General features: G+C 40.1%; 1 protein-coding gene, 1 long non-coding RNA gene, 1 other non-coding gene and 1 pseudogene across 3 annotated transcripts; 3 read left to right on the top strand and 1 right to left on the bottom strand.

Moving 5' to 3' along the window:
* Positions 1-18,366: 18,366 nt before the first annotated feature.
* Positions 18,367-54,109, bottom strand: LOC140711523 (uncharacterized). The gene is made up of 3 exons (XR_012092786.1): positions 53,719-54,109; positions 53,012-53,106; positions 18,367-19,111 (listed from the first exon to the last, which is right to left on the bottom strand). It is a non-coding gene; the product is annotated as an uncharacterized lncRNA (long non-coding RNA).
* On the top strand, positions 30,554-30,685 carry LOC119621538 (small nucleolar RNA SNORA63). The gene has a single exon (XR_005238091.1). It is a non-coding gene; the product is annotated as a small nucleolar RNA SNORA63 (small nucleolar RNA).
* Positions 38,552-39,025, top strand: LOC103215172 (small ribosomal subunit protein eS17 pseudogene; annotated as a pseudogene).
* A 120-nt stretch (positions 54,110-54,229) lies between the features above and the next one.
* Positions 54,230-68,089, top strand: PTGER4 (prostaglandin E receptor 4). The gene is made up of 3 exons (XM_007961467.3): positions 54,230-54,807; positions 55,271-56,195; positions 66,132-68,089. Exons 2-3 carry the CDS (start codon positions 55,323-55,325, stop codon positions 66,729-66,731), a joined length of 1,473 nt encoding a protein of 490 aa, XP_007959658.1. The 5' UTR covers positions 54,230-54,807; positions 55,271-55,322; the 3' UTR covers positions 66,732-68,089.
* Positions 68,090-72,089: the final 4,000 nt, after the last annotated feature.

Raw genomic sequence — 72,089 nt, 5'->3', positions numbered from 1 at the left:
TTCCTGATTTTATTTTGCTCTGTAAGTGAGAAGAGTAAGTGCAGATCCCAATAAATGCATTCCTGTTTCACCCTCATCACAGGACCTATGGGGACTCTCCTTAGGGAGAGTGTGTATCTTTTAGAGACCAAGCTAAACCACAAGCAAATCTTGCCTATGAAGACAAGACCACCAAGAAATTTGACTGAAAGGCAAGCAGTCTCAAGATTCCCCCGTAAATAAAGATATGACCTGGAGAGAAACTTTCACCTCCATCCTGGTGATCCTAAACATCTATTAGGTGGATAAACCCTACTGCCTGCTACATCCAGGGATTCGGAAGGACAACTGAATCACATCTGTTAATTACTTTGAATTCCACAGAAATGGAATTTCCAGAGAAATTCCTGACATTGTTAGAAGAATGTTGCGAAGGTCAGATGGTAGGATAATTTCTCTCTGGTTATAACTTCAGGGAAATTACCCCAATCTAGAGTTCTACTTCCATCAAATGTGCAAAATAGTAACCCAGTAGCACCCCCTTTGACTTTACCCCTCTGCTCTCTCAAAACCCTGTGAACATGCATAGGGAGGCAAGATTTTGGGGGCAAATGGTGGCACGCAGCATCTGTGTGAGGGAAATGCCAGTAAGAGATGGCCAAGTTTTGAACATAGAAAATCACCTTGAGGATAAAGTAAAAGCAGCCTACATCCTTTGTGTTTATATAGATAATGTCCAGATTAGGACTGTCAGGGACTTCTGATTTCTAATCTTCCTCCTGCTCTGGGTCTGGTAGTGATACAGGCAATTAAGTAGCAGCCCCAACAATGTACCAGGTGTCCTGAAGAGGAGGTCCCAGAAAAGGAAACATTGTCTCCCTTCTTCCCAAGTGAAGTTAATTCCTGTCCAAGCCTAAAAGTCCAAAATTAGATAAAAAAGAGTTCTGGAGGCATCAAACTGACCCCAGGGAAAGTGTGAAGCTAAATGCCCACTTACGGTACTCTCAGAGAGAGGTTTATGTCACCCTGGACTTATATAAGATATGACAGATATCCCCAATTTAATTCTGATCTTAGGTTAACATCCCTACCTGCCTTTCTTCCTCCTCCTTTTATACTTTATACTTCTTAGCTACCCCACTTTCTCACTCAACAGTAACAAGTCATTTAACCTCTTCATATTTTAGTTCCTCATAGGCAAAATCAGTGAGGCAGTTGAGAGAAGAATGGGGACTACATTTAGACAAAAACCACCCTACAGAAGCCCTGTATTTCTTCATGAAGCAAAGGCATAGCTACCAACTCCCTATACCTAATCACTCTGCAAAGTGTGAAGAATAAAGTGAAAGTGACCAAGGCACTAACATCAAAGGCAAGCTAATTCTGTTGCTACATCAAAGGATGGTTATAGTATAATCAGAGCTGTGCAGGGTTCCATAAAACAATTCATTTATCCATAATACTCATTGCAGGTGCTTCCCAGTCTGTTTTCCCTCTGTCTCCAACTTGAAACTATAGGAGTCAAAGAGAATTGCCTACTTATCGATCCCAAACAACTTGCCCCCATCTTCCATGCCTATAGAAAGGGAGATCCAGAAGTTGAGAGCCCGGATCTAGCCCACTCTCAAACAAGAATCAATTCTGTGATCCTGGGGCCATCTTTTAACTTCCTGGACCGATTTTCTCTCCCAACGCCAATGAAGGGTTTTGTCTCCATTAACTTTAAGATTCTTTCTATTCAAACATCTCCAATTGCCTAAGACTTTTTATGTTCTTTTATATCTCCTCCTTTCTGTCTTCTTACAGTTGTGTTTGTGCTCCCATGCTCCTGTATTTATAATCATCTGGCAGAGCCATAATAGATCAGAGGTTAAGAAGTACAGCCTTCGGCATCAGAGAAACCAAGATTTGAGGTTCAATCCTGCTACATACCAGCCGTGTAACTTCAGGTAACTTATCTTTCCTTACCTGTAAAATGAGATTAATAATAGTGCCTACCTCGTAGGGTTGTAGAGATATTGCATGCAGAATTCTTGACACTTATTCAGTTATTCAAGCACCTACTTTGTAACAGGCACAGTGCTGGACCCTGGGAATACAGCGATGAGCAAAACAGATAAGATCTCTGCCTATATGGAGATTACTACCTTGTGGGAAGTGAGTTCTTGAACAAGTCATTACTAAAGTCCAAGAGTGATACATCCTGATGAAGGAACCACCTGGAGGGGTGCTGACTGATGTAACAAGGAAATTAATTTTGGTGGGAACATGGCAAGAAAATCTTCCTCAAGAAAACTTTAAGTCTGAGTAGAATGGGGGCCAAGGAAAGAGTGGGAACAAGACCCCAAGCAAGGCTGACGAAGGGCTCATGGGAAAACCTAAAGCTGGAAGGAGTGGCCACGGCCAGAGATGTTGAGTACAAAAGTGGCTAGAGAAGTAGGCAGAGGTTTCATCTTGCAGGCAGAGCAGTCACACAGAGGTTGGTTGTTGCCATTATTACCATCCCCACAAATTTAACGTATCTAAAATGAAATCCACCTTTCAGCCTAAAGCAATTCCTCCCTCCTGCCTTCCCCATCTGTTGTCACGGTAATGTTATTTTGCTGGTATTCATATTTTAAAGTCCTCCTTGGTACTTTTCTCCCCTTAGCACTTTCGTTCATTTGTTCCACAAGTTTTAAGTACCTGCTTTGCTAAGAGGCATAATCTATCATTTCAACTTTTCTGAGTTTCTTCCTCTCTATGCTCTTGTTTCTATTCCAACAGCTCCCACCAAAGGCCTTATTACCTCATGCCTGAGTTACTTCAGTAGCCTCTTAACTGGCAGCCTTATCTTCATTCTATATCAACTCTAAGAACCCCTGGCCACAGACTGAACAAAATACTGCTTTATCCATCTTTATTATTGCTCAATAATAATAATAATAGCCTCCCATCAATCTTCGGATGAAACCAGTTTTCAGAGTTCTTCAAGATATTCCCTGCCTATCCTCAGGCTGCTCTGCATGTAGGATGAAGAATGCCCATTCTCTTCAAACTGATCTCCTTTGTCCTCCGAACACATGAGACTCATTCCACACTCTAAGCCAGTTCTCAATCCATGAGGCCCATTTTAATCACCTAAAAAGTGCCTAAAATACCCATGCTTGTGCCCACCTCTGGAGATTCTGGAGAGGAATTCAGTCATCAGAATTTTTTTAAGCATGCTAGGTGATTCAAATGTGCAGTCAAGGTTGAGAACCACTGCTCTATGCATCCTACCTGCTGTATCCCTGCCTAAGATGCCTATTCTTCTTCCCTCCCCCACCCCTTCTTCTGTGTCCTTGTTGGTTCAACAATTCCGACTGTACCTGTCTTCTACTGACCATCCAGATTCCAACTTTCTCAAGACCCTTAGAGTATTAGTGGTTTGAGTCAGTTGTTTTAGCAACAAAAAAGCTTTACACTAAGTGGGTGTCCTAGAACTCAGGACCTATAATATATGATGAAATAAAAAGATTAGTGTGAGTCAGTCTTGAAAATCCATGATCATTTATAAGATTTTATCTCTAGAAAAGTAAGTCCTCTCTTATTAAAGAATCTAACGACCATTAGGAGAATGCACTCAGATTTCTAATGTGGGACACTAAGCATTCAACCCTGCCTGTCTTTACTGCCACTCTAGAGGAGTAAGAAATATCATGTCGGGAGGCCGAGATGGGCGGATCACAAGGTCAGGAGATCGAGACCATCCTGGCTAACACGGGGAAACCCCATCTCTACTAAAAAATACAAAAAACTAGCCGGGCGAGGTGGCGGGCGCCTGTAGTCCCAGCTACTCGGGAGGCTGAGGCAGGAGAATGGCGTAAACCCGGGAGGCGGAGCTTGCAGTGAGCTGAGATCCGACCACTGCACTCCAGCCTGGGCGACAGAGCGAGACTCAGAACAAAAAAAAAAGAAAAGAAAAGAAAAGAAATATCATGTCACTAATATCTCGCGTGCTGGCAAAGACAGAACAAATTTTTCAAGGCTCTGGTGTTGGTTTTCACGTCCTTTGGCACCTACTGGAGACCCGTGTAGCGCCTTCCCCTTTGCTGAATATGTAGCAAATGTACTGTTAGATAGTGCTAATTATCTGTCCTCATCCTGGAATGAAGCACTTCAAATAAATGGATTTTCTAGAAAGCTAAAATTTACCTCTTTGAATACACAAGTTTTGCCTTATCCATTTTATTATAATACATTCTTACTTACCTTTGAGTGGAGTAAATGTATTGAAATCCCTTCTTAGTCACTCAGTACCATTATCATGAGTCATCAAGAGAGCCATGTAACATCATACAGATGCCTGCGAGGGTTTTTAAAATATCAAAACACTTCCCTCATATATATTCAGTTATCTCATACTGATATCATTTGAATGTATGTCCCTGCCAAATTTCATGTTCAATTGTAATCCCCAATGTTGGTGGGTGGGGCCAGGTGGGACATGTTTTGATCATGGTGGTGGATCTTTCATGAATGGCTTGGGCAATTCCCTGGGTAATAACTCTAGCTCTGAGTTCACATGAGATCTGGTCATTTAAAAGTGTATGGCACCTCCCCGTAAACTCTCTGTTTTCGCCATGTGAATTGCCTGCTCCTGCCTCGCCTTCCACCAGGATTTGAAAGTCCCTGAGGCCTCTCTCCAGAAGCCAAGCAGATGCTGGTGTCATGCTTCCTGTACAGCCTGCAGAACCATGAGCCAATTCAACTTCTTTTCTTTATAAATTACCCAGTCTCACATATTTCTTTATAGCAATGCAAGAATGACCTAACACACAGACGTAAACACTTGGCATGTTTATGCCAAAGGGAGGGGAGGAAAACTTTGAAGACTGACAAAGTCATGAACGTCTACCTTGTGCCTGAACCTTGCTGTGTATGGTCCCATTGACCACACGCCTGAATCTGTCTGTGTATATTCAGTGTGATCTGGATGAAAGGTTGAGGGTGACTCCTCTTTTGACCCCATTATAGCATACTTAAATTCAGTGATGGATATCTTTCTCACTGTTAGAATCATCTTTGTTTCATGGATCATTAACCCCAAGGTGACCAGAAGCCTGAAATAAAATGAATGTGTAGAAGAGATCTTCTTGTTAGGGAATAGGTTTTTTTGCATTGATTATGCAAGCGATTCTGGTCCTTGGTAGGAAATTTGCAGTAGGCAATGACCTACAAAAGAGTATTAGATCTAACATCCCCAACCAAATCCCAACAATACAACATAAAAATCTAAGTAACCCTTATATTGCACTTAATACCTGTTTGGAATTAACAGTCATAGTCTTGGCACATTTTCTAAAACTTTTCTTGGGACCCTAATGCATAGTTAGGTTCTTGAATGTATTCCATGACCCTCAGGTGATAAAGGCTTATAATCCCCTGGTTATAACCTTATACACAAGCTCCTGGAGGCTTTAAAATACCCATCACACCCCAAAACAAGACACGCCTTAGATTTAGGTCAAAGTAAGCACCCATATCTGCATATTTCAACAACAACAGTAAGATTTATTTGCCCTATTTGATAATTTTCTGATTGTTAAATTTGTGGTAAGTATTCTAATATATATATTTTTTTTCCTATTTGCAGCTATTATTCTTTCTCAAAGAAAAGTAAAAAACCAAAGTTATTTCTACATCTACATCACTGTTATAGCATCTTTCTATCTGCAAGTAAATCCTTGTGAATTTTGTTGGCAGTTCATTGGTAGTTCCTCTCTCTAGCTCTCAGTCTCTCTCTGTCTCCCTCCCACAACCTTCTCTCTCCCTTAGTTGTTTGAAACTTGAAATGAAAATGAATCAGCAACAATGACTGCTGCACTTAAGGAAATGTATGCTCTGGTTTATAATTTATGTATTGAGTCCTGAAGGAGCTTAAGTACTTAACCCCCAGTTTATGATGAAAGTATGAGTAACGGCATCTCTGAATTTGTATCTGATTCAACTTGCTCATTTTATCCAAATCGGGTGTCTAAATTTAGTTCCCACTCAACTTTCATTTCAACAGCATTTTAATCCCTGAATGTGGAGCTGCAATAAAATATTTGTGCTTATCCAAAATGCTTTTTGTTTCCACTTTCAAGAAAAACTATAGCATAGTATCTTTCATAGTCTCAGAAAACTGTACAGCTCTACCTGATGGTAAGTAGGATTACTCCAAGGAATTCTTTCTCAGGGAACTATGTCAAGGGGAGGAGGAAAGGGAGAAGAGAGCAATCACATAAGAGAAACATTTGTTGATCTGGTGTATTAATAATCAACTAAATATTTTCAAAATTATCTAAGGATAATTTTATTCGTGTCTTTCCTATCACCACTTCAAATCCAAACTTGTCTATTCAGTTTTTAAGATTTGGCTCTACCTTTTCCATCTAAACATACCTTCCCACTTCTCCCCAAAATAAAGCGCCTGCCCCATTGGATCCCACACAAACTCTGCTCACTCCTAACTCTGTTAACTGTGTAACTTGATTAGCTAAGAGGTGGGTGCATAATGGAAAGAACCCTAGACTAGAAAATAGGAGGTATGGATTTTATTTCTTTTTTGTTAATAAACTAACTGACTTTGCTATGTTACTTAACTCCTTTGAGCCTCAGCTTCCTCATTTATAAAATGAGAGGGTTAGCTTGATACTGTCTAATTGCATCACTTTTTTAGAGCATTCTCTATGCCTACATCACTAACCTAAATATTCTTTTAATTCCATAGTGCTCATCATGGAATATATTTTTACTTATCGATTTTTTCTTACTGCTCTGTATTAGAATGCAAGCTCTATGTGGGCAAAGGTGTTTTCCCATTTTGTTCACTACTGTATTCCCAGAACTTAGAAAAGTTCAGTGCATCATAAACACTAAATAAATACTTGTTGAATGAATTAATGCATTAAAGAATCATAGATATTATTCTTCTTTAAAGGTGCTCTGCAGATTGAGTTTTTTCCATCAAACTCTGTTGACTATTTCAAACCCACATTTCTCCCTTCCATGCACTTCTAAGGCAATTACAGTTAGTTGTATAGTTTGGCATTTAAGAATCCTCTTAATATTTCGGATAGATCAGTGTTAACTTCCTTTGTTAAGATTATACATTTCTGACATTTTGGGCTAGATGATTTAAAAAGAGTATAGATTTCTTAGCGCCAAGGGCTCTAGCCTATCATATATTTGCTAGGTATTTGATCAATTAAATTTATTAAAAATGTCAGCCACATGTTAGGTAACTAACTCAGGTTTTGGTCATCTGCATTTCTTATCTGCAATTCTCTGTGTCTGTTTCGTGGCCGGAGATTATGGAGGTGATGAATAAGTCTCTGCATGGAGCACAGGGGAAGAGCAGTTATTGCTTCCTTAGCTTGTCACTCCAAATGCAAATATATAATAGTACCCCTGGGTAATAAAGAGATTGTAGTTGTGGGGAGGGAGGTTTTTTGGGAGGGTTAGAATAAAAATAACTGCAAGGATCTTTTAAATAAGAGAAAGAGGAAGTAGAGGACTTGACTTCAAACATTAAAGATAAAAAAGTACCTTAGGCATTTTGCCTCTTCTCTTACCCTGTGTTTGTGTAAGGAAATTGATTATCAGAGAGGTGAAATGATTTGCCTAAATGCACAAAGAGATTATTATTGAAAGTACAGTGAAATACTGCTCATCAAACTCTGGTCAAATAAATTGAATTTTCTCTTTAAAGTTTTACAGGAAACCCATTTGATGTGTAAATATGATCAAAAAACTTTCTAAAATATACCAGCGAGGATACATAATATATTGGTACATTTTACTTCTAAGTATAGCCTAGTTAAAGTAATTTCATCTGTGTTTGATATTTTAGGGATGTATTACCTGGCATCAGTTGTAACCATAGTGTATTAAAGATGTGAAAACTATAGGAGCTACAATTGAATTATGCTTGGCCCTGAAAATGGATTTGGGGATAGTTGCATTTTGTAATTTATTTCCTTGGATTTGCTTCTTTCTCTTAAAAGTCAAACATATACAAATAAATAAATTACAAACCCAAATTAGCTCATTTCCAGTTCTCATTCTATAATCATGGAAAAGCGTTTTTTATAAATGAATTAACTGTATCATTGCAGAAATTCTGATTTTGCATTTATAAAATGGTGTTAGTGGGTTAATCAAATGTATCTTTATTGACTATGCTTCCATTTTCATTGCAGAGTCGTAGGTCGAGAACTTAAAGAATACCTCACCATATCTCTTCACATATCCATGAAGAAATTGAGATGCAAAGAAGTTAAGTGATAAACCTGAAACCACACAGCCAGTTAGAGTTAGGACTTCTAATAAAATCCCAATGGTTAACTTCAGGACCATAACCAAAGGTATCCTAGTTGCTCCAGGGGGCAACCTTCCACGGGCTACAATTGCTATTAATCCAGACCCATGTGCACAGCTTCCTTGTGATTCCCTACACCTTTTTATGAGAATGTAATCTCAACTGCTGGAAGTTGCCCTGTTGACCCTGAAAAGGCTGCCACGTGGGTGTTCCTGAAGCCTACTGAATCCAAGTTTAATCTTTTCCGTTAAGCAATGCACAGCATGTAAGCCGCAGTTGTGGAAGTTCTCAAGAAGGCTCATTCTGTATGAATCGAATTTCTGAAGTGATTCTATTCTAGGGAACTGCAATCAGTCCTGTCTGGACTTCACGTTAAATAGCTCATTTTTTGAGCCTTCATCATACTCAACATTCATTGCGAAAGTTCCAAGGGAGCCACAGTTTCTGAAGGATGCTATTGTTGCTCAACTGGCAAACTCAAATGTGGCTTGAAGAGCGTAAGTCTTAATTTCCTAGGTTAAAACTTATTTTGCTTCTCAAATCCCATTTATCGATGAAATCGTTTTGTTTTGTTTGTTTAACTGAATAACATCACAAGTGCAGAAGACTTAGCTGGGATGGAGGTTGGGGGAGTGTCCATGCCTGTTTCAGGGAACCAATAAAGGACATCTCAAAAACCAAACACAGTACTTATGATGTGCCAGGCACTCTTCTGAGGGCTTTACACAGTGTAACTCATTTAATCCTGAGAAAACCCCTAAGAGGTAGATATTGACATTATCCCATTTTATAGATGAGAATCTGAGGACAGATACATTAGGTAACTGGCCCAAAGTCATCGTAGATAATAAGTCACAAAGCTGGGAGTATGAGCCTGGCAGTTTGTGATTTTACCACTGTGCTACGCCTTACATATGTAATTTGAGAAAAAAAAAAATTGAAACAATCTTTTAGCCTCCATTTTCTAAACATCTCAAGTTAAAGTATTTGGGGTCTGAGGAAAGTATTTGGATAACTGACCCAATAGCTAAAGACTCAGCCATGTAATCATCTCATAATTTTCACAATTTACAGCTTCACAGTTTTACAAAAAAAGAGTCCAATGTGTGAGCAAATTTATAAGCTACATAATCTTGATTAAAAAAACAATTCACTAACTACCTATTATGTGCCAGGCTCTGGAACAATGTCACGAATTAGACATGGCTATTCCAAAAATGCTCTGTGGAGACAATATTTGGATATAGGAAAAAAATGTAACAACAAAGGCAATGAATGATTTATATCAAACTGGTAGGCTGACAATAAATGAAAAAAACTCTTCTTGAAAGAATTTGTGCATTTAGCATTCCAAATATTAAAGAATATAAAAACATCTTAGAATAACTAAAAGAAAATGTGAAGATTTTTGTATTTTTTATTACAATTGTGGAGATATTTCTTTTCAGATATTGTTATAATCAAATGAACACTTTACTAGATATCTACTCCAATTAAAACACTTTGATAATGCTTTTTAAAGAATTGTAAATTGGATACCAGATAAATATTTCCTTTGTTACTCACTAACAACTTCTATTAAAGCTTTTATGCTCATGGAAATGTGAACTAGTACAACCACTATGGAAGACAGTATGAAGATTTCTCAAAGAACTAAAAGTGGAACTACAATTTGATCCAGCAATTCAACTACTGGGTAAGTACCCAGAGGAAAAGAAGTCATTATATAAAAAAGACATTTGTACACACATGTTTATAGCAGCACAATCTGCAATTGCAAAAATATGGAACCAGCTTAAATGCCCATCAATCAGGTGGATAAAGAAAATGTGGTATATATGGCCAGGTGTGGTGGCTCACACTTGTAATCCCAGCACTTTGGGAGGCCAAGGTGGGCGGATCAATTGAGGAAAGGAGTTTGAGACCAGCCTGACCAACATGTAAAACCCCGTCTCTACTAAAACTACCAAAAAAAAAAAAAAAAAATTAGGCAGGCATGGTGGCAGGTGCCTATAATCCCAGCTACTTGGGAGGCTGAGGCAGGAGAATTGCTCAAACCCAGGAGGCGGAGGTTGCAGCAGTGAGCCAAGATCACACCATTGCAACCCAGCCTGGTCAACAAGAGCAAAACTCCGTCTTAAAAAAAAAAAAAAAAAAAAAAGAGAGAGAGAGAAAAGAAAATGTGGTATATATATACCATGGAATCCTCCTCAGCCATAAAAAGGAACAAAATAATGGCATTTGCAGAAACCTGGATGGAGTTGGACACCATTATTCTAAGTAACTCGGGAATGAAAAACCTAATATTGTATGTTCTCACTTATAAGTGGGAGCTAAGCTATGAGGACACAAAGGCATAAGAATGATATAATGGACTTTGGGGACTCCAGGGAAGGGTGGAAAGGGGTGAGGGATAAAAGACTACACATTGGGTACACTGTATGCAGCTTATGTGACAGGTGAACCAAAGTCTCAGAAATCACCACTAAAGAACTTATCCATGTAACCAAAAACCACCTGTTCCCCAAAAACTATTGAAATTTGTTTTTAATTTTAGTTTAATGTTAATACCTTTTTCATGTCTGTTTTTCTTTTAAAAAATAATAGAGGAAGTAACATGAGTCCCTTTGATTATAATCATAAAAAGATTTCAAAATATACCACACAAACATCAGAAGCATTCTTACGTTAATTTCCCTCTATTACAAATGTACAATTTAATTGTTCTTTATGCGTTAAATGTGTGTCATAAATTTGCCTATACATCAAGTTGATGTTCCATTTTAATTTTCTTTCTTTGGCAAAATAGGTTCGTAATTATCTGTTTTATATCAATAAACTATCATCAGTTATTTTAGTATGAATGTTTATAGTCATTTTTATTCCCAATTCATTCCCACTGAAATTTGTAAGAATAACAAAAAAGCAGTGGTGGCTGGAAAGATGGCCGAATAGGAACAGCTCTGGTCTATAGCTCCCAGCGAGATCAACGAAGAAGGCAGGTGATTTTTGCATTTCCACCTGAGGTACCTGGCTCATCTCATTAGGACTGGTTAGACAGCAGGTACAGCCCACAGAGGGCGAGCTGAAGCAGGGTGGGGCATTGCCTCACCTGGGAGGCATGAGGGGTCCGGGAACTCCCTCCCCTAGCTAAGGGAAGCCATGAGGAACTGTGCATGAGGAATGGTGCACTCTGGCCCAGATACTACACTTTTCCTATGGTCTTCACAACCCACAAACCAGGAGATTCCCTTGAGTGCCTACACCACCAGGACCCTGGGTTTCAAGCACAAAACTGGGCCATTGTTTGGGCAGACACTGAGCTAGCTGCAGCAGTTTTTTATTTATACCCCTGTGGTGCCCAGAACCCCAGGGAGACAGAAATGTTCACTCCCCTGGAAAGGGGACTGAAGCCTGGGAGCCAAGTGGTCTGGCCCGGCAGGTCCCACCTCCATGGAACCCAGCAAGCTAAGATCCACTGGCTTGAAATTCTCGCTGCCAGCACAAGAGTCTGAAGTTGACCTGGGACTTCAGTTTGGTCGGGGGAGGGGCATCCACCATTACTGAGGCTTGAGTAGGTGATTTTCCCCTCGCAGTGTAAACAAAGCCACGTGGAAGTTCAAACGGGGTGGAGCCCACTGCAGCTCAGCAAACCCGCTGTAACAAGACTGCCTCTCTAGATTCCTTCTCTCTGGGCAGGGCATCTCTGAAAGAAAGCCAGCACCCCAGTCAGGGACTCATAGATAAAACTCCCATCACCCTGGGACAGAGCACCTAGGGGAAGGAGTGGCTGTGGGTACAGTTTCAGGAGACTTAAACGTTACTGCCTGCTGACTCTGAAAAGAGCAGTAGATCTCTCAGGACAGTGCTCAAGCTCTGCTAAAGGACAGACTACCTCCTTAAGTGGGTCCCTGACGTGCATGCCTCCTGACTGGGAGACACCTCCCAGGAGGGATAAACAGACACCTTATACAGGAGAGCTCCAGCTGGCATCTGGCAGGTGCCCCTCTAGGACTAAGCTTCTAGAGGAAGGAACAGGCAGTAATCTTTACTGTTCTGCAGCCTCTGCCAGTGATACCCAGGCAAACAGGGTCCAAAGTGGACCTCCAGCAAACTCCAGCAGACCTTCAGCAGAAGGGCCTGAGTGTTAGAAGGAAAACTAACAAAGTAATAGCATCAACATCAACAAAAAGGACGTCCACACAGAAACCCCATCTGAAGGTCACCAACATTAAAGACCAAAGGTAGATAAATCCACAAAGATGAGGAAAAACCTGCACAAAAAAGCTAAAAATATCAAAAACCAGAATGCCTCTTCTTTTCCAAAGGATCACAACTCCTCACCAGCAAGGGAACAAAACTAGACAGAGAATGAGTTTGAAGAACTGATAGAAGTAGGCTTCAGAAGGTAGGTAATAACAAACTCTTCCAAGATAAAGCAGCATGTTCTAACCCAAGGCAAGGAAGCTAAGAACCTTGAAAAAAGGTTTAGAATAACCTTTTTTAACTAGAATAACCAGTTTAGAGAAGAACATAAATGACCTGATGGAGCTGAAAAACGCAGCTCAAGAACTTCGTGAAGTATACACAAGTAAAATACCCAAATAGATCAAGTGGAAGAAAGGATATCAGAGATTGAAGATCAACTTAATGAAATAAAGCATGAAGACAAAATTAGAGAAAAAAAGAATGAAAAAGAATAAACAAAGCCTCCAAGAAATATGGGACTATGTGAAAAGACCAAACCTATGTTTGATTGGTGTACCTGAAAGTGACACGGAGAATGGAACCAACTTGGAAAACTCTCCTCAGGATATTATCCAGGAGAACTTCCACAACCTAGCAAGAGTGGCCAACATTCAAATGCAGGAAATGCAGAGAACACCACAAAGATATTCCTCAAGAAGAGCAACCCCAAGATACATAATCATCAGATTCACTAAGGTTGAAATGAAGGAAAAAAAGTTAAGGGCAGCCAGAGAGAAAGGTCGGGTTACCCACAAAGGGAAGCTCATCAGACTAACAGCAGATCTCTTGGCAGAAACCCTACAAGCCAGAAGACAGTGGGGCCAATATTCAATATTCTTAAAGAAAAGAATTTTCAACACAGAATTTCATATCTAGTCAAACTAAGCTTCATAAATGAAGGAGAAATAAAATCCTTTACAGACAAGCAAATGGTGAGAGATTTTGCCACCACCAGGACTGTCTTATAAGAGCTCCTGAAGGAAGTACTAAATACGGAAAGGAAAAACCAGTACCAACCACTGAAAAGCATACCAAATTGTAAAGACCATCAACACTATGAAGAAACTGCATCAACTAATGGGCAAAATAACTAGCTAGCATCATAATGACACATAACACATAACACATAACAATATTAACCTTAAATGTAAACAGGCTAAATGCCCCAATTAAAAGACACAGACTTGCAAATAGGATAGAGTCAAGACCCATTGGTGTGCTGTATTCAGGAGACCCATCTCACACGCAAAGACACACATATGCTCAAAATGAAAGGATGGAGGAAGATATACCAAGCAAATGGAAAGCAAAAAAAAAAAAAAAAAAAAAAAAAAAAAGGAGGGGGAGTTACAATCCTAGTTTCTGATAAAATAGACTTTAAACCAATGAAGAACAAAAAAAAAAGAAGGGCATTCCATAATCATAAAGGGATCAATTCAACAAGAAGAGCTAACTATCCTAAACATATATGCACCCAATACAGGAGCACCCAGATTCATAAAGCAAGTTCTTAGAGACCTACAAAGAGACTTAGACTCTCACACAATAATAGTGGGAGAATTTAACACCCCACTGTCAATATTAGACAGATCAACAAGACAGAAAATTAACAAGGATATTCAGGACTTGAACTCAGCTCTGGACCAAGCAGATCTAATAGACATCTACAGAACTCTCCACCCTAAATCACCAGAATATACATTCTTCTCGGCAAAACATCACACTTATTCTAAAATTGACCACATAATTGGAAGTAAAACACTCCTCAGCAAATGCCAAAGAACAGAAATCATAACAAATGGTCTCTCAGACCACAGTGCAATCAAATTAGAATTCAGGATTAAGAAACTCACTCAAAACTGCACAACTACATGGAAACTGAACAACTTGCTCCTGAATGACTACTAGGTAAATAACAAAATTAAGGCAGAAATAAATAAGTTCTTTGAAACAAATGAGAACAAAGACACAATGTACCAGAATCTCTGGGAACAGCCAAAGCAGCATTCAGAGGGAAATTTGTAGCATTAAATGCCCACAGGAGAAAGCAGGAAAGATCTAAAATTGACACCCTAACATCACAATCAAAAGAACTAGAGAAGCAAGAGCAAACAAATTCAAAAGCTAGCAGAAGACAAGAAAAAACTAAGATCAGAGCAGAACTGAAGGCAATATAGACACGAAAATCCCCTCAAAAAATCAATGAATCAAGGAGGTGGTTTTTTGAAAGGATCAACAAAATAGATAGAACTCTAGCCAGACTATTAAAGAAGCAGAGAGAAGAATCAAATAGACACTATAAAAAATGATAAAGGGGATATCACCAGTGATCCTACAGAAGTGCAAACTACCATCAGAGAATACTATAAACATCTCTACACAAATAAACCTCAAAATCTAGAAGAAACGGACAAATTCCGGGACACACAACCTCCCAAGACTAAACCAGGAAGAAGTCAAATCCCTGAATAGTCCAATAACAAGTTCTGAAATTGAGGCAGTAATTAATAGCCTACCAAACAATAAAAGCCCAGGACAAGATGAATTTACAGCAAAATTCTACCAGACGTACAAAGAGGAGCTGGTACCATTGCTTCTGAAACTATTCCAAACAACAGAAAAAAAAGGGAATCCTCCCTAACTCATTTTATGAGGCCAGCATCATCCTGATAGCAAAATCTGGCAGAGACACAACAAAAAAAGAAAATTTCAGGCCAACATTGATGCAAAAATCCTCAATAAAATACTGGCAAACCAAATCCATCAGCACATCAAAAAGCTTATCCACCATGATCAAGTTGGCTTCACCCCTGGGATGCAAGGCTGGTTCAGCATATGCAAATCAATAAACGTAATCCATCACATAAACAGAACCAATGACAAAATCACATGATTATCTCAATAGATACAGAAAAGGCCTTCGGTAAAATTCAACATCCCTTCAAGCTAAAAACTCTCAATAAACGAGGTACTGATGGAACATATCTCAAAATAATAAGAGTTATTTTTGAGAAACACACAGCTAACATCATATTGAAAGGGCAAAAACTGGAAGCATTCCCTTTGAAAACTGGCACAAGACAAGGTTGCCCTCTCTCAGCACTCATATTTAACATAGTGTTGGAAGTTCTGGCTATGTCAATCAGGCAAGAGAAAGAAATAAAGGTATTCAATTACGAAAGAGGAAGTCAAATTTTCTCTGTTTGCAGATGACATGATTGTATATTCAGAAAACCCCATCTTCTCAGCCCAAAATCTCCTAAGCTGATAAGCAACTTCCGCAAAGTCTCAGGATACAAAATCAATGTGCAAAAATCACAAGCATTCCTATACACCAATAACAGACAGAGAACCAAATCATGAGTGTACTCCCATTCACAATTGCTACAAAGAGAGTAAAATACCTAGGAACACAACTTACAAGGGATGTGAAGGACCGCTTCAAGGAGAACCACAAACCACTGTTCAAGGAAATAAGAGAGAACACAAACAAATGGAAAAACTATTCCATGCTAATGGATAGGAAGAATCAATATCATGAAAATAGCCATAATGCCCAAAGTAATTTATACATTCAATGCTATCACCATCAAGCTACCATTGACTTTCTTCACAGAATTAGAAAAAAACTACTTTAAATTTCATATGGAACCAACAAAGAGCCCGCATATCCATGACAATCCTAAGGAAAAAGAACAAAGCTGGAGGCATCACGCTACCTGACTTCAAACTATACTACAAGGCTACAGCAATCAAAACAGCATGGAACTGATACCAAAACAGATATATAGACCAATGGAACAGAACAGAGGCCTCACAAATAATGCCACACATCTACAACCATCCGATCTTTGACAAATCTGACAAAAACAAGAAATGGGGAAAGGATTCCCTCTTTAATAAATGGTATTGGGAAAACTGGCTAGCCATATGCAGAAAACAGAAACTGGACCCCTTCCTTACACCTTATACAAAAATTAAATCAAGATGAATTAAAGACTTAAACATAAGACCTAAGACTATAAAAACCCTAGAAGAAAACCTAGACATTACCATTCAGGACATAGGTCTGGGCAAAGACTTCATGACGAAAATACCAAAAGCAATGGCAACAAAAGCCAAAATTGACAAATGAGATCTAATTAAACTGAAAAGCTCCTGCACAGCACAAGAAACTATCATCAGAGTGAACAAGCAACCTACAGAATGGGAGAAAATTTCTGCAATCTATCCATCTGACAATGGGCTAATATCCATAATCTACAAAGAACTTAAACAAATTTGCAAGAAAAAAACAAACAACCTCATCAAAAAGTGGGCAAAGGAATGAACAGACACTTCTCAAAAGAAGACATTTATGCAGTCAACAAACATATGAAAAAAAGTTCATCATCACTGGTCATGAGAGAAATGCAAGTCAAAACCACAATAGATACCATCTCATGCCAGCCAGAATAACAATCACTAAAAAGTCAGGAAACAACAAATGCTGGAGAGGATGTGGAGAAATAGGAACACTTCTACACTGTTGGTGGGAGTGTACATTGGTTCAACCATTGTGGAAGACAGTGTGGCAATTCCTCAAGGAGCTAGAACCAGAAACACCATTTGACCCAGCAATCCCATTACTGGGTATATACCCAAATAATTATAAATCATTTTACTCTAAAAACACATGTACACATATGTTTATTGCAGCACTATTCACAGTAGCAAAGACTTGGAACCAAATGCCTATCAAGATAGACTGAACAAAGAAAATGTGGCACATATACACTGTGGAATACTATGCATCCATATAAAAAGACAAGTTCATGTTCTTTGCAGGGACACAGATGAAGCTGGAAACCATCATTCTCAGCAGACTAACACAGGAACAGAAAACCAAACACCGCATGTTCTCACTCATAAGTGGGAGCTGAACATTGAGAAAACATGGACTTAGGGAGGGGAACATCACACTCCAAGGCCTGTCAGGGGGTGAGGAGCTAGGGGAGGGATAGGATTAGGAGAAATACCTAATGTAGATGACGGTTTGATGGGTGCAACAAACCACCGTGGCACATGTATACCTATGTATACACCTGCACGTTCTGCACATGTATCCCAGAACTTAAAGTATAATAAAAAGAACAATAATAATAAAGCTCTGTAAGAACTTATCCACTGTATGGACTGAATTATGCTCCCCTCCCACTCCACTCTTTCCCCAGATCCTGCAAATTGATATGAAGCCCTTATCTCAGAATGTGACTGCATTTAGAGATACATTTAGAGATAAAACCTTTATGGGGTGATTAAGTTCATGTGTGGGCATTAGTGTGGGCCCTAATCCAATCTGACTGGTATCCTTATAAGATGAGGAAATCTGGATGCCTCCAAGGGCAAGGAGCACAGAGGAAAGATGGTATGAGGACACAGCAAGAAGGCAGCAAGCCAAGAAGGAAGGTTCCAGGAGACACCAACCTTGCTGGCACCTTGATCTTGGACTTCCAGCCTCCAAAACTGTGAGAAAATAAATTTCTATTTCTTAAGGCACCCAGTCTATGGTATTTTATTATGACAGCCCAAGCAACATGGGTTTGAACTCTGCAGGTCCACTCGTATGCAGATTTTTTTCAATAAATATATTGGAAAGCATTTTGGAGATTTATGACAATTTGAAAAAACTTGTAAATGAGTTTCATAGCCTAGAAGTAACAAAAAAATTAAGAAAAAGTTAGAAATGTAATGAATGCATAAAACATATGTAGACACTGCTCTATTTTATCACTTATAACCATAAAATATACACAAATTTATTTTAAAAGTTAAAATTTATCAAAACTTATGCACACAAACACAGATTGTACATGGTGCCATTCAGCTCAGAAAAATATAAACAAAAGTGAAAATGCAGTATTAAATTATAGCATCACAAAATGATCATCTATACTGTACTGCTGTAATAATTTTGTAGCCACGTCCTATTGTTATGCATTGAGCTCGTGCTGTGCGTATTCCCTTAAAAAGCCATGTGATGCTCATTCCCCCTGAGCAGTTCATCTCTACAGTAAATTGCATATCACAGTACAACTTGATCTCTCATGGTTCTTTTGTTTTTTTCATCCTGTTTAGTTCTATACTGCAAACCTTGAATAACATCACATGATCCACAGGAAGTGTAGTGATGCTGGAAATACTCCCAAGAAGCAGAGAAAAGTCATGACATTACAAGAAGTTAAATTGCTTGATATGTACCATAGATTGAGGTCTGCAGTTGCAGTTTCTGCCATTCCAGACAGATGATTCGTCTTGTAAAAAGATAATGTAGGTCTGGGTGTGGTGGCTCACGCCTGTAATCCCAGCACTTTGGACGGCCAAGGTGGGCGGATCATGAGGTCAGGAGTTTGAGACCAACCTGGCCAGTATGGTGAAACCCCGTCTCTACTAAAAATACAAAAATAAGCCAGGCATGGTGGTGCGTGCCTGTAATTCCAGCTACTTGGGAGGCTGAGGCAGAAGAATTGCTTGAACCCGGGAGGCGGAGGTTGCAGTGAGCCGAGACGATGCCAGACTCTGTCTCAAAAAAGAAAAAGACAATGTAAACTTATAGTATGGATAAATACAGTACAGTACCAGAAGTGTATTTTCTCTTCCTTGTGATTTTCTTAATAATATTTTTTCTCTAGCTTGCCCTATTGTAAAAATACAGTGTATAACACATATAAGATATGTGTTAAATGACAGTTTATGTTATTGGTAAGGCTTCTGGTCAGCAATGGGCTATTAGTAGTTAAGTTTGGGGGGAATCAACAGTTATATGCGGATTTTCCTCTGCAGAGGGGCTTGATACACCCTCACCCCTGTGTTGTTCAAGGGTCAACTGTAGACTAGTACACACCAGTACACCCATGGAGATAATTACTTTTATCTTCCAGACAGCCAAGTCCTTAGAGGTAGAACTTTAAGAATTCCAGTTTGTCTGTGTTATCTTATTTCTGCCTTTCCTTCCATGTCATATTTCTTTTCTTCTCTGCTAAATCATGCCAAATTTAGGAATACAAGCTATAGCTCTAGTGAGATGAGTTCTAAAACACATGCAGAAATCCTGACAGCTTTTAAATTTTTAGGAAGGATACTGCTTCAGGATCAGAGTGTCTCTCCTAAGTTAAGAGCATCTGAGAGCCACTAGTTTTCATCTTGGCCATTTTTATTATAAGTGTAATTTACATTAATTATTTTTTAAAATAAAACAATATAGGTATATATAAAGTTAAAATGGAAGATACACCTACTGACTGAACACCCACCAAATCTTCACCAAGAAATACTCATTGTTGACGATTTGGTGTGTAAAACCCGTGCTCTAAAATTAGGGGAATCTTGGGGGGAGAAGGAAACCGAAAGTTATTCATCAAAAGGTACAAATTTTCAGTTATGCAAGACGAAGAAATTCTAGCAATCTACTGTATAGCATAGGGCCTACAGTTAACAATATGGTATTGTGTACTTTAAACATTGGCTAAGAGGGCAGATTTTATGTTAAGTGCTCTTATCAGAAAAAAGAATAAAGAACGTAAGAAGAAACTACTGCAGATGATGGCTATGTATATAGCGCAGATTTTGGTAATGGTTGCACGAGTATATACTTACCTCCAAATTCATCAAGTTGTCTACCTTAAATATGTACAGCTTTTTGTATGTCAGTCATATCCCAATAAAATGGTTTTTAAAATAAATAGAGGAATCTCTGTTAAAACATAGTTGCAATACTCTATAGGCTGCCTTCTTTGTGAGCACTGCTTTAGCCAATTTCTCACACCCTGCAGAAAAGATACCTCCTTCACTTCTGGAGCAGGAGACCCGACTGTAGCTTAATAACCTTGGTATCTGCCAGCCAGAGGAGAATTTCAGTCTATGTAGACAGTCTTCCATAAAGTTCTAATAGAAGAAGCCCAGAATTGCTTAAACATCAGATGAGTAACTGTTCTTATTTATTTGTTCCTGACACAGTATGCCAACCGTTGCAGTTGAAAATTAAACGATAATATACATCCCCCTCTGCTCCACAAAGCTATAACTGTTTTCCTGGCAGATAATCAGAGGCCAAAGGGTGGTAATTTATCACAAAAGAGGAATGGGAGTTTTGCCAAGAGTAACAAAGGGGCAGTGATATCCCTGTTCCTGCTCTATGGCACTGGTTTAATTAAGGTAAAGCTAATAAACCTTATCCCCGATTCCCAACAATGGGAGGTCAAATTCAGTCTTCAGTAAGCCAAGGTAGCCATCCAGATCACAGAAAATATGTAGGAAGTAAAAGATATCATGTTAATCACCTTTTTTATGGCCAAAAGCTATATTCCTAGGAGTCAAAAGACTACTGTGTTATAACCTATTTGGCTTCTTTAAGAATCTGTGATATTTTATACAGATATACTAATTAATAATATGGGCCATACTAGCAGGAACTAAAAGAAATCAGAACAGCCCTCAGAACAAAAATGCAAAGACATTAAGGAACTTAAGTTCTGTGTCTTTCTTTAAAAAAAAATTATAGATTATTTTTCATGACAATTGCATGTGCATGTGTATATATGTGTATGTGTATGTGAAACCTCTATGTGCAGTCTTAGAATCATGTGCTATTGAAGCCTATTTAAAGACTTTCTGGAAAAGGCACTAAGGAAATAAAAAGTAGTATTAGTAAATAGATGAGGCATTAAAGCAAATTTTGTAGCTAATAAATTTTGTTTCCAGGTTCAAACTTACACACATGGAAAGGGTGGCTATGGCTATTCACAAGAAGTGAAACAAGGGAATTCCAAGTCAGTGCTTAGATAATATGAAAATATGTGTAATTTTATATATAAAGAAGAGATGTATATGGATTAGGAGAGACACATCCTTAAAGAATATAGTAATAACAGGCCAGGCGTGGTGGCTCACGCCTGCAATCCCCGCACTTTGAGAGGCCAAAGTGGGCGGGTCACAAGGTCAGGAGTTCAAGACCAGCCTGACCAGCATGGTGAAACCCTGCCTCTACTAAAAATACAAAAATTAGCCAGGCATGGTGGCACGCACCTATAATCCCAGCTACTCAGGAGGCTGAGGGAGGAGAATCGCTTGAACCTGGGAGGCGGAGGTTGCAGTGAGCCAAGATCGTGCCACTACACTCCAGCCTGGGCGACAGAGCAAGACTCCATCTCAAAAAAAAAAAAAAAAAAAAGGAAGAATGTAGTAATAACAGCTACCATTTATTGAGTGCTCACCAACTACGTAGAGGCATTATTGAGTGCTTTACACATATTAATTCACTTAATCCCCACCACAACCCTGTGAGTTAGGCTCTATTAATAATCCTATCTCCATTTTACTTATGGGGAACCCAAGGTACAGAAAGGCTGACTTGCCACATATACATATATACCTCCACGTTAATTCTAACTAAAATAATCACTGTGGGCCATAGAATCTCAAAGTTGTAAGACATTTTAAAGGTATCCTATTTTAGTCTTCCACCAAAAACTTGAACATGAAGTCCTCCAGTTTCCTTTGGGATATCTCTTCAGGGAGAAGAAGCTCATAGAAAATATCTCTATAGAACCAGCTCTGACTTCTAGAAACTTCTTCCTTCTTGATTGAGCTGAACTCATTTCACCTGTAAATTTCACTTATGCTTGTGGTGTTTGGTCTGTACTCTGGCCCTAGTGGAGTTAATCCCCCCATTCACAAGACAGCTTTTGGATGTTTGCAGAAGACTCTCACATTATCGTTGAGACTTCTCTTTAATATATACTGAAAATAATTTTCTCCTAAAGTAAACCAGACCATGTCACCCTTTATTTGAAATCTCTGTTGACTTTGACTCCTGTTTGCCTGTAAGATAATGCCTAAATTCCTTTGCATGGCATGCATATGCCATGGCTCAAAATCAATAAGAGTATATTTCTCGCTTATATTAAATCCTGAATAGGTGGGCCTCATCAGCAGGCACCTATGGTCCAACAGTTGATTCAGAACTCAGGTCTGTTCAACTTGTGGCTTTGCTGTCCTCAACAAGTGGCTCTAAAGTTGATATACATAGTTTCAGTGAGATGGAGTTTAGTTTATAGGAGATTTGTATGGGCCAGATTGAGAATGGTGTAGATTACTTCTGCACACATTGCAATTCTGAGAACTCAATCACAAGGTCTCACTTAACTGCAAGGGAGGCTGGGAAATGTGTGTGCTGAGGAAGAGGAGGTAATAGCTTGAGGAGCAGCTAACCACTTTCTAGTGAGGCCTTAACATGTCTTTTCTGCTCTAAGTTTCATCATTTACACTTAAACAACTATACTCAAGTCCAACCCAACTTCCTATTATTCTAAAGCACATCAGCTTCTCACTTTGCCTTGTGCATGTTATTCGTTACATGTAAATTCCTTTCTTTGTTCTATGAAATCGTATTCATGCTTCAAGTCTCAGTTCAAATATCACTCCCACTCTGCCCTACCTCTCATTTCCCTGACTAGTGGTATTATTTTCTGTCTCCAGTGTGTACCCACAAAACTTTACACACTCATGCATTTTAAATTTTATATATTTATATGATATACTAATATATAAAACCCCCATTGTATCATACTATTTTGTTTACCTTCATTATCTTTAAAACTATTTAATTTATTTTTCATCTCCATAGGCCTTTAATTTCTCTACTTGGACTACTGCAAAGCCTGCATACTGATCTTTCTTCTGATCATTTTGCAATCCTCCACACAGATCCCAAAGTAATTGATCTGAAATGTAAATCTTGCCGTGGTACCTAGCTACTACTGAAAACCTTCTAACATGCATGGCATAGGGCAACTCATCTTTTTTTTTTTTTTTTTTTTTTTATACTTTAAGTTCTAGGGTACATGTGCACAATGTGCAGGTTTGTTACATATGTATACATGTGCCATGTTGGTTTGCTGCACCCATTAACTTGTCATTTACATTAGTTATATCTCCTAACTCTATCCCTCCCCCCTACCCCCTCCCCACAATAGGACCTGGTGTGTGATGTTACCCACCCTGTGTCCATGTGATCTCATTGTTCAATTCCCACCTATGAGTGAGAACATGGAGTATTTGGTTTTCTGTTCTTGCGATAGTTTGCTGAGAATGATGGTTTCCAGCTGCATCCATGTCCCTGCAAAGGACAAAAACTCATCCTTTTTATGGCTGCATAGTATTTCATGGTGTATATGTGCCACATTTTCTTAATCCAGTCTGTCACTGAAGGACATCTGGGTTGATTTCAAGTCTTTGCTATTATGAATAGTGCTGCAATAAACATACGTGTGCATGTGTCTTTATAGCAGCATTACTTAAAATTCTTTGGGTATATACCCAGTAATGGGATGGTTGGTCAAATGGTATTTCTAGTTCTAGATCCTTGAGGAATCGCCACACTGTTTTCCACAATGGTCGAACTAGTTTACAGTCCCACCAACAGTGTAAAAGTGTTCCTATTTCTCCACATCCTCTCCAGCACCTGTTGTTTCCTGATTTTTCAATGATTGCCATTCTAACTGGTGTGAGATGGTATCTCATTGTGGTTTTGATTTGCATTTCTCTGATGGTGAGTGATGATGAGCATTTTTTCATGTGTCTGTTGACTGTATGAATGTCTTCTTTTGAGAAGTGTCTGTTCATATCCTTTGCCTACTTTTTGATGGCGTTGTTTTTTTCTTGTAAATTTGATTGAGTTCTTTGCAGGTTCTGGATATTAGCGCTTTGTCAGATGAGTAGATTGCAAAAATTTTCTCCCATTCTGTAGGTTGCCTATTCACTCTGATGGTAGTTTCTTTTGCTGTGCAGAAGCTCTTTAACTAGATCCCATTTGTCAATTTTGGCTTTTGTTGCCGTTGCTTTTGGTGTTTTAGACATGAAGTCCTTGCCCATGCCTATGTCCTGAATGGTATTACCTAGGTTTTCTTCTAGGGTTTTTATGGTTTTAGGTCTAACATTTAAGTCTCTAATCCATCTTGAATTAATTTTCGTATAAGGAGGGCAACTGATCTTAAAACTCAGGGACCCCTGAGTCCCTCCTCCAGAGAGTTTAATTCAGTAAGTCTATAGTAGGGTCCAAGAAATTGCAGTTTTAATAAGTACCCAAATGATTTGAATGTAGGAGGTGGGTAGGCCACATCTTGAGAAATATTGGATTACAGGATAAAATACCAAAGTCCTGGCATGCTATTAGTTCTGTTAATATTAAACTATGTGTATTTCTCTGTATGAATGCCATAGTTTGAGTCCATTTTACTTCTGCATGTGCTCTTCCTATATCTAGATTGCTCTTCTCTGGGTAGTTTTCCTAGTGCATTTCTATTCATTCTTGAAAATGCTGCTTAGGCATTATCTATCTGGGAACATTCCCATAGCAAAATGAATCTCTTCCTTCATATAATTTCTGTGCCTTGTAAATAGTTATATTTTTAAATATATCATGTTGTCAGAGACTCCATCAGCTTGAAGTGAAAGAGAGTAACAAAATAAAAAGAGGCCTTTCTACCCTAAAACTTCAAAAAGCAGGAAGTAAGCTGCAACACACTACTCAGCTGCAAATACACGCCACCTTTCATGAAAATGCAGCAAAGGCTCAGAGGCTGAAAATAAGGGTAGAAGGCGGAGCCTGGAGAATTATTATCAAGGCTTGATTCCCAATCAAGAATTTCCAAATTCAGATTCCCTAGTGGGAAAGCCCTGAACATAGCTGGCAAGTGAGACTGATGCTGGTAGCCCTGCAGGAGCTACAAATTGGTTTTGACATGAATAGATGCTGACTCTGCAGTAGGCTTTGCTTGCCCAGTGAAAGACGAAAATGCTCACTGTGCCATTAAAAAAAACCCACACACACATGGAACAGAAGATACTGCAAGGATTTGGATACCCACTTCCTTTCCCCAGGCCAGGGAACACACTGTGCCACCGATAATGTCCAACAACAAGCAGAGAGAATCCTCTTTAGGGTAATAGTTTGATGGAGAAATAGAATCGGCCATTGAAACATTGGTTGTCTAAAACAGAGGGAGATGAAAGCATGAAGGACTGGCTTACACGCCTTCACAAGTGTGTACTCACACTCAACATGAGTGGGACTAAAGAAGTGTCCCTACTAGGTCTTTCTCTGTTTTTCTGGTTAATCTGGGAAAGAGCCGGTAGGGAGAATGTTGGTATGGCTATGTAATTCTTGTCAAAGGAAGAGTAAACTAGTATAGTAACTATGATCTTTTTTTCTTACCCAAGTTACCTCAAAAAATTTTTTTTCTTCCTTATTTGATGCAGTGATCTCAGGCCAAGGCTGCAACTATAAGTACTGGAAGCAAAGAGGATTTCTAAGAAACAAACTGTCACCGTGTTTTTAAACTTACAATTCCTGAAGCTCCGATGGAGGCAGATTGCACCTTCACCTCATCTGGCAAAACTGGGGTTAAGAATAGATATAGCTCTATTGTCTGGTGGTAAAAATGGCTCACTTGTTTGAAACCTAAGTAACACCATTCTGTGTGAATGGAATGGACTGAAGGGGAGGCACTTACTAGACTAGTATTGTTACCGACAACCTGGACCACCACAGTGGCCGAATCTAACACCCCTTCCAAAAGTGAAAAGATTTGGACAAAAATAAATGACAAATGAAGAGAAGGAGGAATAATAGTTAAGGGTAAAGAAATGAATAAATGGGTTATAAATTGAGGGAAATCCAATATTACATTAATAACTCTAAAGGGTCCCAGAACAAAAGATGACATTGTCTCCAAGCTCAATTACTCCACATGCCTGAAAGGGTGAAGCTGTATGTTTGCAAGGATCCTTCCTCCTTTTGGAGCCTGACAAGATTGAAAGAAAGCCTACAAACCTGAATGACCTCATACTGGGAGACATTCGTACAATATGATGGGCTGGACTAATTATTAATGGCTGTGTGTATTTTTCTGATGTAAAGAATCTATGGTCAAAAACCAGGGAGTGGCCTGTGATGTTATTTTATACACACACACACATAACCACGTTTACGGATGAAAAACATATATACATATGAAAATACATGTTTTCAGGAGGAGGTCAGAGATTCTGTTTCATGAGGCCTGCCTCTGAGGACTGACACTCCCAACATTATAACGAAAGACAATAAAAGGGGCTGTGAGAGTTATTAGCCAGGAACCGTGGATGAAAACATATATACATATGAATAAAAACATAGATACATAGGTTTTCATATGTATATATGTTTCATATATACATATGGATGAAAACATATATACATATGAAACATATATACATATGAAAACTTATGTATCTGTGTTTTTATCCATATGTATATATGTTTCATACATGTATATACATGGTTCCTGGCTAATAACTCTCACAGCCCTTGCTACTGTCTTTTGTTATAATGTTGGGAGTGTCAGACCTCAGAGGCAGGCTTCATGAAACAGAATCTCTCTGACCTCCTCCTGCCCTCCTTTCACCTGACCCAAGGCAGCACTCAACCCTTCCACACCCTCCCCTTTCTCACTGTGGGTCTTAAGACCCTCTCCAGAGAGGGTCCTGCTCTATACCCCAGGAGGAAGGAATGCTGAGGTCATGAAACTTCCCAAAAACCCAAGAGGAAAGACTGGGTTCAGGGAGCTTCCAATTAGCTGAACACATGGAGATTCCTAGAGGGTGGCATCCCAAGGAGGGCATGTGTATTAGTCAGGGATCTCTAGAGGGACAGAACTAATAGTATATATATAAAATACATATAAAGGGGAGTTTATTAAGTATTAACTTACATGATCACAAGGTCCCACAATAGGCTGTCTACAAGCTTGAGGAGCAAGGAGAGCCAATTCAATTCTCAAAACTGAAGAACTTGGACTCTGATGTTCTAGGGCAGGAAGCATCCAGCACGGGAGAAAGATGTAGGCTGGAGCCTAGGCCAATCTGACCTTTTCACATTTTTCTGCCTGCTTTATATTCTCTGGCAGCTGATTAGATGGTGCCCACCAGATTAAGGCTGGGTCTGCCTTTCCCAGCCCACTGACTCAAATGTTAATCTCCTTTGGCAACACCCTCACAGACACACCCCGGATCAATACTTTGCATCCTTCAATACAATCAAGTTAACACTCAGTATTAACCATCACAGCATGAAAGCTCCAAACCCTTTCCCCTATACCTTGCCCCTACACATCTCTTCATCTGTGTCCTTTGTAACATCCTTTATAATAAACCAGTAAACGTTAAAAGAAAGAAAGAAAGAAAAAGAAAGAAAGAAAGAAAGAAAGAAAGAAAGAAAGAAAGAAAGAAAGAAAGAAAGAAAGAAAGAAAGAAAGAAAGAAAAGATAAAATAAAAAGAACTGCCAACCTGTGCCCAGTTTGATTTCAGAATTACTAATTCCTAATCCTGCTCAACAGGGGACCTAACAGAAGCCTGCTAGCTAACTCAAGCTGTGGTCACCGGTTGAAAGAAACTCCTAACTGAAATTTGTGATATAATCTTGAGTGAAGACAAATCCCACTGGCCAGAACTGAGGGGTGAGTGGGAAGTGCACTGTAACCATAGGTGCCAGAGTTGGGTGCCCCTACTTCATGGGCGGACCCAGAAGGGTATGGTCTGAAAGTTGAGGTTTCTGTGGCAGTTTTGAGTTCTGAGCACAGACTGCCATAAATCTAGTTAGCTGCTGCTAGTGGAACACTATAGGTATGAGATTCACCTTGCCAATTAGTTCGGTGGGGCTTACTGCTTGGTGCTTAGTGCTACTCCTCACTCCCCACACAGACTGTTCCGTACGGCAGAGGCAGCTATACTCCTCCCTGGAACATTACCCCAGCAGCCAGAGAACTGCCCTCCAATCCCCACTGTGGCTGCAGTCTGTGCCCTCACTTGGAAAGCCAGAGTTCGAACTTGCCTGACCCAGCCCACACCCATTTTTGCACCTCGACCCACTGTGGTAACTTAACACAAAGGACAGAAAGTTTTTGGAGTTCCATGGTCCCAAAGGCACCAGAGGCACTTGAGGCATCAGAGTATCCCCTCTGAGTAACATAAGGCAAGCACAAATTTCCACCACTATCACCACAGCTGGTGCTTTTGCAAGTGCCACCTCTTGGCTGAAGGCCAACCAGCACAGACATTTCAACGTCTGCAGAAACAACACCACAACTCTAGGAAAGAGAAAACTTTTGCACAACCTCAGCTATCACCATTACCTACATCACCCTGGCTAACCAGGAGGTGTTGAGTCTGTCCATGTGCCCAGTACATCACCACTACAGCTGACATTTAAGTAAACTAACATAGTAAGGCTCTTTGTAACCAAGGAAACTTCAGAGTCTTTGTCACTCTCCTCCCACCCCCCATCAGGGCTGGTACTGGTACCTGCTACTGGGAGACTAGAGGACAGGTCGCAGCACATTCTTAGCACCAGCCTGGAGTGTGGCAGCCCCACTCGATGGCTAGTCCCAGAGGAGCAGCAGGATTCACAGTAGTCTGGCCGTCAGGGGCTGCTACTCCTAGGCAGAGTGCACCACAGTAAGAGAACACCCCGTGGGACAAAAGAAACCAACCTGGGAAACATGGTGAAACCCCATCTCTATAAAAAATACAAAAATTAGCCAGGCATAGCGGTGCATGCCTATATTAACTACTCAAAAGGCTGAGGTGGGAGGATCACTTGAGCCTGGGAAGTCAAGGCTCCAATGAGCCATGATCGTGTCACTGCATTCCAGCCTGGGTGACAACAAGACCTTGTCTCAAAAAAAAAAAAAAAAGTTGACACCACTAGGGAACAAGACAAGTTTCATGAGACCTCTGCCATTCCAGCTCTACAGCAAACAGTGAACCTGCTCACATACCCACCACGTTGCTGCTACAACCAGCATCTGAGAAAGCTGTTACAAAAAGATTCTCTGTAACCAAGAAATTTATATAGTCTTCACCACTGAATACACCTAGAGCTGAAGCTAGTTGACAATAAACTATAAACATTAAAATCACATCCTCAAGGGGAAAAAATATTTTAATAAGCCTGTCAAATAAAAACTAAAGACAAAAATAATTAGAAGAAATAATCCCTACCTGAATGAAAAAGAACCAGAAAAATAATCCAGGCGATATGAAAAAACAGGGTTCTATAACACCCCAAAAAATCACATTAAAACTTTCCAGAGGAAAGTTAAGCAGAAGAAAATAAATAACAAAGATCAGAGCAGAACTAAATGAAACTGAAACCAAAAAATGGGAAAGATTAATGAAGCAAAAGGCTGGTTGTTTGAAAAGATGAACAAAATTGATAGATCACTACCTAGATTCACCAAGAAAAGATGAAAGAAGATTCAAATAAGCTTAATTACAAATGAAAATGGAAACAATACAGCTGACACTACAGAAAGACAAAAGATCATTTGCGACTAGTATGAACACCTCTATGAACACAAACTAGAAAATCTAGAGGAGATGGATAAATTCCTGAAAATATACAACTCCCCTAGCTTGCATCAGAAAGAAATATAAATTCCGAACAGAGCAATGACAAGTGGTGAAATTGAATGAGTAATTTTAATAACTGCCAACAAAGAAAAGCCTGGGGCCAGACGGATTCACAGCCAAATTCTACCAAACATTCAAATAATTAGTACCAGTTCTACTGACACTATTTCAAAAGATTGAGAAGGAGGGCATCCTCCCTAACTCATTCTATGAAGCCAGTATTCCCCTGATACCAGAGCCAGGAAAGCACATAAAAAAGAAAACTACTGGCCAATATCCATGATAAATACAGATGCAAAAAATTCTCAACAAAATGCTAGCAAACCGAATCTAACGGCACATTAAAAAAAAAAAATTCACCGTGATCAAGTGAGTTTCATCCCAGGGATGCAGGAATGTTTCAACATATGCAAATCAATAAATGTGTTTCGTCACATCAAGAGAATTAAAATAAAAATCATATGATCATCTCAATAGACACAGAAAAAGCATCTGATAAAATCCAGCATCTCAAGCAGGATTCAGGCTAGAATATAGCTGTTAAGTGCTGTGTTGCCATTTCCCCTGCTTAAAATAAAGTTCTTTTCTTAACTATACCTGTCTGCTATCTGCTATAGCAGCCAGGGATACTTGGTTTCATACATGTTGAAAGGAATAAATTTTTAAAAACACCAGCATCCCTTTATGATAAAAGCCTTCGGCCAGGCGCGGTGGCTCATGCCTGTAATCCCAGCACTTTAGGAGGCTGAGGCGGGCAGATCACAAGATCAGGAGATCGAGACCATCCTGGCTAACACGGTGAAACCCCATCTCTACTAAAAATACAAAAAATTAGCCAGTCATGGTGGCACACGCCTGTAGTCCCAGCTACTCGGGAGACTGAGGCAGGAGAATGGAGTGAACCCGGGAGACGGAGCTTGCAGTGAGCCAAGATTGCGCCACTGCACTCCAGCCTGGGCAACAGAGCAAGATTCTGTCTTTAAAAAAAAAAAAAAAAAACACCCTCAGCAAGCTAAGTATAGAAGGACAACGACATATCTCAAAAAAAAAAAAAAAAAAAAAAAAACAAACAAAAAAAAGCCATATATGCCAACACTACAGCCAACATCATGTTGAACAGGGAAAAGTTGAAAGCATTCCCCTTGAGAACTGGAACAAGACAAGTATGCCTATTCAACATAGTACTTAGTGTAAGTCTTAGCCAGAGGAGTCAAAGAAAAAAATAAATGGCAACCAAATTGGAAAACAGGAAGTCAAACTATCACTGTTTGCTGATGATATGATCTCATACCTAGAAAAACCTAAAGACTGCTTCAAAAGACTCCTAGATCTGATGCATTAATTTAGTAAAGTCTCAGGTTACAAAAATCAATGTACACAAGTCAGTAGCACTGCTATACAACAAAAATGACCAAGCTGAGAATCAAATCAAGAACTCAATTTATTTTACCATGGCTGATAAATAAATGAATGAATGAATGAATGAATGAATAAATAAAATAGCTAGGAATATACCTAACCAAAGAGGTGAAAGATCTCTACAAGGAGAACTACAAAACAATACTGAAAGAAATCATAGCTGTTACAAACAAACAGAAATACATCCCATGTTCATAGATTGGATGAATCAATGTTGTGAAAATGGCTATACTGCCCAAAGCAATTTACAGATTCAATGTAATTCCCATCAAAATACAAATGTTTACAATGAACTGATTTTTGACAAAGCATACAGAAACACAAATGGGGGAAAGGACACCCTATTCAGTAAATGGTGCTGGGAAAATTGGCAAGCCACATGTAGAAGAATGAAACTGGATCTCTATATCTCACCATATATGAAAACTAACTCAAGATGTATTAAAGACTTAAATCTAAGACCTGAAACCATAAAAATTCTAGAAGAAAGCCTAGAAAAAACTCTTCTGGACATTGGCCTAGCTAAAGAATTTATGACTAAGATCCCAAAAGCAAATGCAACAAAAACAAAAATAAATACTGAGACCTAATTAAATTAAAAACCTTCTGCATAGCAAAATAAATAATCTGCAGAGCAAATGGACCACCTTTTAGTATGGGAGAAAATATTTGCAAATTATGCATCTGACAAAGGATTAATACCCAGAATCTACAAGGAACTCAAACAAATCAGCAAGAAAAACAAATCTCATTAAAAAGTGGACAAAGAATATGGATAGTCATTTCTCAAAAGATATTATCTTTAAAGATATAGAAATGGTCAACAAACATACAAGAAAATGCTCATCACAAATCATCAAGGAAATGCAAATTAAAATCACAATGAGATAACATCTTACCCTAGCCAGAATGGCCATTTTTAAAAAGTCGAAAAAGCCGGGCGCGGTGACTCGTCTGTAATCCCAGCACTTTGGGAGGCTGAGGCGGGCAGATCACAAGGTCAGGAGATCAAGACCATCTTGGCTAACACGGTGAAACCCCGTTTCTACTAAAAATACAAAATATTAGCTGGGCGTAGTGGCGGGCAACTGTAGTCCCAGCTACTTAGGAGGCTGAGGAAGGAGAATGGCGTGAACCCAGGAAACAGAGTTTGCAGTGAGCCGAGATCACGCCACTGCACTCCAGCCTGGGTGACAGAGCGAGACTCCATCTCACCAAAAAAAAAAAAGTCAAAAAATAATAGATGTTGGTGTGGATGTGGTAAAAAAAAAAAAAATTAATGCTTACAGTCTGTTCCTGGGAACATAAATTAATACAGCCTCTATGGAAAACAGTATGGAGATTTCTCAAGGAACTAAAAATAGATCTTCCATTCAATCCAGCAATCCCACGACTGGATATCTACTCAAGACAAAAGAAGTCACTATATCAAAAAGACATCTGTATGTGGATGTTTATTGCAGCACAATTCACAAAGCAAAGATATGGAATCAAGCTAAGTGCCCATAAACTGATGAGTGGATAACGAAAATGTGGCATAGATACACCATGGAATACTACTCAGTCATAATAAAGAAAAAAATAATGTCTTGCAGCAACTTGGGTGGAACTGGAGGTCATTTTTCTAAGAAAATTAACTCAAGAATCAAAAACCAAATACTGTGTGTTCTCGCTTATAAGTAGAAACTAAGCTATGGGTACACAAAGACATGCAGGCTGGTATAATGGACATCGGAGACTCAGAAAGGAAGACAATGCAGGATGAAACACTACCTATTAGGTACAATGTACTCTACCCAGATGATGGATGCACTAAAATCCTAGACTTTATTACAATACGTTTATCCATGTAACCAAAAACCACTTGTACTACTCAAGCTAGTGAAATAAAAATAAGGAAAGAATTACTATGGACCGATTACTTCTCTCTATCTTCCATTTTTCCTTTTAAAAGCCTTTTTAAATAAGATTGTGTACTGTGGCTATGCTAGGCTTACCCACCGTTGTAGGCTGCCTATGGAGGAATAGATAACCTGTTTCTTCAGTTCATATGTCTTTAGATTGAGAGGAATGGTGTAGTAAAGCTGTACTTAAGGCAATACAACCAAAGAACTTCATCCACACTTGGACTTGATTTTGAAGCCAACATCCTGGATTTTGAGCTGATAACATAAATGGATGTGAGCTTGGGGGAGGGGGAGCAGTAGGAAGAGTTTATGGTATTTTTCATGTCGAGGTAATATAAATAATTTGTGGCCAGAGGAAGAACTGTGGTGGTTTTTAAATATGTCCACAAGTTCTTTTATAGTCCTCCTTTCAAAAGATGGAGCCAATTCCCTCTCCCTTTAAGTGTGGCATTACTTAATGACTTACTTTTAACAAATAGGGTGTTGTTAAAGTGACAAGTTTTGATACCTGAAAGTGGGACATAAAGGGCATTGTGGACTTCTCCTTACCCTGTCTCTCATTTGGTCAGGTGTTCTGGGAGATACCAGCTGCCATGATGTAAGAACACTCAAGTAGCCCTATGGAGGAGTCCAAGTGGCATGGAACTGAGGCCTCCAGCAAACAGGCTTGTGAGCGAGCCCTCTTGGAAACAGATACATCAACCCCACTCAATGGTAAAATGATGGCAGCCCTGGCTGACATCTTTACAGTGACTTAATAAGAAACCCTGAAACAGAACCACCCAGACAAGCCACTTCAAATTCTTGTCTCACTGGAACTACAAGATAAAAACTATTTGTTGTTTCAAGTAAATGTCTAAGTTTGTGCAAGATATGGTTTGGATTTGTGTCCCCACCCAAATCTCATGGAATTGTAATCCCCAGTGTAATCCCCCAGGAAGAGCCTGGTAGGAGGTGACTGAATCAAGAGGGCGGATTTCCCCCTTGCTGTTCCCCTGATAGGGAGTGAGTTCTCATAAGATCTGGTTGTTTAAAAGTGTGTAGCACCTCCCCCTTCTCTCTCTTCCTCCTGCTCTGGCCATGTAAGATATGCCTGCTTCCCTTTCCGCCAGGACTGAAAGTTTCCTGAGGCCTTCCCAGTCATGCTTCCTGTTCAGCCTGTGGAACTGTGAGCCAATTAAACCTCTTTTCTTTATAAATTATCCAGTCTCAGGTAGTTCTTTATAGCACTGTGAGAATGGACTAATACATTGCATTAATTTATTATACAGTAATACATAATGTATACACTGGGTAATTACAAATATTTCTTTTATTCAGTCAGCACCATGTGCTTTTCTAGACACTGGGGATATAGTGATGAACCACACAGCCATAATCTCTTCACTCAACCAGACTGGTGGGAAAGGCAGAAATTAAACCAATAAGCACATAGAGCCACATTTATAGATTGAGATAAGTGCTGAGATAGAAGCCTATGCCCATGAGGAGAAAAACAGGAGAGACATAAGTTAGATTTGAAGGATCTCTCTAAGGATGTGGCATTTAAGCATAGCTCCAAATGAGAGACAGGATTTAGCCAGGTGCAAATTGTGGGAAGAGACTTCCAGGCAAAAGGAGCAGCTTGCACGAAGCCCATGAGTTAGAGAAGGACGTGGACGAGTCAAAGAACTAAGGGAGGGCAGGGGCAGTGACTTGAGTATGATGGACAAGAGGGAGCTGGTTGAGCTGAGGTTGGAAAGGAGGCCAGAAGTAGATCAACGCAGGAACTTGGTGGGTGATAATGAGCATATTTTAGCTGAGGGAAGCCTCTGAAACTTTTAAACGAAGAATAATGAGGTTCAGCTTATTTTATTAAAATGACCATTCTGGATGTCATATGGTGAACTGACTGGAAGGGGGCAAGAGTAGAGAAGGGAAACCAGCGAGGAGCCTCTGGCTGTAGACCAGGAGCTAGAAGAAGGTGGAATGGCTGTGAGAGGTAGAGATGGAGAGAGGTGGATGGATGCAAGCAATATTGATGGGGCAGAATTAACCACCTTTTAATCTATCAAGCCCAAACAGAACAAGCAAAACCTCTAATTAAGATCATTCAAAGCAAAAGCCAGACTCCCTAAAAATTTTTCTGTGGTTTATTATCTAATATTTGACTACTTAATAATCATTCTGCTTTTTCTAAAATGACTCTCCAACATATGAACTCTATTGTTAATGCATGGAGAAAGAAAATAGAAAGGTAAGTTTTGAACTTTTGACAAAAATTTGAATTATAAGCCTTTTATAAAGTGACCCACTTATATAGCTGAGCTAAGAGCTATCCTTTGAAAAGCTAGACCCATTGTACCAGGTCAGTTTCAAACATGCTGCAATCAAGGGGTATGTTTTAAGCTAGATACTTCCTGTTCTGGTTACACAAACTATACCAGCCCTATGTTAAATACCACTTTCCTATTGTAAAGCCTAGAAAGGAATAAAGAACTAAACATACACTTCTTTAATAGCGGTTTTTTGTTTGTTTGTTTGGTTGGTTGGTTTTTTTTGACATGGAGTCTCGCTTTGTCGCCAGATTGGAGGGCAGTGGCACAATCTCGGCTCCCTGCAACCTCCGCCTCCTGGGTTCAAGCAATTCTCTTGCCTCAGCCTCCTGAGTAGCTGGGACAACAGGTGTGTGCCACCACACCCAGCTAATTTTTGTATTTTTAGTAGAGACAGGGTTTCACCATGTTGGCCAGGATGGTGTCGATCTCTCAATCTCATGATCCGCTCGCCTCAGCCTCCCAAAGTGCTGGGATTATAGGCGTGAGCCCAGCCAACAGCATTATTTTTTAAATTGAGGTCATGCCATGTAGAAGAATTTTCTTAGGTAACTGCTTCAATTACCAAGGTTCTCAGAATGTTTTCCTTCAAGAAGAAGCATTTATCCTCTACAGCAACATTCCTCAAGAAGTGTTCTAGAGACCATTAGCAGGTATCTGCATCATGTGAGGTAAAGCACTGCAAATGCTGACTCAGTGAGTCTTACATGGGACCCCTGAACCGTGTTTTAAATAAGCAAAGAAGTAATCCCTATTTTTATTCACTAGAACCTGCATCAGAGATGCACTATTATGGCTTGCATGAGAACTCTGAGTAAATGCAAAGTTGTGGCTTGATAGGACAAATGATATGAAACTTTTTCTTTTTTTTTTTTTTTGAGAAAGGGTCTCACTCACTGGGCACTCTGTCACCCAGGCTGCAGTGCAATCATGACTCACTACAATTTTTGTGACCTCCTGGGCTCAAGCAATTCTGGCCCCAGGCTCCTGAGTAGCTGGGATTACAGGCATCCATCACTGCACCCAGCTAGATTTTTTATACTTTGTATAAATGAGGTTTCACTTTGTTGCTTAGGCTGGTCTTGAACCCCTGGCCTCAAGCTCTGGGCCACTGAAAGTGCTTGGATTACAGGTGTGAACCACTGTGCCTGGCCTCAGACATCAAACTATTTTAAAAGAAAGGGAGATTTGGGGCCAAAATTATAAATTCACTATCCTACTTTGTGAGGAGAGTAACCATCTTAAATATATATGAACCTTTCCAAATCTTCAAGCCTTCACAATCAGAAAACTTACTGCTGACTGTTAAAACTACATTGGTCAAGCAAAGTCAATTTTCTTCCTCCAGAGGTTTTCACCATACAGTTTTTTTTAAAATGGTCTTTGGAATGAAGCACAAGGACAGCTTTCGTGTACGGGTAATGTTCTGTTTCTTGATCTAAATGTTAGCTATGAAGCTGTGTTCCATCTGTGAAAATTTCTCAAGCTAAACACTTGTGATAGGTGAACATTTCTGAATGCATAGTATCCTTCAAAAACTATAATTGGTCTTTTAAAAATATTCAAACGTATTAGCAGTTACACTAAAATATTTTAGCATTACACTTCTTACCTTTCAAATTAATAACCCTCAGTGTTGATGACTGCTGAACTGAAAGGAACATTCTCAGATGCACTGCTTTTGGAAAATATAAACTGATGTAAGCCTTTTGGAAAGCAATTTGACAATCAATAGCTGTCCAAAACTCTGAAAACAGTCATAACTGTTGACCTAGTAATTTAGTTCTCAGAATCTATCTCAAAGAAATAATCTTCACTATGGGAGAGTCCTATTCCCAACATCAAAAAACATAAACCCACCTAAATAATCACAATATGGTAATTATTAATTAGGTTGTAGCATATCTATATCATAATTTGTATACATTGATGGTAAAGCTAAAAAGCAAAGCAAGGAAATGATTGATACGAAACTTCTCTATGCATCTGGGGAAGAACACAAATGCACTCCCATGTATGTAATAATATTCTATTTAAGTTGAGTGGTGCATACACAGGTACTCCTATTTTTATGATTATTTAAACTATACATATATTTTATATACTAACGTGTGAATATATATTTTATAATATAGAAGTTTTGATATATTCAGAACAATTAATGTTTACTAAAAGTTTGTCAACATGAAAAATGCTTATGTCATGCTCACTGCGGCAGCACATATAGTAAAATTGGAATGAAAAATGGTCATATCATAATTGTGAGTAAAAAGCTAGGGCACCATCAATGGATAGACTAGATAAAGAAAATATGACACATATACACCATGGAATACTATGCAGTCATAAAAAAGGATGAGTTCATGTCCTTTGCAGGAACATGGATGGAGCTGGGGGCCATCATTTTCAGCAAACTAACACAGGAACAAAAAACCAGACACCACATGTTCTTACTCATAAGTCAGAGTTGAACAATGAGGACACATGGACACAGGGAGGTGAACATCACACACTGGGGCCTGTTGAGGATGGGGGTGGGGGCAAGGGGAGGGAGAGCATTAGGACAAACACCTAATGCATGCGGGGCTCAAAACCTAGATGACGGGTTGATAGGTGCAGCAAACCACAATGGCACATGTATACCTATGTAACAAACCTGCACATTCTGCACATGTATCCCAGAACTTAAAGGGAAGTAAAATAAAAATAAAAATAAAAACTAGGGCATTAAATTAGTCATAAATTATGGCACACAGATCTTCTAAAAGGAGGTTGGAATAGTCATACAAAGACACTCATTTCAACTACGACTTAACGTTGTGCTGAGGATCCCAGTCAAGAATTCCTCTCATAAAAACAAAAGAGCCTCTTTACCAAGGACCTGCCAACATGGGCCGCGTTCGCACAGAAACCGTGAAGAAGGCGGCCCGGGTCACCATAGAGAAGTACTACACGCGCCTGGGCAACGACTTCCACACGAACAAGCGCGTGTGCGAGGAGATCGCCATTATCCCCAGCAAGAAGCTCTGCAACAAGATAGCAGGCTATGTCACCCATCTGATGAAGCGGATTCAGAGAGGCCCTGTAAGAGGTATCTCCATCAAGCTGCAGGAGGAGGAGAGAGAAAGGAGAGACAATTACGTTCCTGAGGCCTCAGCCCTGGATCAGGAGATAATTGAAGTAGATCCTGACACTAAGGAAATGCTGAAGCTTTTGGACTTCGGCAGTCTGTCCAACCTACAGGTCACTCAGCCTACAGTTGGGATGAATTTCAAAACGCCTCGGGGACCTGTTTGAATTTTTTCTGCAGTGCTATATTATTTTCAATAAATCTGGGACAACAGCAAAAAATAAAATAAAAACAAAAGAAAGGACCCACTTAAATTGATATTCTTTTTTTATAATTGTGTACCTAGAACATTCAACACAATCAACTGACAATACACCAATACTAATAAGAGTTTAATAATCTGACCAAGAACTGTTCTAGATGCCAAAAGAAATGACGGCTAACAGTTTTTGAGGGCTATGTACCAGGCACTGAATAAGGTGCTTTTCATGTATTAACTCCTGAGGGAAGCTGGTAGTATTATCCTGACTTTCAAATTTAAAAACTCCTAAGAAACAGAGAGGTTAAATAACTTGTGTAAGGCCACACAGCTAGCAAGGGACAGAGTTTGGCAGTCTTTGCACATAACCATTACATTGTATTACCCCAACAATAAGCAGTTAGAAAATGTAACAGGTAGCCAGGCGAGGTGGCTCATGCCTATAATCACAGCACTTTGGGAGGCCGAGGCAGGCAGATCACTTGATGCTGGGAGTTTGAGACCAGCCTGGGCAACATGGCAAAACCTCGTCTCTACTAAAAAAAATAAAAAGTTAGCCAGGCACGGTGGCACATGCCTGTTATCCCAGCTACTTGGGAGGGTGAGAATCACTTGAACCCAGGAGGCAGAGGTGGCAGTGAGCCGAGACCAGGCCACTGCACTCCAGCCTGGGCAACAGAATGAGACTGTGTTTCAAAAAAGAAAAGAAAATGCAATAGATCACAGGATCCCCTTCATAATACAATCAAAAAGCAAACAAACAACAAAACAAACAAAAAACACTCAAACAAAAAACACACACTAGGGAACATGTTTTTAAGAGTTATATTTTTAAAAATTTAAAGCAAGACCAAATTGAATACTCGAAATTATATGACATGGATGTGAATTCTCCAAAACAACAAAAAAACTTTGGGGATGGGGTGTGCAAAGGAAGCTGTGCCCTCCAGATAGTCTCATCTTTTGGCCAGTTGTCACTTAGGGAATTCTCTGGAGATGGAATGGTGCATGGTGCTCCGGTCATACAAAGATAACTAAAATTCAGGAATCTGGTTTAGCTACTTTGAGAAAAGGTCTTGCAAAAGAAAAAGGGTTAATCAGGAACCCCAAATAATGAATGGTAGGCCATGGAATGAAGGGTTCTGCCAAGCTGTCATCAATGTGACAGCCTGCGGTGGATAAGCAGATCATACCACCACTGCAGCCTTCCACTTACATCAAAATTGTTGAGCTGAATTCAACATATGCTCCAATCCAACTCTCCCTATTTATAGACAAGGAAACTGAGGTCTAGAACAGGCTTCCCCTCCCAGCTTGCAAATTATTTTAAGGCAGAACCAGAGAGCTAACTAAGCACTCCCCTTCCCCAAGTTTCCTGAAGACCAGTCTGAATATATATATCCAAATGACTGCACCCATTTAAGCACACTGTATTGAATTTCTATTTATAGACTAAGTCAGCATTTTCCAACCTTCAGACATTCACCTTCCACCTTATGATTTTGTCATATTCATATATCTCTACTATAATTCACTTTATTTTTTTAAAATCTATAAACTTTTTTACATAAATTTAGCTTCATCCTAGGCAACAATATTAAATAATACATGAAGTGTGTATTTTTCTAACACATTAAGACAAATATGTATCTATTGAAGTTTCAGTGTTTGCATTTGAACCACTTGTCAGAAAAGTAAACCATCCTTTGCTGTATTTGAAAAGACTCTCTCCAGGTGTTCCAAGGAATTCTAATCTGTTTAATGTTAATGGGTGCTATTGATGAAAGAGCACTTGATCAAATAAATCTGGGGAATGCTAGGTTTTTTGTTTGTTTAGAAACAAGGTCTTGCTCTGTCGCCTAGGCTGGAGTGCAGGGGTGTGATCATAGGTCACTGCAGCCTCAAACTCCTGGGTTCAAGTGATCCTCCTGCCTCAGCCTCCCAAGTAGCTGAGACTACAAGCGCATGCCACCATACCCGGCTAATTTTTCTTTTACTTTTTGTAGAGATAGGTCTTGCCTTCAAGAGGTCCTCTCACCTTGGCGTCCCAAAGAGTTGGGATTACAGGTGTACAGGCGTAAGCCACCACACCCCAGAATATTTCTCTGATTATTTAAAAAATCAGAGGTAAGGCGTGAACAAATTTTTCCCTAGTGTGAAACACAGGGTGTTTCACAACATTGTGCAATGAGATTCTTCTAACAGGTACAGCACTTAACGAGATTTATTTGACCACGAAACCTTTTTTTCTAGACAGTATTAGTGTTGATAACATGTTCTAAGCTGTATTAATTTTCAGAGGTTTTGTTTTTCTTTTTGACCCCATAATTGATATAAGTAGATACGGTGTATAATAATTTACACTGTATCCATATTAGCATATTCAGAATATTTTATGGTAGAAAAAAGTGGGTAGAAAAGCATAGTATTTCCTCTTGTCATTTTCAAAGTGTCAGTCTCTTGGAGAAAAGTGACACACCTTGTTCAGAATGAAACATCTGCATTAAACTTGGGCATTCTAAAATAATACAAATAAATTTTAATAAGTCATCCAGATAGCCTACATTAGTAAGGCTTTCCACTCATGTTTGTTTTTGTTGTCTTGGGGACTTCTAAACTTCTAGGTGGAACTTCAAGAGTGATAAGCCCATAATATCACATTTAATCTGTGGGTGTGACTGGGAGAAAATATATCACTCACTCATTTACAACCCATTCGTTTCCTCTTTCTTTCTTTTTCTCTCTTTCTTTCTCCCTTTCTCTTCCTTTCCTTTCTCCCTTCCCTTCCTCCTTTCCCTTTTTTTTCTCTCTTCTCTTTCTTCAATGTTTTGATATAAAAAACTGAAAAAGATATTTATTGCATTTTTATCTTTCTGTATATTTGTGTTATCATAGGAAAAAAATCTCATAGTTAATAAACTAATGCTTTAAAGCCAAAATATATGAATATTTCTTTCTAGTGCACTTTTAGTTAAAATTAAGAACTAAGATTCAAGGCAAAGAAATGCTGTAATACTCTTCAGTATTCATGTTAGCGAAATGAAGTACAGTACACTAATATGGGAGGAAAAATAGTGATGTGTTAAGGACAAAGCGTTTTGTCATCCGGCCATACACTAATTCACAGACCATCTCAAGTATGTTACTCTTAAATACTTTTTGTTCCAGCAATCAAAGTTTCAATATATCTTCTTCTACACCTTACAAAAATTATCAAATTTTAGAGCCAATTTTTATTCTTAGAAATGCTTTTTATTCTCTAATTCACAAATATTTGTTAATTAAAAAGTTGTGCTCTTCTGAGATTCCTCACCAATCCATGGGGTCAGTTAGATATTTGGGAAGTTGTTCAGCTCTTACAAATATCCACATTTGACACTAACGCACCACAACAGAATAACCTGAGTAAGCTCGATTCTCTGAAATAGTCAGAGGAACCGAAAAAATAACTATTAGGTACTAGGCTTAGTACCTAGGTGCCAAAATAATCTATACAACAAACCCCTGTGACATGAGTTAACCTGTATAACACACCTGCACATGTACCCTTCAATCTAAAAGTTTAAAAAAAATAGAGTTTTCTCTCCTCTCTGGTTATAGAGTCAATTGTGCACTGCACTGCATTTATAATGAGGAAATAAACAGCATACCCTTTTAGTATGGGAGGTAAACAAGAGTTAACTTGTATAAATATAATTTAAAATGTGTATTCTACTTAATACGTGAGAATTATTAAAATACATGTGCATCAAAAATTAACTAAAAAATAGAAATAATTAATAAGTGCCTGATCCTTTAGCAGAATATTTCCCAAAGAGCTCGATTATGTAGCAAACTTCTATGCCATAAGTTTGAAATGATTCCATTTTTCAAATATTCATTTTTGTGTATATTTAAACATCATAGAGTGTCTACTCAATAAAGTTAGGTTTTAATAATCGCAATTCATCTTTTTAAAAAATAATTTACTCTCCATTTGGCTTCCAAAATTTTATTGCAGTATTTAGATTTAGTTAGTTTCTAATAGCTGAAAACCTTCAGACTTAAATGTCACAGTTTGACCCAAATGCACTTGGTTCCTGGCCTCTTCAGTTTGTGTCCTACTGCTTCCAAATGACAAATGTGGGCACTTTGTGTAAAGGCATTGATTATACTGTTAGATCGATTCTAGACATGCTTATTAAAAAGGCATCTTTTTATAGGTGAATATGCCTTGCAGGATCCTGTATCCTAGGTGAGATTATTTTCATAGTTACATATTTAATGATAATAATCACTTGCATCTATGTCGCTTTCATATTCTCTTGGCACCAAGTTTGCCTTCCAAAGCAAACTTTGACTAAAGATCTTCAGGGCTCATCCATAGCTGCGTAGGCAAAGAAGTTCTCATACATACAACCATCACACATTTGCAAAACCACCATTTATTAGGGTCTCTTAGAATGAATTCTGTACATATGTATGCTAAAGATGGAAAAGATGTTTCATTTTTTATGCATCACTGGATGGGTAGTGGGTGCTTAGACAAAGCAGTGGGGTTGTTGATCAGCAATGTCTACAACATGTATAGGAAGAAGGAGAGGGGCAGATGATGTATTGCTCCCTCTCCCCATTTGTCATCCCTGAGTTAAAACTTTCTGTCCCATAGCCATTTCCACCCCATCTCCCACAAAAAAAAAAAAAAAAAAAAAAAAAAAAATGCACCGAATGAATGCAGATTTCCTTACTGACTTTACATCCTCGTAGAGCAATAGATGATAAAGCTCATGTTCTCATGGAGCCAAAAAAAGTCTCATAGTATGTATATTACTGCCTGTTAGTGTTGAAGCCATGAATAAGCATGTGTGAGCTGTTTAGTGACAAAAAGAGAGCAGAGATTTGGGCTATTAGAGGCGATCCTGGCAGTGACATCTGTTGACAGAGCTGGGAAGTTAGATAACACCAGTAAAAACTGACAGCATAAGGAAAGGAGACCTTCGGGAAGTTACTTTGCCTGATCTTCCACTCATCACGCTAGACCACCTCCCTGTAGCTGGGTGGTTAAGCAATCACTCTCTTGTCCTCCTTCCTTCTTTCAAAAGCCCAGTTCATTCCTCTGCAAAATGGAACAATCATGCGTGGAGGTTTACCATAGGCTTAACTAAGATAAATATTAAGGGCTTAGTACAATCCTTGGCAGATAGTTTGCACTTGTTCCGTGTTTTTTCATGATATTGACACAATTGTTCACTTCATCACTATGTACAGGCTCAACCTAAGCAGGAAAGTTGATTTCAGCATGTGTTTGTGAACAGAATAAGCCAAGGCTTCACAAGGAAATATTTAATCATTTAAACGTCATAGAAATTATCACCAATCCCCTTGGCAGTTGCTGCAATGGTAAGTTAACCCCACATGAAATAGAAAATTAAAATACGTGGCTACAAGATTAAATCAGAAATGCTGTGAAACATTTTCTGCTTCCTGTTTCTGGTACCAGCTTCCTGAGGGCACAGGGATGGATGGTAGGTGGCTAGACTGAATATACCATTATTATTCAGAGAAGTTTCACCTTTATTCCTTTATTGAAATGGGGTGGCTTTTGTTCTTTTGTGTTTTTAGGAATGGAGTGAGGAGTTTAGGAATGGGACAGTATAACTCAGTGGTCAGTAACACACTCTGCCATAGCACTTATGAGTTTGTGACCTTAGAAAAATTACTGAACTTCTCTCCATCTCAGTATCCTCATTTGTAAAACAGGGGGAGAAACTCACTAAAAACCTTCTCACGTTGCCTGGTACGTAGTGAGTGCTTAATCATGTTAGCTACTGAAGTTGATAAAGAGTGAGAAATGAAGGAAAGAATGGAAAGAGAGAAAACAGAAACAGAAGAAAGGAAAGAAGGAGTAAAGCTCTGCTTGGCTTAGCTCTGCAAATCATTTTGGACAGGTGCCTAGAGTCCTGGTTGTCTACATTCCCGGATTTGCTGATTCAGGGCTTAATACATGAGTGCTATTCTAAGGCGGAGTGGTGGGGCCACCACTGTCATAGAGCAGTTTCTTAAGGAAAGGGCTGTATTAAAAGGAAGCTCCCCATGTCAGGTGCGGTAGCTCATGCCTGTAGTCCCAACACTTTGGGAGGGCAAAGTGGGAGGACAGTTTGAGCCTAGGAGTTTAAGACCAGCCTGGGCAACATAGTGAGACATCGTCTCTACAAATAATAAAAAAAAAAAATTTAATTAAAAAAAAGGAAGCTCCCAAAGTGACCCTTAAAATGAATTCTAGGAAAGCTTTTATCATTATCATGGATGGAAAGGAAAATGAGATGTTAGCATCCGCCCCAAGCTTAAAATGTCACCACAATTAACACAGTAGCTCAGTTGACACTGGCTCTGCAAAGGAAATTATTCCCCCAAGCTTCTAAAAGCAAACAAGCACCCCCCAACCCTGCAACCATTACACAGAAATCTAGGAATTACCTGGACAGAACTGAACACTTTCTGATAAATATGGCTTTCATAAGGCTACAGAAATCTCAGGTATTTCTCTCCAAAAGTGAATGTGCTTGTTCAAATTTGTAAACAGTAGACTTGATCTTCTAACCCTTTTGTACAAATCTTATCTCATAAAAACAGGGAAAAAGTCAAATGCAAAAACATGTTTTGTCCACTTCCAAAGAGAATAACCTCACCCTGAAAAAAATGCCAAGGGAAAATGTTTAAGATATATAAGTAAAATACTCATGGAAGAACTGACTGCTATCAAAATTTAAGTTGAACACAGTTCAATTCGTTTCAGAGTAAATCACATTTTAGGCAATGTACTGCCTTCATATCTTTTCAAATCCCTGCAGCAGTGATGGGATATGATCAGAGACTAAGACATATCATTAAGATATCAAGATAATTTTGAGAAGTGTATGCTGTTCAGCCACCAAAATTTCAAAAATTTATTAGTTCTTAACAGCTGACACTTTTACATTAATTCAGGATTCAGAGAAAAAAGTCTACATTTGATTTCTCAGCCCTCAAATTAGATGTCTTCAATAGGCGCTTACTTTTCTTTGGTTAGATTAAACAAGTTAATCTTTCTACAGATCTGCTTTAGGCAAATTTTATGACTCTTTTAACATACAATCAATAATTTTCTTTAAAAATATACTCAAAATATAATTTGGCATCAGAAAAACTTATAGTAACCAAAATGGTATTCATATGAAAAATCAAATCCCCTTTCTTGTTACATCAAACACTGTAGCTTTTAAAAAGGAAAAAAAAAAAGCGTAAGTTGGCTGGGCGCAGTGGCTCACGCCTGTAATCCCAGCACTTTGGGAGGTTGAGGCGGGTGGATCACTAGGTCAGGAGATCGAGACTATCCTGGCCAACGTGGTGAAACCTCGTCTCTACTAAAAATACAAAAATTAGCCAGGCGTGGTGGTGCACACCTGTAATCCTAGCTACTTGGGAGCCTGAGGCAAGAGAATTGCTTGAACCCCGGAGGTGACGGTTGCAGTGAGCCGAGATCCCACCACTGCACTCCAGCCTGGGTGACAGAGTGAGACTCTGTCTCAAAACACAAGAACCAAACAAACAAAAAAAACCCAGCCCGTCTAATTCATTTATTTTGAAGGAGCTGACTTTCCTCAGACTTTCACATCTTCAGATCTTCTTAAACTGCAGCAGAGTTTTAACTCTTGAGTTTCCTCTGTGATCCAAACCCATTAACCTGGAAGGCAAGGAGCTCACCAGGCCTAAAACTAATTCTTGGTTTGAGTTTCAACAGATTGTGATGTTGGTATTATCGTCAGAAAACAACCCTACTTCATCTCTCCTCCCCACCAGTTAAGAGATTTGGACTTCTGTTGCAGGAGTTCACTAGGCAACACAGTTAAGTGACAGATTCTCTTGAGTCATAAGTTCCTCTTTTCAAACTTGAATAGTTTCCTATATTTCAAAGCTTCTCACTCACACATATCCAGTTCCTAGTTTCCTCAAGATGCACTCTCTGAATTCCCAAAAACGTTCCGTGCTCCAGTTCTTAGCCTGAAGGATCTCAACCGTCTTCTCTGAGGCATCAGAGTAGATATGAGGCCTGGAGCCAGAAAGTGCTTACTGCTTCCTGTTCTTGGGGTGGAAGAGAAACTATTCTTGTTGTTAACAAGAGAGGTATTTTGAAGAGAAACAAACAATACCCTTCTTCAGAATGTGCCACTTCCTCAGAATGTCCATTCCTGATCTCAAATCTAAAGGAAATCTGTCCTGTTCTTTTCTTTCACGGCATTGATCAGAGTGTGTAAATGTATGTTTGTGTGTGTTTATTTGTACATTCAATGTCTGTTTCCATTTCTGGACTGAAAGCTTTCCCCTACTGCACAGTATGCTATATGAGGGCAGGGACTATTTATTTTATTCAGTGAGCGAACTCAGAGGCTAGCACAGAGTTATATGCAGTCGGCTCTCCATAAACACTTGTTGAATGGATGAATGAATGGAAAGAAGAAAGGAAGAAATTTCTGTGGTTGGCCAGTTCAAGCACAATGAGTATACCAGGCAAATGCCCCCTGCTCATTGGAGAATGAAAACATCATACTTCTCTGTGTTCTAAGTCAACTGGAGAGAACTATGTCTGAAAATGCATGAGGAACATGTTTATTGGTGGGGTGAGGGCAGTGACATGTGCCCATGCGTCTTCAGGTTAGGTGTGTATCTACATGTATATAGGTATTATAAGCAAAGAGATTGTTTGAGACTAGCTGCAAAATGGAACTTGTATGGATCACAAAGATCAAGGGGTTAATTTCTTGAATGCTCATGCCACTCTTGCTGTGCCAAGGATTGTGCTAGAGCACTGGCAGTCTTTGCAAGACAGGGTCCCAGTTGTGCTCAAGATGAGCTGATGCCAGGGAAATGGACTCCGTAGCTATAGTCTCTGATAAGGCAACCTGAGTCCTTTGTCAAAGAGCAGCTTCCTTCCTGAATACATCTTTGCTTACAAAGACATTTGTTCTTTTTCTTTCCACTTTAACTGAAAAAGTCCTTCTCTCAACTCTCCCTCCTACCCCCAACCCCACCCCACCCCCTTAATGCCATCATACTCATTCCTTGTTTCCAGGCAGATTCGCATTCATCTCTCCAAATAAATGTGCCTCCGTTTTTCTTACAGACATCTCAAAATTAAAAATTAGAAACATATTCTGGGAGAAAACCAGGTGAATTCTGTGTCTGGGGTAAAATTCACTAATTTTCCTCCGTAACAGCTACACTGTAATTACATAGTCAATACTAAATGTGCCCCTAAGCAATAATCTTACTGAATTTATGCAGTGTAAGTAGGCAATAGAAATCATCTTACTGAAAGTAATTCTTTCCTTCTCATCAAAAGGAAGGGAGGGGTTGTCTAAGTTATCTAAATAATTATCTTAATTCCTTCTTTGTGGTTACATACACAACCAGTCTTTGGATATTTGGGGTTAGGCCCAGGCAAAAATCAGTTCCATCAAAGTTATATATATTCAATTTATCACAATGCCCTCTAAACACGCTATGGCCAAAAACTACACAATCATTAGAAGTGAATTTTGAAAATATAACTAATAATAGGCTAATATTTTTAATGTTTTAATATGTACCAGAAATCTTATTTGTATTATATTACTTAATCTTTGAAATGATCCATTTAATGAAAACTCCTTTTTATTAAGCCTTAGGCAACTTACCTACTATGGCCTTGAACCCAGATTATCTCTATCCCAAAGGCAATGAGGGAGAAAAAAGAGGACCAAGAGTTATGTGGTTTGAGGTCGAGTTTACGTTAAGATACATAGAGGTTAGGGGTACAGGTTTGGGGATCAAGGAGATCTAGATTAAAATCCTTGCTCTACCATTTATCAGAACTGTGATCTTAGAGAGTTTACTCAATTTTTCTGTCTTGGGTAGGCTTATTATTTGCAAGCAACAGAAACTGAGCATGGTCAATATAAGTAGGAAAGTAATTTATTGGAAAGACAACCAATTACACAAAGAGTCAACAGGAAGGCTGCCAGCAGGAAATTCAGCCAAGGTTGCACCATCATAACCAAGTAGTTAGCATGCCTCAACCAACAGCCATTATTACTACAGGACCCTTGACACCACGAGCCCCAAACAAACTGCTGCTGTGAATGACTTCTGAAATTGCTCTTATGTCTTTGTGCCACTCCTTCAAGATTAAATTTCTAAACAGTGGTATCTGATAAGCAAAGCAAAGGTCATATGCTCAAGCCCTGGCAGGGGATGGAAGGAGAAAATCCAGCCCACTTAGCTTCTCTCATGGCAGGCTAGGTCTTGCCTCCAAATAATATTATGCAATGGAAGATTCTTACTAATAGAAAAGGAGTTCAGCTGCTGGGCAGCCTTTCAAAACTGACAACACCTGGTCTGGGTGTGGTGGCTAATGCCTGTAATTCCATCACTTTGTGAGGTGGAGGCGTGTGGATCTCTTGAGCTCAGGAGTTCGAGACCAGCCTGAGCATCATGGGGTAACCCTATCTCCACAAAAAATACAAAAATTAGCCAGGCATAGTGGCACCTGCCTGTAGTCCTGGCTTACTTGGGAGGCTGAGGATCACTGGAGCCCAGGAGGTGGAGGTTGCAGTGAGCCAAGATCGCCCCACTGCACTCCAGCCTGGGTGACAGGGTGACAGAATGGGACTCTGCCAAAAAAAAAAAAAAAAAAAAAAAAGAACAAAACAAACAAAAACAAACACACTCCCAGCATTCATTACCCAAACTTTGGTTTGCTCATCTGTGAAAGGGGCATCTGACTGCCTAGTACCTTCCTCATAGGTTTGCTGTGAGAATTCGACAGCATATGCATGTTGCAGTTAGCATGATGTCTCACATAGGCTGAGCACTGGATAAATTTCAGCTATTCTTACTAATTCTTGTTACTCTGAGCAAGCCACGTAGAATCTCTGTGCCCACATTCTCACTCACTGAAGGAAGATGACATCAACCATACTAAATTAGTCAGCATAGGCTAATTGTTGAAACAAGGGGCCCCCCAAATCTCAGTGGATTGTTTCTCATTCACTTCATCATCCAGTGAGGGCTGCTGGAATTTGAATGAGATCCATATAGGCATTCAGAGGCCAGGTCACCTTCTATCTAGTGGCTCTGCCATATACCCGGGACCTGTACTATGTTGGCAGAGGACGAAAGATAGCACAGAGGACCAGGGTCTTTTAGGGACCAAGCCTGGAAGTGGCATACATCAATTCTACCTCTATTCCATTGGCGAGAATTCAGTCACATGAGCTGCACCTCACCACAGGAAGTCAGTTTGGGAAATAATACCAAGCTACGTGTTCCAGAGGAAATGGAAACAAGATTTGGTGAAACACAGTAGTCTCTGTTACACCTACCTAACCTCCTCAGGGGGTTGCTAATAAAAGCACATGTGAACACAAGTGTCAAAGTGCTATGGAAAGTGATAAACTAACATGAGCTACAGGTGATGCTGCTGTTGTTGATTAAGCCAGGAAGTTTCTGTGTATCCTCCACATTGCTAAAACATACAGCAATTTGGGTATGAGAAGAAACTGAAATATAATCAGAAGGTCCTTCCTCCTGTAGGGAGACTCCTGAACTAGTAAGACTTTATTTCTCCACTTGTATCTTCAAAAGTAGGCCACTCCGGGTGTGGTGGCTCATGCCTGTAATCCCAGCACTTTGGGAAGCTGAAGTGGGGGTGGATCACGAAGTCAGGAGTTCGAGACAAGCCTAGCCAATATGGTGAAACTCCATCTCCATTAAAATTACAAAATTAGCCAGGCATGGTGGCGCATGCCTGTAATCTCAGCTACTCAGGAGGCTGAGGCAGGAGAATTGCTTGAATCCAGGAGGCAGAGGTTGCAGTGAGCCAAGTCGCACCACTGCACTCCAGCCTGGGTGACAGAGCAAGACTCCATCTCAAAAAGAAAGGGGGGAGGGCCACTGCAGGTAAATAATCTCCTTTCTTTGCCCATTGGTCCAATCCACATGGGGGTGTAGTGAAACTGGAGGGAAAAAAGGGGAGACAGCAGAATAAAAGAACAGGAAGCTATTACTTTGAGGAGTGTAATTGTCAGACCAGGCTGTCAGGGCAGCCTGAAGCAATCAGTAGGTAGTGGCCAGCCTCCACAGCAGTAGTTTATCACCACATGAAGATGCTGGGGAGTTAATCACACCACTGATAGGTGTCAGCTCCAGGCATTGGACTCAGCATAAAATGAAAATCATGCTTAGAAAATGCTTAGAAAATGAAAATAATTAAGAGGCCACACATTTGAAATGTACCCCTAAAAAGGGAGGGCAGTCACCTTAGGGTTAGGTGAATGCCATGTTTGTAATCCACTGAACCAACTGGATGAGCCTGTGGAGGGTAAATGTGTCCAAGGGTACTTTGTTATTTGTACCTGATAGATGCCTTTCACACTCTGTTTTGAGTCTCTGCATGGCCTGTCATGAAAGACAAAAGCAAACACAATTTGCCCAGGCTTTGCTACATGAATATTAGTGCTTCAGGAATGCTCTAAGATCCTGCCAGCTGTGGCTCAGGAAGGAGTCCAGGCCAGATCTGACTCATCCTGCTGCCTTCCTCCTGGAAATGATCCCCTTTCTCACCCCACTGCTGCTGGCTGAGTCCAGGTCCTGTCTGTCCCATATTTCCTTTGATCCAAGGAACACTAAAAGTGATTACTAGCTCCCAAGCAGCCTTTGTTTACAAATGGGTTCCCACCTGAATATGTTTACTCAAAAAAGTAGTCAAATAATTAGCTAGAACAGAGCAATCAAACTGATCAGACAATTCCTGGAGTAGGTCAAACCTTCAGAGCTATTTAATGACAGTTTTAAAGAACTGAACTGGGGTCTTCCAGCATAGAGAAGCAGGGATTGTGGCAGAAACTGCGAGGGAGAATTTTAAAAGTGCTTAGAATAAAAATCTTTTCATTGAAAAAAAATGACAAGAATTGCCCACATAATTATGGCAATTCTTCCTTTCCTTTTGCAATGCAAATTCTTGGCAGAGTGTGAGAGAAACTGAATTCTACTGTCCTAGTTTTTCAAACTAAGAAAATAAAATAATTTGTTACCGAAACTTTCAACTTCTACTTTTGAAAGCTACATTTAAGTTTTAAGAATCACATAACAAAAGAGACTACAGATAAACCTCATTACAATTTTTTAGTATTGAGTATTAGGTTATTTACTTTTCTTCTTCCTAAAGCTACTGTAGAAAGAAAATTCAAAGGACTAGTAAGAAGAATAGCTCAATTGATAACAAGTCTGGTTTGTCAATGACATGCTAATACCTGTAACAGTTATTAATTATCTCAGCAGCGTCTGCTTTTATATGTAATATATTCTTCATCATACTTAAATTAATAAATAGCAACCAATTGTTGTCTCTTTTACAAGCTTCATATGGAAAGAAAATTGAAAAAAATATATTTGTATTAGCAGAAAGTGAGTATAAGGAACTTCCCAGCCTCCCCTTCATATATTTACTGACAAGCAACTGACATGAGTGATAGCAAAGCAATGTGGTTAGTGAGGAACGGCACAGAGTGTGCAGTTTCCTTTTCTCTAATGTTGATTTGTTTTCTGTGCTGACATAGTCCTAGAGGTTACTGTTCAAAGGAAGCATCAACAACAGAAGTAGTTAGAGTGCTGATTAAAGAAGATTCTAAGAAAATGACCAATCACCATCAATCTTTTTAATACTGGCTAACAAATATGTATTTTTCCTTCTGATATTATTAATAGTATAAACAGAACAATTCTATTTTAATATATCCATATAGTGCCTTATGCAAGTAAATATGATTCTGGATATTTTATGAACTGTAATTACTTGAAATTGGAAAGTCCTCTTAGTTTCTCCTATTACCCATGTGTTGCTGAGACCAACTGAAGAACCAGTTAGGAGGTTTGTTCATTCAAGAAATAACATTTAAGAAATGGGTACCTGCTTATCATATAAAAGAATCCAGTTATGTACTTACCCTGTGAGGAGACATACGTTAAAATGCTTGTACACTGCAGATGGGAAGAGGTTTTTCCAGGAATTTAAATTGTGCAATAGGGCCACACAATCTTACTTTAAAAAAAAATGGTAAAGGGGTTTTAATTACACCATGAAGTTTTACAATTTTTTAAGTTTTTAGTTCTAGTTTTAGAAAACAGAGTAGAAGGAGTACAGAGAAAAACTTCACCATTAGACAAGTCAAACTAATTTTAAGGGCCGCGCAAACAGGCTTTTCCAAGAATTAATCATGAGGTGGTGCTTGGAGAATTCCTTTACCCCAGTGACTTTCAAACCCCCTTCTCACCCTCCACTAGTCTTTCAAAGGATTTATGGTGAATGGGGTCTAACGAGTATAATACGGCCGAAGGCATGAAGTTCACTCTACCCTTTCAGGGCGGAGAAGTTCCCCGGAAAGAGAATGGAGAAAAAGATCGCAGTTAGGCAGTCCTCCCAACCCCACCAAGGCTCCACCTCTCGAAAGCTGCAAGGTTCTGCCACCTGCGCCGGGAGAGGCTGCAGTCACTGTCTCCTCCTCTTTCTTTTTTTTTTTTTTTTTCTTTTTCGCCTGGGGTGCCCTACCAAGCGCAGCCCTGTCACTGCCAAATTACTCCAACTCCTTTTATGGTGAGAGGATGGATTCTTCGTTATTTCCCCGCCCAACCTGGTACCCACTCACCCACCTACCACGTCCGCTGGGCGCACCCAAGTCTAACCCAGGGGCGCACGCGCTAGCGCACACAGACACCCCATTTCTCCTCTTTTCTTGGCCAACCCTAGGTAGAATGCTAAAGCAACTGCCCTCTCTTCCACGACCTAGATGTTGCGGCCCGCGGGCAGGAGGTTCAAGAAATAGTTCACTCCAAGCGGCAGGCAGCAAGGCGGAAAGGGTCGCTGGTTTCAGTGGTAGCCCCACTGGAAGCCGAGTTCAGGAGCGGCTAAGCGGTTGCCGGGGAAAGCACCGGGGCTTCCCAGGGTCTCCTCCCGGCTCCCACTCCGCAGCTCAGAGGGCGGGAAAACCACGGGAGCCGCCCCGCCCCGCGCAGCCCAGCCCCGCCCCAGCCCGAACACCGCCCCCCGCCGGGCTCCCCAGCGGCGCCCAGGGAGGCGACGCGCTCCGCCCCCTTCCAATCCGGCCAATGGGCGTCCGGGCAGCGCACGGTTTGCCTCCGCCTCCGCCAGGGAAACTTGGAGGAGGAGAAAAGTTTGTACAGAGGGTGGAAAGGCGAGAGCGGAGCTCCAAGCCCGGCAGCCCGAGAGGAAGATGAACAGCCCCAGGCCAGAGCCTCGGGCAGAGTGGACCCCGAGCCGCCCCCAGGTAGCCAGGAGCGGCCTCAGCGGCAGCCGCAAACTCCGGTAGCCGCCCGTGCTGCCCGTGGCTGGGGCGGAGGGCGGCCAGAACTGGGGAACGAGGCTCCGCGCCACCTGCGCGCGTGGCCTCACACCTGAACGCTGTCCTCCAGCGGACGAGACCGGCGGGCACTGCGAAGCTGGGACTCGTCTTTGAAGGAAAAAAAAAATAGCGAACAAGAAATCCAGCACCATTCTTCACTGACCCATCCAGCTGCCCCCTCTTGTTTCCCAAGTTTTTGAAAGCTGGCAACTCTGACCTCAGTGTCCAAAAATCGGCAGCCACTGAGACCGGCTCTGAGAAGCCGAAGGTTTGGCAATTTCCAGACTGAGCGGGACAAGGTGAAAGCAGGTTGGAGGCGGACCAGGACATCTGAGAGCTGACCCTGGGGGCTCGCGAGGCTGCCGCCGCTGCTGCTGCTACAGGTGAGATGGCGTTGGGCTGGCGTTGGGGTCAACGGGTAGCGAACGCGGAGATGCGGCGCTCGCCGAAGAGAGCCAAGAAGGGAAGAGCGCGCTCTCCAAATTGCTTTTGTAACTTGTTTTCAGTGAGGATTTCATTGACTCAGAATCTATCGGGAATAGCAATAGGGAGCTACTTTTCCCTTGAGATGGCTCTTATTCATCTTGGCAATGGAGTGAGTTGGGTTGGGGGGAGGAAGAGGAATGGGAGAATCAGTTTATAAATATTAATGTCAGCAAGAGTGTGCTGCTGGCAGGACGTATCAGGAGCCTAGAGATTTTGGTGGCCGCAGTTGGTAAGTGGCTACAATCCACAAAGTAGGATCGAGTTGCTCCCCTTGGCTTATCAGTGTATCGTTTCTTGGGCGCGGGTCTAACACTTTACAAGTGGTAATTTCCGCTCACAGCAGCTTTGTCTCTCTTCTAGCATCCCCAGACCCAGCCTTGCACTCCAAGGCTGCGCACCGCCAGCCACTATCATGTCCACTCCCGGGGTCAATACGTCCACCTCCTTGAGCCCCGACCGGCTGAACAGCCCAGTGACCATCCCGGCGGTGATGTTCATCTTCGGGGTGGTGGGCAACCTGGTGGCCATCGTGGTGCTGTGCAAGTCGCGCAAGGAGCAGAAGGAGACAACCTTCTACACGCTGGTATGTGGGCTGGCTGTCACCGACCTGTTGGGCACTTTGCTGGTGAGCCCGGTGACCATCGCCACGTACATGAAGGGCCAGTGGCCCGGGGGCCAGCCGCTGTGCGAGTACAGCACCTTCATTCTGCTCTTCTTCAGCCTGTCCGGACTCAGCATCATTTGCGCCATGAGTGTCGAGCGCTACCTGGCCATCAACCACGCCTATTTCTACAGCCACTACGTGGACAAGCGGTTGGCGGGCCTCACGCTCTTTGCAGTCTATGCGTCCAACGTGCTCTTCTGCGCGCTGCCCAACATGGGCCTCGGTAGCTCGCGGCTGCAGTACCCAGACACCTGGTGCTTCATCGACTGGACCACCAACGTGACGGCGCACGCTGCCTACTCCTACATGTACGCGGGCTTCAGCTCCTTCCTCATTCTCGCCACCGTCCTCTGCAACGTGCTTGTGTGCGGTGCGCTGCTCCGCATGCACCGCCAGTTCATGCGCCGCACCTCGCTGGGCACCGAGCAGCACCATGCGGCCGCGACGGCCGTGACCTCGGTTGTCTCCCGGGGCCACCCCGCCGCCTCCCCAGGCTTGCCGCGCCTCAGCGACTTTCGCCGCCGCCGGAGTTTCCGCCGCATCGCGGGCGCCGAGATCCAGATGGTCATCTTACTCATTGCCACCTCCCTGGTGGTGCTCATCTGCTCCATCCCGCTCGTGGTGAGTGACCAGGGCTGGGGCCCCACCCGGCCCTTTTCTCGCATCCACCTCCCTCCTCCGTTCCCCGGTCCCCGCTTTCCCTCTCAGTCTTTGGCAGTGAACGTGTCTCCTTTAGGTCGGGGCTGGGATTCCCACACTGTTTCTCAGAGCGGGCCCAACCCTCTTTGAAGTCCCAGTCCTAATGAGATTTAGCAGGTGCTTTGCCCCCACATCCCCCGGTTTATGTTCCCGAAAGCCTGGGTTTTTTTCTCTACCGGGACAGCCCTTACTCCTTGCTGCCTGACATTGGCCGAGTCTTCCAAGAAAACCCCCCACCCCCTCTGTTAGATGTGGAGGGAACCTGCTGTAGTGTAACTTAGCCCACTCCTCCGTACTGTGAACTGTGAACTGCAGAACCTGAAACGTCAGGGATGGTGATCTGTTCGTTGTAAACCATTTCTAAGGAAAGTGGGGTTTTTGGTGTTTTGATTTATGCAAGTTTTTTTTTACTTTTTCCCCCCGGTGGATTGCGTAGAATTTTAAAGCTAGAAGAGATATCAAGAGGTGTTTTAGTCTAACTCCCTCACTTCACTGAGGGAGTGAATGATATGCTTAAAATAATCCAGCCAAACCTACACAGTCAAGCTAGGCTCCTTACTCTACCATGGTGTGCCCTGGGAGGGCAGCTTAAAGCACACAAATTCTAATTCATACACGGGGCAGGATCCAGACTCAGTTTCTTTCATTCTGTGTAGGCCAGGAAAGCAAAGTTTCTCAGGGTGACTAATTATGGAAAAGCTGGTATACATGGGGTATGGGATTTGAATTCTCTACAACGATGCAAGAAACAGTACCATTTTAGAGAAACCCAGATTTAGAGATGGCTGTCTTCGTTTCTTCAAGCCAAAGCTCTACAGCTTGTAATGGACCTTTGGCCGTCTGAGGCCAGACCCAGCTCATGTGTTATATTACATCACGTCTCCCTCCTAGAACATTTCTCATTTTGGCCTTTGTAAAGCGTGGGTTGGAGTTTTGGTACGCTTCATTTTTAGTTCATCTTTTAAGAATTGCCTTTGGATTAACTTTTAAAATATGATAAACAGAAAGGCTCAAACCCTACCTAGTTCTTTACTTTGCCTCTGACTAAAATGGAATGCACCAGAAGCAGATGGGCAGAAGAATGCAATACTTTATCTAGAGTTTCTCTTGAAAGCAACTAGTCATGAGTTCTTCCATCTTCCAAAACCCCGCATTCCTGGAAATTCTAAACTACCAACTCAAAAAGAGATAACTGCTTTTTCTTATGCTTATTGGGAACAAGAGAAAATAAAATGTAATGGGCTATTATTCCTTCCTTTTCCTTATTAATACTGTCCAGGGATCTTTGGTGTAGAAATATTATATCTCTGATAAAAGTGACTGTAAATGGAAGGAACTTAGAGGGGGCTGAGAGCCAGAATACAGTAGCTTCTTACCAATTTGTATAAACAGTAATAAATATAATTGGCCATAAGAGCCTTTAAGCCATTCCAGGACCCAATATAATTTACAGAGTTAAGTCACACTTGAGCCACATAAATACATTTTACTGTGTGTAATGGCAACCTAGAATAAAGTGAGATTTTGGACAAAAACAACTCCGCTCCTGATGGGGCCCCTGTTCCTGGGCCTCTGCCTTGTGTTTTACAGAACAGTAAATGACAAAGTGAATGGTTGTTATTTTCAGAACATCCACTTAAAGGGACAGAGGAATTAGAGCTAGAAGGTTAGCAACATGCACATACTTTATATGTGTTTTGGTTGGAAGTAAGCCTGTAAAGTTATGGATTTCTGCACAGCCACAGATGAATGATTTTCTTCTAACATCTAGAGAGACATACAAGGCTTAATTCACTTAGTGGGCTGAAATGGTAGACCTGGACCTAAGATTCAGGGCCCTTACACAAAGCCTTGAAATTATTTGAGAACCTAGAGGCAAGAAATTATAGGAGCTGTATTTGTGGTTTGCAGATTAACCACATTTTAACTAACAAGAAATACTGTCCACCTGTATAATGTTAGTAACATGTTGTAAATTTTAAGTAATCTTAACCTGAAAATTGAAACTAGCTCAATTAAGAAGTAATCCCATTAGTCAAGTATTTATGTAGCTTTGTGAGAAATAAGGAATCCTACAAATAGCAGTGGCATCAGTTTGTCGCCCTTAGTTTTGGGTACTAAAATCTAATTTCAGAATCAGTTTATAAATCAGTGATAAATGATGGGTTCGTTATACTACCCCCCAGCCCCCCACAATTCAGCAATTACTGAACTAATCGAAAACCCTTCTGCAAATACAGTTTTCCTTGGCTTCCTTTTACAACTTTCTTTTTTTCATGTTTTCATATTCATATTATAAATTAAGATTAAAGCTCAGAACTCTCTGATATTGAAAGCAGATGAGCCTATCTTCAGTTCCAAAGAAACTAATGAAGCATCTAATTTTATCAAATCAAGTGGTTGCTAATCCCATTTAAGGAAAATCAAAGCGTTGGAATTATTTTAAATGCTTTGGAAAGCCTAACAAAGCAAATATAGCTTACTTGGAATTTCAGAAAGCTTGATATAATACATAAGGAAAACAAGCAGCCATTGAAAAGCAGCCAAGGTTTTGCCTCTTGGACACCAGGGAAGAAAGAACTACAGCTCTTAGAAGGGGTTGGTATTGAGTTTAGTATAAAAAATAAAATTTAATTTGCTATCCAAAATATACATGTTTCATAAATAGAGCTAAGATTGGAGTGGAAATTTGAGAAAGGTTGGGAAATTAGTTGTGGATATAAGGAACTGTGCTGAACCTTCAGAATTCTTTGAACTGGGTCATAATGAATGATCAGAGAAGGTGTAAGTATGATCTACAAGGGACATCACATGACAAGATGTAATGGGTAGGTGGTTCTTGTCATTTTGTCCTTTCTTCTATTTATAACCAGTCTCAGGGTATTTTTAAATATAGGAGAATTTTGGAAGTAAGAACTTCCAAAGTTTTGTGAGAACAAGAAGTGAGAGTCTACATTTCAGATAAACGAAAAAGATTGCATTCTTTAGAAATTCACAAGCAAGACAGCCCCTTAAGGTCCTGGTGCTAAATGCTGTAGCTAGATGAATTTCTAGTGCCTAATTTTTCAGTTACTAATGAATATTAAGATGATTATTATAATCAAATATTTTGCCTCAGGGCTAAACAGTTACTATAGGGTTTGGAAGGGCATTTTCCCCCATACACAAGCAACCCAAAACTGTATTTATTGCTTACTTGTTTCTTTTATTTTTTAACTCTGAAGTAACAAATATTTATCTCAGCTAGGGGCAGAATGGCTAATTTGATTAATCTTCTGCCTTGGTGAAGTAAAACTTAGATCCTTAGGAAAATACTTCCTGTGAGTGTTTATTTGGTTCCTTACTGTAAACTAGTCGTCTCTATAAAGCTTTCACCAGCATTTGATCAGCAAAAGTTTATAAGGACAGATGAAAAGTTTGTAAATAGATATACTTTTGTTTACTGTAGGCAAACTGGAAGTGGAGTCATAAAACAACTGATGGGATGTCAGATGAGTGTGAAGCATATCTACACATACAAGCGAAATGCCATAAATTTGGGTATGACTACAACAGAATCTAAAAGACTGGATTTGTTCAAATAAATTTAGCTAAGTTTAAAAAATTGCGATGCCCAGAAGCAAGTTTTAAGTCATAACATGAAATTGTAGACCCAGTAGTAGTAACTTGAAGACTATTGAGTTCCATAAAAGTAAGTTATTTCCACATCTGGCATTTCATTTGAATCTTGAAAAGCTCTAAGGAGAAAGTAGGGCTGACCAGTATTTTCACTCTCTCTACACCTCAGTTTTCCCAGCTGCAAATGAAGAATTTATATCATTCTGCAACTTACAGGGTAGCTATAGGTGAGTCCTCATCTAATGCTCATTTCACCATGCTTTGCTGACCTGTCAATTTGTTTGTATTGAATGCCTCCTAACAAGTTTTTTTTTTCCTCAGCGCTGAAGTGATTCTTGTAGTCTCCTATTAGAATATTCAATGTGAGAGCTTTAAAAAACAAAACAAAACAAAACAAAAAAGAAACATTCAGTGTAGAGGTTGATCTATAAAGCCTGTAGAGATTTAACTTGCCTTCTACAAATGGCCAGTTAGTGGCCTAGAAGGAACAAGAACCAAGCTCTCCTACACACCACCCAGTCAAGAATTCTTTCCACTATTCTTTACTTGAAAAAAAGAAAGTGATAAGAACTTCTAGTAACAGCTGTGTCAATTTTGGACTCTTCACAAGGCAGTGGGATAACTGAGCACATACAGATAATTCCTTTTATGTGCTTGGAACAGAACAAGTAGCACACACATTCAAATCCAGCTACAGATCTTGTCACTTATTGGAAAGCATTACTACTGTTTTGACAGTCGATTACTAAATCTGTCTAATCAAGAGTTCAACATTCTTTCTTCAACATTCCCTGCAAACAGATTATTAAGTAGGAAGTACATGTTTTTGATGTCATATTATTAACTATATCCCAAAGCTACCTCTAAGCTACAGTTTTCAAATTATTGATATATTCCACACTGGGCAAGCTTCCACATATGGGTTCAAAAAACGTAATGAGAGCCAACATACCTGTTCTACGATAGGTGCTGTGCTAAGCACTTTGATCATTTGTACCTATGTTATAAGGAGTGGAGCCAGGATTTGAACAGAGGTTTGTTTGCTTCCAAAGCTTGGGCATCTATCTCTATAGCATATAGCCTCCTTACAGCTTTCTTGTCACCACGTCTTCTTCTGAAATGATTGCATTTTCTCCAAGTTATGTTCCACTGCTCCTGAACCCTAATCTCTAATCATCCTAAAAAGGTGTGAATAACATAATTTTTAAAATGTAGCTTGGTGTGTTGGCATGTGCCTGTTTCCCAGCTACTTGGAAGGTTGAGGCTAGAGGATTGCTTGAGTCCAGGAGGTTGAGGCTGCAATGACCATGTTTGTATCACAGCACTCCAGCCTGGGTGACACAGTGAGACTCTTTCTAAAATAAAATAATTTAGAATACTGTAATATGCCAATATGAACAACAAACCACATGTACACATTAGCAGCTACTAAGAAAAATACTTAAAATTGGAAGAAAGGAGATATGTCATTAGTATTCAGTGAGTTGTTTTGTTTTTGTTTTTGTTTTGAGACGGAGTTTCCCTCTTGTTGCCCAGGCTGGAGTGCAATGGCACAATCTCAGCTCACCACAACCTCCGCCTCCCGGGTTCAGGCGATTCTCCTGCCTCAGCCTTCCAAGTAGCTGGGATTACAGGCATGCGCCACCATGCTCAGCTAATTTTGTATTTTTAGTAGAGACAAGGTTTCTCCATGTTGGTCAGGCTGGTCTCAAACTCCCGATGTCAGGTGATCCGCCTGCCTCGGCCTCCCAAAGTGCTGGGATTACAGGCGTGAGCCATCGCGCCCGGCCGTATTCAGTGAGTTTTTTAAATGATTTTTTTCCTTCCTGACTCAGAGGTTCAGTTTTATCAGCAACACACTCCTCCAACACTGAAAACTGCCTGAACTTGTTTAGTCGTGTAACGTATAGGGCCTGTTAGACAAGAATTTCGAAAAGTGCTTTCACCCGCTCACAAGACACTGAAGCACTACTCCAGATGTTCCCATCTCAACTGCGGTTGTCCCTGCCCTCTTGGAAACAGCAAGTCAAGTAGCCCATTTAAAGTGAAGCACAGGTTGCTATATGTTTTCAAACATTGCAAGATGCGTGGAGTTTTTGTTTGTTTTGTCTTTTTTTCTTTCCCTACTTGAAGTAAGTCTCAATTGAGATATGTTGCAAAGTAAAACTCATATTGATTCTTTTCAATTTGCCCAACTTTTGAGGATGTTTTTACCCGAATTTGAACTTTTGCTCTTTAAACTCATACTTTTGCTACCCTGTGAATTCTCCTTTATTGAAAAGACATTGAATGACCAGGTTCAGTGGCCTGGACTAATTGTAAACTTTTCCTCCCCCATTTCCATAATTTTAATATACTTTTAATATAGCCTTCTTTCATTCCCTCCTATACTAGTCAAAATCCATTGCTGCTGTAGATGAGATGAGGCACAGAAATGATTCTTTCCTTGCCTCTCATCACCTTGGATTATGACAACCTATTATTGTTTTACAACATTCCGACCTTTCTAAAAGGCCACAGAAATTTTAAAATGCTAACTCCTAATATACTTCTTTGAATGGCTACAAATTCCATTTTAACTGTTCAAAAATTTTCTTCCTTTCAGTAGTAGCCATGTTTCCTTTGAGGTTGTCGCAGGAGAAGCAACCAGCAATAAAACATTTTCAGTGTCAAAAATCTCAGAAACGTCAGGTTCAGACTTAACCAAAATTCTGTTCTGCGAGTCTCAGAGATGGCTTTACACAGTGCTTATTAGGGAGGGAGGATCAGAAACTCTCGAGTGGAGCAACACTGCCACCTGGAGGCTTGAAGGCTCAAGTTCGCATAAACCCGGCCGTAGGTCTTTTCCAGAGACCACACACAGGACTTGATACTAACAGATTTAAATCCATCATTTCTACTACCCTTAGGAACATAGTACGTGATGTGAATAAAATGTAGACCTCATGCTTTTTACCAATAACTCCATTGTCAGGAAATAATGATTAAACAGAAAGCCAGACTGGTAGAACAGAAAAGGCAACATGGAGGTCCCGACCAGATTGCCACCAACAGGGCGGGGGACATCCTAAGTTCCTCAAAAGCTCTGGGTCTCAGTAACAAATACCTCATCTGAGAAAACGCCTGTACAGTTGAGGGAACTGCTGAGTTTCCAGACATAGCTGAAGACCACAAAGCTTATGGAAGCAAGAAACCAAGATGCTTTATTTTACTAGTAAACTATTTTTTTATTATTTTTTATTTTATTATTTTTATTTTACTACTAGCAAAGATTTTTTTTTAAATCAAGTATGCTTTGCCTTGTTACTATCATTTATCCCAGCATAGTTTCTAAAAGTATTTTAAGAGGCGATATTACATACTGATGTTCACTCCAGTTCATTCTTGATTTAGCTGTCTTCCAAATATCAAGATATTAATTTCGTCTTGGTTAGAGGCTTTGACTATTTTATTCTCTGAGATTTACAGGCACATAATCCCATATCCAAAATATTTAGGGGCAGATGAGTTTCAGAATTTAGAATTTCTTGGCTTTTAGAGAAGTAATCAATAATATATTGCAAAATATGTAATATCCTCATCAGAATTGGAACAGTACTCCTGGACCAGAACATAGAAATATTCACTCTAAGTGGAATAAATTGAACTAAATGGCTTCACAGTCTGTTCAGTTCAGTTTTTGCTGCCAAAATAAGTTTAGGTCAGATTTTGCAATGAGTGTAAGTTCTCAAAACAAAACAACAACAAATGAAATGAACAAAAATCTTTTGATAGAGGATCAGAGACCTATAGCTAATTAAGATCTAAATTCCAGTTAAGGAAGAAATAGAAATGCAGTTCTACCTTACTGATCCAGTATCATTCTGGAATAAATTTAATATAAGTTTAATTTTGCAGGTTAATGAAATGTATTTCTTCAAATATTTTAAACTTCCTTCTTTTATCCAAATTGTTGAAAATCTTTCTGAAATATCCCGACTCAAATATTGTTACATCTAGTAAGTGCCAAAAGAATGCATGCAAATGGTCAATGAATCGCCTTTTCCATTGTGAACTGACACCAGCCTCAACTAAACTATCCCTGTTCCAGGTGATTCATACACCATGAGTCATTCATTGTTACGTTGTATATCGTAAGGCAGCAATGTCCTCAAGTCTTGTTAGAGATATTTGCCCCTAGTTAAATGGCTCCAGCTATGCTTTTTTGAGTTCTTCTTGCTCCTTTTTATGGTTTTTATGTATCTTCCTTGACTGTGAGACTCAACCTCTTCTCCCTAACCTAAAATAATTACTAAAGGCAAGAAATAATTAGTAAATAATTACTGAAGATAGATGGCAATTATTTTTATTTGTATACTACTATTTCTATTTCTATTTCTATGTGAATTACTCCTACTACTTCTGTATGAATTGCAGATGAGATTTTTATATAAATGATCCCAGTGGAATTAGAAGTAATATCTAGGCAAAAAAAAAATCATAATACTTTAAGAGTGAATTTGAGGCTGAGCATGGCGGCTCACTCCTGTAATCTTAGCACTTTGGGAGACTGCGGTGGGCAGATCACTTGAGCTCAAGAGTTCGAGACTAGCCTGGGCAACATAGAAAGACCTCATCTCTACAAAAATAATAAGTTAGCCAGGCACGGTGGCACACACCTGTAGTCCTGGCTACTCAGGAGGCTACGGCAGGAGGATTGCTGGAGCCTAGGAGCTCAAGGCTGCAGTGAGCAATGATTACACCACTGCACTCCAGCCTGGGCAACAAAGTGAGACCCGGTCTCAAAAAAATATATACATGTACATTTAACAAATGCATTTTCCTCTAAGGAATAAAATGATCATGTAAGTTTACACAAATTCATGCTCCATTCGCTGAATCATTTGAAGTTCCCAGATGTTGACATATCATTTCATTCTTCCATGACTTTGCACATGGAGCTACCTCTATTTGAAATGTGATGTCCTTCCTTCTAAATTTAGCAAATTCCTACTCATCCATTGTGATTACTATAACTGGGGAACAGAGTCATAGAGAAAATGAAAACTATTCTGTGGTCATTCTGGGTGACAGGAGATCCTGCTGTTGGTGTAAAACTTTTCAGCATATTCTTTCTAGACTAAAATAAAAGAATCTGGCCTTATTCTGATGATTAGATGGTTAATTGACTTATAAAATGAGTTCCCTTTAAATTATGTAAAATGACAGCTGGAATAAGAGAAATCAGTAGCTTTTGGAGGAAAAAAAGTTACTTCATTAGAGTTACAAAAACTTAAAAGCACTTGCAGAAATGAAGTTAATAAAATGTTTCTCAAGAACACTTTATACATATGTGACCTGCACTCACATTGCATTTTTGTATACTGTCTTTGCTCTAGGGAAGATAATCATAAGATAGTTACAAAAATATTAAAGCCATACTAACTCAGAACATGTAATTGCATTTTTGCAGTGACTGGTTTTTCTTTTTCTTTTTTTTTTTTTTTTTTTTGAAACAGATTCTAGGTCTGTGGCCTTGGCTGGAGTGCAGTGGCACCATCTCAGCTCACTGCAACCTCTGCCCCCACGGGGTTCAAGTGATTCTCCTGCCTCAGCCTCCTGAATAGCTGGGTTTATAGGCATGTGCCACCACACCTGGCTAATTTTTGTTTTGTTTTTGTTTTTTTGAGATGGAGTCTCGCTTTGTTGCCAGGCTGGAGTGCAGTGGCGTGATCTCAGCTCACTACAACCTCCGCCTCCTGGGTTCAAACAATTCTCCTGCCTCAGCCTCCTGAGTAGCTGGGACTACAGGCACATGCCACCATACCCAGCTAAATTTTATGGTTTTAGTAGAGATGGAGTTTCACCATGTTGGCCAGGATGGTCTCAATCTCTTGACCTTGTGATCCGCCCACCTCAGCCTACCAAAATGCTGGGATTACAGGCGTGAGCCACCGCACCCAGCCTAATGTTTGTATTTTTAGTAGGCATGGGGTTTCGCCATGTTGGAAAAGTTGGTCTGGAACTGCTGACCTCAAGTGATTCACCCACCTCGGTCTTCCAAAATGCTGGGATTACAGGCGTGAGCCACCATACCCAGCCCATGGCTGGTTCTTCTGAGGCTTGTTATGTAGCTTCCTCTTTTCCTGGAACTTGAGAAATGAAGGCAGGTTCTTAATATTGCTAAGGTAGACATAGCATTTATATGTTTTCCCAATTGATGAATGATGAAATCTAAATGTGCGGATCTCACTTATGCAGGTGCGAGTATTCGTCAACCAGTTATATCAGCCAAGTTTGGAGCGAGAAGTCAGTAAAAATCCAGATTTGCAGGCCATCCGAATTGCTTCTGTGAACCCCATCCTAGACCCCTGGATATATATCCTCCTGAGAAAGACAGTGCTCAGTAAAGCAATAGAGAAGATCAAATGCCTCTTCTGCCGCATTGGCGGATCCCGCAGAGAGCGCTCCGGACAGCACTGCTCAGACAGTCGAAGGACATCTTCTGCCATGTCAGGCCACTCTCGCTCCTTCTTCTCCCGGGAGCTGAAGGAGATCAGCAGTACATCTCAGACCCTCCTGCCAGACCTCTCACTGCCAGACCTCAGTGAAAATGGCCTTGGAGGCAGGAATTTGCTTCCAGGTGTTCCTGGCATGGGCCTGGCCCAGAAAGACACCACCTCGCTGAGGACTTTGCGAATATCAGAGACCTCAGACTCTTCACAGGGTCAGGACTCAGAGAGTGTCTTACTGGTGGATGAGGTTGGTGGGAGCAGCAGGGCTGGGCCTGCCCCTAAGGGGAGCTCCCTGCAAGTCACATTTCCCAGTGAAACACTGAACTTATCAGAAAAATGTATATAATAGGTAAGGAAAGAAATACAGTACTGTTTCTGGACCCTTATAAAATCCTGTGCAATAGACACATACATGTCACATTTAGCTGTGCTCAGAAGGGCTATCATCTTCCTATAACTCACATTAGAGAACATCCTGGCTTTTGAGCACTTTGCAAACAATCGAGTTGACTCACAGGGGTCCTGAGGCCTGCAGCACATTGGTTAATACCCTACTATGACAGAGGATTGTGGTCACAACTTGATGGCTGGGAAGACCTACCATCAGTTTTTCTACTGGATAGGAGGATGGCAGAAGTTTGGCTGCTTTCCTAACATCCAGAGCTTCGTGGTATTTGGCACACAGCAGAGGCCCAGATATTAGAAAGGCTCTATTCCAGTGAACTATGAGGACTGCCTTATGGATGATTTAAGTGTCTCACTAAAGCATGAAATGTGAATTTTTATTGTTGTACATATGATTTAAGGTATTTAAAGTATTTTCTTCTCTGTGAGAAGGTTTATTGTTAATACAAGGTATAATAAAATTATCGCAAGCCCTCTCCTTCCAGTATAACCAGCTGAAGTTGCAGATGTTAGATATTTTTCATAAACAAGTTCTAGTCAAAGTTGAAAATTCATAGTAAGATTGATATCTATAAAATAGATATAAATTTTTAGGAGAAAGAGTTTAGTATTATCAAAGGGATAAAGAAAAAATACTATTTAAGATGTGAAAATTACAGTCCAAAATGTTATTCTTTCCAGGCTATGTATAAAATACATAGTGAAAATTGTTTAGTGATATTACATTTATTTATCCAGAAAACTGTGATTTCAAGAGAACCTAACATGCTGGTAAATGTTTTCAACTTTTTCCCTCACTAATTGGTACTTTTTAAAACATAACATAAATTTTTTAAATTCTTTAATAAATAACCCATAATTAAAGTGTATAATAGAAAAAATTTTAAAAATCTAAGCAGCTTATTGTTTCTCTGACAGTGTGTGTAGTTTTACTTTCCTAAGGAATTACCAAGAACATCCTTTAAAATTTTAAAGGATGGCAAGTTGCATCAGAAAGAGCTTTATTTTGAGATGTAAAGATTCCCAAATGTGGTTACATTAGCCATTCATATATATCAGAAGTGCAGATTTGGGGCACTTAATGGTCACCTTGTAACAGTTTTGTGTAACTCCCAGTGATGCTGTACACATATTTGAAGGGTCTTTCTCAAAGAAATATTAAGCATGTTTTGTTGCTCAAAGTGTTTTTGTGAATTGCTTGGTTGTAATTAAATTCTGAGCCTGATATTGATATGATTTTAAGAAGCAGTTGTACCAAGTGAAATTATTTTGGAGATTATAATAAATATACACATTCAATCTGAGTTGCATATCCTCAATTTGGGAAAACTTGTGGGGTGGGGGTTTGTTGTTTCAGGTAATCATCTATATCGTTTTATATATATTTTTAAAATTTATCGGGAAATAATTTTAAAGAAACGTTGCAAGAAAAGTACAAAGCCTTAGATACACTTAGTAGAGAATGACACTTTACTCAAAGCCTCCAGTTTGTATGGGTGATGGATTGAGACAGTATTATGCCTAGCTTGCGACATATAAAGGACTCAAGTAATTATTACTAAAATTAGCATATTTTACATTTTGCAGTTTTTTTAACTGCCATTTTATTTATTTATTTATTTATTTTTGAGACAGAGTCTTGCTCTGTCAGCCAGACTGGAGTGCATTGGCACAATCTCGGCTCACTGCAACCTCCACCTCCCGGGTTCAAGCAATTCTCATGCCTCAGCCTCTTGACTATCTGGGATTACAGGTGTGCACCACCATGCCCGGCTAAATTTTGTATTTTTAGGAGAGACATGTCATGCCACGTTGGCCATGGTTGGTCTCAAACTCCTGGCTTCCAGCAGCCTGCCCACCTCAGCCTCCCAAAATGCTAGGATTGCAGGCAAGAGCCACCATGTCCGGCCATTTTTACGTTTTTAAATGCAAATTTTGTTCATTTTTTGAGTGAGTTATGTATCTGCATTAGTCAGCTAAGGCTGCCATAAAATACTATAGATGGGTGGCTTACACAACGGAAACTTATTTTCTCACAGTTGTGGAGGGTGAAAGTCCAAGACCAAGGTGTCAGCAGAGTTGGTTTCTCTTGAGCCCCCTCTCCTTGGCTTGCAGATGGCTCCCTTCTTTCATAGCCATTTCTCCAGGTGAGCACATCCCTGATGCCTCTCTCCTTATAAGGACACCAGTCATACTGGATTAGGGCCCCACCCTTATGATCTCATTTAACCTTAATTCGTCCCTTAAAGGCTCTCTCTCCAAATATAGTCACAATGGGGGTTAGGGCTTCAACAAATGATTTTTGGGGGGCAAGTGTCTTTTTCATTGTTGAGCCTGATTTATTCTTAAACTAGCAACCAAGAAAATGAATTTCGGCACTGCTCCATCATGTATTCCATATTTATTTATAAAATTTAACAGCTATGCAATGCAAAGATTATTTTTTATTTCTTGCTATGGGACACTTGGTCCAGACCATTTAGAGAACTTCAAATTTTCTACACAGGAAAGTTCTGATTATTTAACCAGCTACTATTAAGTCCTAACATCTCAAAAGGATATAACAGACAAGAAGGTAATTTTAACACCATATTGTAATCTTTGAGACAATCTAACCAATTAAATCAAGTGTGTTAGAAAAGATAGATTTGCAGGACTATTAAAATGGTACTTTAGGCCAGGTGCAGGGGCTCACACCTGTAATACCAACACTTTGGGAGGTCAAGGCAAGTGGATCACTTGAGGTCAAGAGTTCAAGACTAGGATGGCCAACATGGTGAAACTCTGTCTCTATTAAAAATACAAAAGTCGGCTGAGCGTGGTGGCTCACGCCTGTAATCCCAGCACTTTGGGAGGCTGAAGCAGGCAGATCACGAGGTCAGGAGTTCAAGACCAGCCTGGCCAATATAATGAAACCCCATCTCCACTAAAAACATAAAAATTAGCCAGGCATGATGGTGGACGCCTGTAGTCCAGCTACTTGGGAGGCTGAGGCAAGAGAATCGTTTAAACCCTGGAGGCGGGGGTTGCAGTGAGCCAAGATTGCACAACCGCACTCTAGCCTGGGCGATACAGTGAGACTCTGTCTCAAAAAAAAAAAAAAAAAAAAATTAACCAGGCATGGTGGCATGCACCCAGCTACTCAGGAGGCTGAGGCAGGAGAATCACTTGAACCCAGAATCACTTGAGCCAGTATCGGCCTCTGCACTCCAGCCTGGGCGACGGAATGAGACTCCATCTGAAAAAAAGAAAAAAATGGTGCTTTGTGCAGCCATAAAAAAGAAAGAAATCATGTCCATGTCCTTTGAACCAACACGAATGAAGGTGAAGACCATTGTCCTAAGTGAACTAACTCAGAAACAGAAAAGCAAACACTGCATGTTCTCACTTATAAATGAGAGCTATATAATGGGTACACATGGTCATAAAGATGGAACTAATAGATGCTGGGGACTCCAAAAGTGGGGAGGTGGGGGAGAGCAAGGGTTGAAGAATAACCTACTGGGTACTATGTTCACTATTTGGGTATTAGGTACACTAGAAGCCCAATCCCCACCAGTATGCAATATACCCATTTAACAAACAAACACACATACCCCCCAAATCTAAAATAAAATGATAAAATAAAAAATAAAATGGTACTTTGACCAAAGGACCACAAAATTCAAGAGTTCTTTCCCAAATCATAGCTAGTCCTCTCCACAAGTTTTCTCTTAGGGGCAATAAATACAAAAGGGACATGGAAAAATCAAGGCACAGTAATATTTACTGTTAGCTATCCACATGGCCTCAAATGTTAATGCAGAAAAATTTCCGTTACACAAATATTCATTTTTCCTAAACTACTTGTACTAGTCTCAGAACAAACCATGTTTGCTTTCTTCCAATACTGGCCCACCTCATGCCCTTCCCCCATTACATCCAAGCCTGAATCTAAGATGCTGCAATTATGATCTCAAGATTGTCATCCAGACACATGAAAAATGGAACCAGAAAAAACAAGACACTTACAACAAGAGAGAACATTTGGTCCCATTGCTTACTGTGGGGTTTCTCTGGGCTACAGCTGGTGCTTTAACCCCAAACTGGAAGTACCTTGGCAGAAAGGAAGAGAGAAAGAGAGCTGGGCCTTTGGTCCTTCTGTCAACATCTCTACCATTCAATCATTTATCCATTCCCTTTACCTTGCCAGGCCATCCACCCCATTTCCCACCATGGAAGAGAAGGACAGAAGAGAACACCAGTCATAACTTTTTCCTAAGAACTTTTAACCAGAGCAACTCCACACACTAAAATCTGAATAATTAGGTAAGTATTTCTCTTTCTTGAGAAGGGTGAAACGGGATTTAATACAAAGGAGGAGAAAAAGAATTCCAAGAACAATGAACGAGAACCCAACGGAACAGCTCTGCAATAGGCAGAGCACAGTGAAACCAGACTGAGGCAGGAGGGAAGGCTCTCTGATGTCCCCACGGTAGAAAGAAAGGAAAGAAAGAAGGAAAGAAAGAAAAGAAAGTAAAGGAAGGAAAGAAAGAAAGGAAGGCCAGGCACAGTGGCTCACCCCTGTAATCCCAGCACTTTGGGAGGCCGAGGCAGGTGGATCACCTGAGTTCGGGAGTTCAAGACCAGGCTGACCAACATGGAGAAACCCTGTCTCTACTAAAAATACAAAATTAGCCAAACGTGGTGGCGCATGCCTGTAATCCCAGCTACTTGGGAGGCTGAGGCAGGAGAATTGCTTGAACCCCGGAGGCGTAGGTTGCAGGGTGAGCCGAGATCGCACCATTGCACTCTAGCCTGGGCAGAGAGTAAAATTCTGTCTCAAAACAAAACAAAACAAACAAACAAAAAAGAAAAAAGAAAAAGAAGGAAAATTAATAGATTATTTGATGTTTGGCAAAATTGAGGGGAGCATTATAGTTCTATTAGAAAAATTAGTAATATATATACACATAGGAAACTAATGAATTAAAAAAGGCAATTATTGACTCCATGAAAAACAAGCAGAGGTGGAAGAAAGGTAAAATAAACATAATATACAAAGTGAACTAAATTATGTGTAATGATTATACTCATATCAAATAATGAATATACGGTCAGGTACAACGGCTCACACCTGTAATCCTAAAGCTTTGAGAGGCTGAGACAGGATTGCTTGCACAAACTCCTCTTGGGCAGCCATAAAAAAGAATGAAATCATGTCCTCTGCAGCAGCACAAATGGAACTAGAGACCATTGTCCTAAGTGAACTAACTCAGAAACAGAAAACCAAATACCACATGGTCTTACTTGCGGAGTT

This window comes from Chlorocebus sabaeus, chromosome 4, assembly GCF_047675955.1.
Source record: "Chlorocebus sabaeus isolate Y175 chromosome 4, mChlSab1.0.hap1, whole genome shotgun sequence".
Lineage (NCBI taxonomy): Eukaryota > Metazoa > Chordata > Mammalia > Primates > Cercopithecidae > Chlorocebus > Chlorocebus sabaeus.
The sequence above is the reverse complement of the archived record's forward strand: the minus strand, read 5'-3'. Positions and strand labels throughout refer to the sequence as shown.

What these genes read in the sequence shown, in the direction of transcription:
- PTGER4 (XM_007961467.3), top strand. Translation starts at nt 55,323, where the DNA reads ATGTCCACTCCCGGGGTCAATACGTCCACCTCCTTGAGCCCCGACCGG. An exon ending in TCTGCTCCATCCCGCTCGTG is followed by an intron (nt 56,196 to 66,131) that starts GTGAGTGACCAG and finishes TCACTTATGCAG; the next exon opens with GTGCGAGTATTCGTCAACCA.